The 72,089-nt window shown below is 44.4% G+C and overlaps 1 protein-coding gene across 1 annotated transcript; it reads left to right on the forward strand.

Moving 5' to 3' along the window:
- Positions 1-41,811: 41,811 nt before the first annotated feature.
- Positions 41,812-45,699, forward strand: LOC123410788 (lysM domain-containing GPI-anchored protein LYP6). Its single transcript, XM_045103727.1, has 5 exons — positions 41,812-42,615; positions 43,848-43,965; positions 44,058-44,219; positions 44,293-44,324; positions 45,380-45,699. Exons 1-5 carry the CDS (start codon positions 41,949-41,951, stop codon positions 45,604-45,606), a joined length of 1,206 nt encoding a protein of 401 aa, XP_044959662.1. The 5' UTR covers positions 41,812-41,948; the 3' UTR covers positions 45,607-45,699.
- Positions 45,700-72,089: the final 26,390 nt, after the last annotated feature.

The raw sequence follows: 72,089 nt of genomic DNA on the forward strand, positions 1-72,089 counted from the left end.
ATAAATTTGAAAAGTATTTACAGTTCCAGGAAAATTCTGGAATTTTGTTTTAAAATAAATCACAAACTAAAAAAATCTAAAGTTTGATAAACTATTTGCATTGTCAAACAAATGTTCAAAATTTCAAAACAAATCATGGTTTTCACAAATAATTTTCTTTCTCAGAAATATGAAATTTCAGAAAATAGTTGCACTTTCAAAAAAAAACATGACTTAAAAAATGTTCAAACAAACGGAAATAAAATTTGAAATTCCAATTTTTGAAGCAGGAATATATTTTGAATCTATGATCATTTTATGAAATTTTGAATACATGATTATCATGTTTTAAATTGTGAAGAATTTTACAAAATTTTGAACGCGTTTTAAAAAGTAGGAACAATTTTAAAAATAAAAAACAAGGGAAAAAGAAAACCAAAAACCAGTAAAGAAATAAAGAAAAAAACAGTGCACCTTGTGCATCGTTGATGGGCCGGCGCAGTTAGTCACTTCCTATGCGACATGTTATTTGATGTAGTTATCCTCAAATAGGATCTTTTAAGGATGGATGTGTTCCCAAATTCCAGGGTAGTTCTGGATCCAAACCCAACCTCAGTCAGGCTTTTCTGAGCTTAGCAAAGCCCAAGCACAAATTGCCCTTAGCCCAGATAGAACAAGGCCCATCATCTAATGGATAATTAAGCGAGGAGCGAAGAAACATTTTGAAGGCCAACAAATCATCAATGACACAGTGTAAATGGATCACACGACATGTGTGGTAAGCTACTTCATATTTGAAACTGAGATATGATGCTTAGGTCATTGGATAATTAGATAAATTCAAAATCCAGAAAAGATGTAAATGGAGAGTTCATACAAAAAAAATCAAGTTTTCTCCATGTACTTTAAGGGATAAAATTGCATTTACAATTGATCATTTGTCACGCCTTTGCCTGCAATTCATGAGCCCTTTAAAAATTGATGACCAAATACTCCTCACATTTTATCGACCATCTCACATTAACCCTAGCTCATGCTCCTACACTCTCTGTTGGGGGCTCTCTCCCCATGACGTATTTGTTGTCACCGTCGCTTCTCTTCTTGCTTCGTGTTGCCATGCAACTGTCATGTGGAAAGGGGGCAAGAGGTAGTGCACATGTGTGAGCAAAGGGAAAGGGTACCTGCCGAGAAGCAATATGCTTGGGAGGCGCGGGAGGGGGGTAGCTGGGCGACACAACAATTGGTGGGGATTGTTTGACGGTGTATCTTTGGACCAGAGGTTGGGCAGCCAGATTAGCAGGAGCGGGACTGGGAGAGGGGCAGCATTGTAGAAAGGATGAGAAAGAGAAAGAAAGCTTACCCCTAGTTGTCGCCACTGTCATCGTGGGTGCATAAATGTTCTCTTTACTGTTGTGTGTTGTTACTCATCGAATCGAAAGAAAAGTCACCATCGCCATGGCTAACGTGAATTGGTTGGGGTCAGGCTCACCATAGTGGGGGTATCAATCATAGCTAGTATAATGTACTTGGGATTAGCAAACATGCTGATGTGGCAGGCAATTAAAGAAGAGAGAGGGGGTTAGAGTAACATAGGTGGATACAGTATCATGTTAAATGATATGTTATTATGTGTTATGCATGTCAATAAATGAGATCATCTATGATACTATGCATTATGTGTTGGGGAATGTAGCACGGGAAACAAAAAAAATTCCTACGCACACGCAATACCTATCAATGGTGATGATCATCTACGAGAGGGGAGAGTGAATCTACATACCCTTGTAGATTGCTAAGTGGAAGCGTATATAACGCGGTTGATGTAGTGGAACATCTTCGCGATCCAAATCGCAGCCCGTCCCGCGATCTCATCACGATCCGTCCCGCGATCCCATCATGATCCATCCCGATCTAGTGCCGAACGGACGACACCTTCGCGGTCAGCACACGTACAACTCGATGACGATCTCCGCCTTCTTGATCTAACAAGAGGAGCGAAGAGGTAGATGAGTTCTCCAGCACGGCGGCATGGTGGTGGTGGAGCTATTCCAGCAGGGCTTCGCCTAAGTACCGCTGAAACTAGACTACATGAGAAACACATCTAGAGAGAGAGGGCAGCACGTGGCTGTTTTTCTGTGTCTCAAAAACCCTCAATACCTCTAGTATATATAGGAGGGAGGGAGGGGAGGAGGCAACCTCAAACCATCAAGGTTTGGCCGAAATTGGAGGTGGAGGAGTCCTACTCCAATCCTACTAGGAGTAGGATTCCTCCTTTCCACATCGAAACCCTTTCCACCTTTTTCACCTTTGGGTTTTTTGCCTCTCAAACCTCATGGGCCTTAGTGGGAGCTTATGTCAGCCCACTAGGGGCTGGTTTGTATCATCCCACAGCCCATAAGGCCCCTCGGGGCGTGACACCCCTCCCGATGGTCCCCGGTACCCTCCCGGCACTCCCGGTACACTATTGATGGGCCTAAAAAATTTCCGGTGACCAAAACAGGACTTCGTATATATCAATCTTTACCTCCGGGCTATTCTGGAGCTCCTCATGACGTCCGGGGTCTCATCCTGGACTCCGAATAACTTTCGGTTACCAACACCTATAACTCAACTATATCGAAATGTCACCGAACCTTAAGTGTGCAGACCATGTGGGTTCGAGAACTATGCAGACATGATCGAGACACCTCTACGATCAATAACCAATAGCGGGACCTGGATGTCCATATTGTCTCCTACATACTCTACAAAGATATTTATCGGTTGAACCTCTATGTCAAGGATTCATTTAATCCCGTATATGTCCCCTTTGTCCTTCGGTATGTTACTTGCCCGAGATCCGATCGTCGGTATCTCTATACCTAGTTCAATCTCGTTATCGGCAAGTCTCTTTACTCATTCCGTAATACAAGATCTCATGTCTAACTCCTTACTAACATTGCTTGCAAGGCTTATTGTGATGTTGTATTACCGAGTGGGCCCCGAGATACCTCTCCGTCATACGGAGTGACAAATCCCAGTCTCGATTCCCGCCAACCCAACAGACACCTTTGGAGATACCTGTAGAGCACCTTTATAGTCACCCAATTATGTTGTGACGTTTGATACACACAAGGTATTCCTCCAGTGTTCGGGAGTTGCATGATCTCATGGTCATAGGAACAGATACATTGACATGCACAAAACATTAGCAATAAACTAACACGATCATATGCTACGTTTATAGTTTGGGTCTTGTCCATCACATCATTCTCCTAATGATGTGATCCCGTTATCAAGTGACAACACTTGTCTATGGCTAGGAAACCTTAACCATCTTTGATCAACGAGCTAGTCAACTAGAGGCTTACTAGGGACAGTGTTTTGTCTATGTATCCACAGATGTATTTGAGTTTCCAATCAATACAATTATAGCATGGATAATAAATGATTATCATGAACAAGGAAATATAATAATAATAACCAATTTATTATTGCCTCTAGGGCATATTTTCAACAGTCTCCCACTTGGATTAGAGTCAATAATCTAGTTCACATCACTATGTGATTTTTGATGAATCTAACACTCATGCAGTTCTGGGGTTTGATCCTGTCTTGCTTGTGAGAGAGGTTTTAGTCAACGGGTCTAAACCTTTCAGATCTGAGTGTGCTTTACAAATATCTATATCATCCTGTAGGTGCTGCTACCAACGTGCAATTTTGGAACTATTCCAAATGACTGCTCCACTATACGAATCTGGTTGACTACTCAGAGTTTTTTGGATTAGTGTCAAAGCTTGCAACGGCGTAACCCTTTATGACGAACTCTTTTAACATCTCCATAATCGAGAAAAAGTTCCTTAGTCCACTAGTTACTAAGGATAACTTTTGACCGTTGTCCAGTAATCCATTCGTGGATCACTTTCGTACCCCTTGACAAATTCATGGCAATGCACCCATCAGGTGCAGTACACAGCATAGCATACTATAGAGCTTATGGCTAAGGCATAGAGGACGACCTTCGTCCTTTCTCTTTCTTCTGTCGTGGTCGGTCTTTGAGTCTTACTCAAATTCACATCTTACAAACAGCCAAGAACTCGTTCTTTGCCGATCTATTTTGAACTCCTTAAAAAACTTGTCAAGGCATGCATTTCATTGAAAGTTTTATCAAGCGTCTTGATCTATCTCTATAGATCTTGATGCTCAATGTTCAAGTAGCTCAATCCAGGTTTTCCTCTGAAAACACCTTTTCAAACAACCCTATATGCTTTCCAGAAATTCTACATCATTTCCGATCAACAATATGTCAACCACATATACTCATCAGAAATTCTATAGTGCTCGCACTCACTTCCTTGGAAATACAAGTTTCTCACAAACTTTGTATAAACCCAAAAGCTTTGATCATCACATCAAAGCGCATATCCAACTCTGAGATGCTTACTCCAGTCCTTAGAAGGATCTCTAAAGCTTGCATACTTATTAGCATCCTTAGGATCGACAAAACCTTCTGGTTGTATCACATACAACCTTACCTCAAGGAAACTGTCGAGGAAACAATGTTTTGACATCCTATCTGCAAGATTACATAAATAATGCAGCAACTGCTAACATAATTCCAACAGACTTTTAGCATCGCTACGAGTGAGAAAGTCTCATCATAGTCAAGTCATTGAACTTGTCGGAAACATCTTTGTGACAAGTCGAGCTTTCTTAATGGTGACTTTTCACCATCATTGTCTGTCTTCTTTTAAAGATCCATCTGTACTTAATAGTCTTACGACCATCAAGTAGTTCTTCCAAAGTCCACACTTTGTTTTCATACATGGATCCTCTCTCAGATTTCATGGCCTCCAGCCATTTGTCAGAATCCGGCCCCACCATCGCTTCTCCATAGCCCGTAGGTTCATTGTTGTCCAGCAACATGACCTCCAAGATAGGATTACCGCACCATTCTGTAGTAGCACGTATCCTTGTCAACCTACAAAGTTTGGTAGTAACTTGATCTGATGCTTTATGATCACCATCATTGGCTTCCACTTCAACTGGTGTAGGCACCATAGGAACAGCTTCTTGCGCCCTTCTACTCTCTGGTTGAAGTGTTGGTTCAATAAGCTCATCAAGTTCCTCCATCCTCCCACTTAATTATTTCGAGAGAAACTCTTTCTCGAGAAAGGACCCATTTTCTGAAACAAACACTTTGCTTCTGAATCTGAGATAGGAGGTATACCCAACTATTTTGGGTATCTTATGAAGATGCATTTATCCGCTTTGGGTTCGATCTTATGAGGCCAAAGCCTTCGGACATAAGCATCGTAGCCCCAAACTTTTAAGAAACGACAACTTAGGTTTCTCCAAACCATAGTTCATACGGTGTCATCTCAACGGAACTATGTGGTGCCCTATTAAAGTGAATGTTGTTGTCTCCAATGCATAACCCCAAAACGATAGTGGTAATTCGATAAGAGACATCATAATATGCACCATATCTAATAGGGTACGGCTACGACGTTCGTACACACCATCACACTATGGTGTTCCAGGTGGCATTAGGTGTGAAACAATTTTCACATTGTCTTAAATGTATACCAAACTCACAACTCAGATATTTACCTCCACGATCACATCGTAGACATATTATCCTCTTGTCACGACGATCTTCAACTTAACTCTGAAATTGCTTGAACCTTTCAATAATTCAGACTTGTGTTTCATCAAGTAAATATACCAGTATCTACTCAAATCATCAGTGAAGTAAGAACATAATGATATCCACTGCGTGCCTCAACACTCATTGGACTGCATACATCAAAATGTATTACTTCCAATAAGTTACTTTCTTGTTCCATCTCACTGGAAAATGAGGCCTTTAGTCATCTTGCCCATGTGGTATGATTTGCATGTCTCAAGTGATTCAAAACCAAGTGAGTCCAAACGATCCATCTGCATGGAGTTTCTTCATGCGTTTATATCAACAGACATGGTTCGCATGTCTCAAACTTTTCAAAAATGAGTGAGTCCAAAGATCCATCGGCATGGAGCTTCTTCATGCGTTTTATACCAATATGACTCAAGTGGCAGTGCCACAAGTAAGTGGTACTATCATTACTACTTTATATCTTTTGGCATCAATATTATGATCATGTATATCACTACGATCGAGATTCAATAAACCATTCATTTTAGGTGCAAGACCATTGAAGGTACTATTCAAATAAACAGAGTAACCATTATTCTCTTTAAATGAATAACCTCATTGCGATAAACAATCTAATCATGTTTATGCTCAACGCAAACACCAATAACAATTATTTAGGTTTAACACTAATCCCGATGGTAGAGGGAGCGTGCGATGTTTGATCACATCAACCTTGGAAACACTTCTAACACATCTCGTCACCTCGCCTTTAGCTAATCTTCGTTTATTTCGTAGCTTTTATTTCGAGTTACTAACACTTAGCAACCGAACCATTATCTAATACCTTGGTGCTACTAGGAGTACTAGTAAAGTACACATTAATATCAGGTATATCCAATATACATTTGTTGACTTTTCCAGCCTTCTCATCTACCAAGTATCTAGGGTAGTTCCTCTTCAGTGAATGTTCGCCTCATTACAAAAGCACTTAGTCTTGGGTTTGGGTTCAACCTTGAGTCTCTTCACTAGAGCAGCAACTGGTTTGCCATTTCTTGAAGTATCCCTTCTTGCCCTTGCCCTTCTTGAAACTAGTGGTTTTACTAACCATCAACATTTGATGCTCCTTTTTGATTTCTACTTTCGCGGTGTCAAACATTGCGAATAGCTCAAGGATCATCATATCTATCCCTGATATGTTATAGTTCATCACGAAGCTCTAATAGCTTGGTGACAGTGACTTTGGAGAACCATCACTATCTCATCTAGAAGACTAACTCCCACTCGATTCAAGTGATTGTAGCACTCAGACAATCTGAGTACATGCTCAACGATTGAGCTTTTCTCCCTTACTTTGTATAAAAAGAATCTTGTCGGAGGTCTCATACCTCTCAACAAGGGCACGAGCCTGAAATCCCAATTTCATCTCTTGGCACATCTCGTATGTCCCATGACGTTTGAAACGTCTTTGGCGCCTCAATTCTAAGCCGTTTAAGCATTATGCACTGAACTATCATGTAGTCATAAAAAACGTGTATGTCAGATGTTCGCAACATCCACACACGACGCTTGGGGTTTAGCACACTAAGCGGTGCACTAAGGACATAAGCCTTCTTCGCAGCAATGAGGACAATCCTCGGTTTACGGACCCAGTCCGCATAATTGCTACCATTATCTTTCAACTAAATTTTCTCTAGGACATATCAAAAATAGTAGAGCTACAGCACAAGCTACAACATAATTTGTAAAGACCTTTTGACTATGTTCATGATAATTGAGCTTAGCTAATCATATTACTGATAAACTCCCACTCAAATAGACATCCCTTTATTCATTCGAGTGGCACATGATCCGAATCCACTAACTCAAGTCCGATCATCACGTGAGTTGAGTTTAGCTTCAATGGTGAACATCTCCATGTTGATCATATCAACTATATGATTCATGCTCGACCTTTCGGTCCCTTGTGTTCCGAGGCCATGTCTGTACATGCTAGGCTCGTCAAGTTTAACCCGAGTGTTCTGCGTGTGCAACTATTTTGCACCAGTTGTATGTGAACGTTGAGTCTATCACACCCGATCATCACGTGGTGTCTCAAAACGACGAATTGTCGCAACGGTGCACAGTCGGGGAGAACACAATTTTATCTTGAAATTTTAGTGAGGGATCACCTTATAATGCTACCGTCGTTCTAAGAAAAATAAGGTGCATAAAAGGGTTAACTTCACATGCAAATCATAAGTGATATGATATGGCCATGAACTTGTGCTTCTTGATCTCCATCACCAAAGCACCGACATGATCTCCATCGTCACCGGCGTCACACCATGATCTCCATCATCGTGCTGCCATCGAGGTTGTCGTGCTATCTATGTTATTACTACTAAAGCTACTACCTAGCGATATAGTAAACGCATCTGCAAGCACCAACGTTAGTTTAAAGACAACCCTATGGCTCCTGTCGGTTGCCGTAGCATCTACGTGCAAGTCGATATTTAACTATTACAACATGATCATCTCATACATCCAATATATCATATCATGTCATTAGCCATATCACATCACATGCATACCCTGCAAAAACAAGTTAGACGCCCTCTAATTTGTTGTTGCATGTTTTACGTGGCTACTATGGGTATCTAGTATGATCACATCTTACTTACGCAGAACCACAACAGTGATATGCAAATTGCTATTTAACCTTCTCCAAGGACCGCCTCGGTCAACTCTGATTCAACTAAAGCTGAAGAAACAGACACCCGCGAGTCATCTTTATGCAACAAGTTGCATGTCAGTCGATGAAACCGGTCTCTCATAAGGTACGAGTAAGGTTGGTCCGGGCCGCTTCAATCCAACAATACCGCCGAATCAAGAAAAGACTAAGGAGGGCAGAAAATTGAAAATCAACACCCACAAACTCTTTTGTGTTCTACTCAATATATCATCTACGCATGAACCTAGCTCATGATGCCACTCTTGGGGAATGTAGCATGGGAAACAAAAAAAATCCTGCGCGCACGCAATACCTATCCATGGTGATGATCATCTACGAGAGGGGAGAGTGAATCTACATACCCTTGTAGATCGCCAAGCGGAAGCATATATAACGCGGTTGATGTAGTGGAACATCTTCGCGATCCAAATCGCAGCCCATCCCGCGATCTCATCACGTTCCGTCCCGCGATCCCATCACGATCCATCCCGATCTAGTGTCGAATGGACGGCACCTCCGCGGTCAGCACACGTACAACTCGATGACGATCTCCGCCTTCTTGATCCAATAAGAGGAGCGAAGAGGTAGATGAGTTCTACAGCATGGCGACATGGTGGTGGTGGAGCTATTCCAGCAGGGCTTCGCCTAAGCACCAGTGAAACTAGACTAGCGGAGAAACAGATCTAGAGAGAGAGGGCAACACATGGTTGTTTTTCTGTGTCTCAAAAACCCTCAATACCTCTAGTATATATAGGAGGGGAGGAGGCAGCCTCAAACCCTCAAGGTTTGGCCGAAATTGGAGGTGGAAGAGTCCTACTCCAATCCTACTAGGAGTAGGATTCCTCCTTTCCACTTGGAAACCCTTTCCACCTTTTTCACCTTTGGGTTTTTAGCCTCTCAAACCTCATGGGCCTTAGTGGGAGCTTATGTCAGCCCACTAGGGGCTGGGTTGTATCCTCCCACAGCCCATAAGGCCCCTCTGGGCGTGACACCCCTCCCAATGGTCCCCGGTACCCTCCCGGCACTCCCGGTACACTATCGATGAGCCCAAAACTTTTCCGGTGACCAAAACAGGACTTCCTATATATATCAATCTTTACCTCCGGGCCATTCCGGAGCTCCTCATGACGTCCGGGATCTCATCCTGGACTCCGAACAACTTTCGGTTACCAACACCTATAACTCAACTATACTGAAATGTCACCGAACCTTAAGTGTGCCGACCCTGCGGGTCCGAGAACTATGCAGACATGACCGAGACACCTCTATGGTCAATAACCAATAGTGGGACCTCGATGCCATATTGTATCCTACATATTCTACAAGGATCTTTATTGGTTTAACCTCTATGTCAAGGATTTAGTTAATCCCGTATGTTGTTCCCTTTGTTCTTCGGTATGTTACTTGCCCGAGATTCGATCGTTGGTATCTCTATACCTAGTTCGATCTCGTTATCGGCAAGTCTCTTTACTCGTTCCGTAATACAAGATCTCGTGTTTAACTCCTTAGTCACATTGCTTCCAAGGCTTATTGTGATGTTGTATTACCGAGTGGGCCCCGAGACACCTCTCCGTCATACGGAGTGACAAATCCCAGTCTCGATTCCCGCCAACCCAACAGACACCTTTGGAGATACCTGTAGAGCACCTTTATAATCACCCAGTTACGTTGCGACGTTTGATACACACAAGGTATTCCTCCGGTGTTCGGGAGTTGCATGATTTCATGGTCATAGGAACAGATACATTGACATGCAGAAAACAGCAACAATAAACTAACACGATCATATGCTACATTTATAGTTTGGGTCTTGTCCATCACATCATTCTCCTAATGATGTGATCCCGTTATCAAGTGACAACACTTGTCTATGGCTAGGAAACCTTAACCATCTTTGATCAACGAGCTAGTCAACTAGAGGCTTACTAGGGACGGTGTTTTGTCTATGTATCCACACATGTATTTGAGTTTCCAATCAATACAATTATAGCATGGATAATAAACGATTATCATGAATAAGGAAATATAATAATAAGAACCAATTTATTATTGCCTCTAGGGCATATTTCCAACATTATGAAGGTAGTATCATACAATAATATCATATGCATGATACTACTATATGATACTCCCCACTATGAGTAGCCCCGGGAGAGGTGATACATGTCTTAATCAAGGATGGATTATCCTAGTTCATGTGGGGGCATGGGAGCAACATGGGCATTTCGTGTGAGTTAGCGTATCAAGACAATATGTCATTTTTTAACATAATACAAATGTGGATACTCACATACACATACATACACTTAATCATATGGACGCACACACATATATTCTACCCATATGAGTAACTCTGAGATACCGAGCCGACACAACATCTTGAGATCTTGAGATTGACAAAGTTGCCACAAAAGCTTCTTAGTTGACGGCAGGGGCGGAGCTAGGATTTGAGCATGGGGGGGGGGCGAAGACGACTATAACCGCATGACCCAGAAGATGTTACACTATGAGCACAACCATAGTATTTGATTGTACTATATGTATTAACTGATTTAATGTGAGTATCATGTACAATAGTTGCTCCATCTTCATAGTAAGGTTTGCATTTTACATGGTAGTGCGACACTTATTCCTATTCATTCTTGAATCATAAAAGAAAATCAAAACTTAATTAAATTTAACAATCATATGATCTTTTGGTTTTTGCATTGCACAATTTTGCATTTCTATAAGTGGATTATTTGTGTGGAAGTTGCTAACTACGGTCAATCTATATCCACCTACTAAACAAGAACTGCTATATAATTGGTACTCAATCTAACTAAATTGCTAATTTGTGGTTATTATAGATCTAATGAAAGGATGTGGATGTGGCCTAGAGGGGCGTGAATAGGCGTTTAAAAATAATTACAGTTTTGGCATGAACAAATGTGGAATAAAACTAACATTTAATTAGTCAAGCACAAAACCTAAAACAACTAGACTCACCTATGTGCACCAACAACTTATGTTAATCAAGGTAAACAACTAAGTGATAGCAAGATATATACCAAGAAACAATATGACGATCGCAAAAATAAAGTGCATAAGTAAAGGGCTCGGGTAAGAGATAACCGAGGCACGAGGACACGATGATGTATCCCGAAGTTCACACCCTTGCGGATGCTAATCTCCATTTGGAACGGTGTGGAGGCATAATGATCTCCACGAAGCCGCAAGGGCCACCGTAATCTCCTCACGCCCTCGCAAAATGCAAGATGTCGTGATTCCACTATGGGACCCTTGAGGGCGGTAACCGAACCCGTACAATTGGCAACCCTTGGGGGTGGTCACCGAACCCGTACACTTTGATAGCCCTTGGGTTCAGTCACGGCAACCCGTACAAATTTCTCGGGGCAATCTCCACAACCTAATTGGAGACCTCGACGCTTGCCAAAGCTTTACACCACAATGATTGAGCTCTGAGGCACCACCAACCGTCTAGGGCGCCAAAGCACCCAAGAGGAGAAAGCTCTAGGGTCCCAAGCACCCAAGAGTAATAACCTTCTCAACTTTTCACTTCCATGTATCACCGTGAAGAACTCAAACCGATGCAAGTAATGCAATGGAAAGAACACATGAAGTGGTCAAGGCCCTCACTCTCAAATCCCACCACAACAACAAAAGCTATGGAGGAATATGAGAGGAAGAACAAGGATCACACAAAGAAATCCAAGATCTAGATCCAAGGGGTTCCCCTCACATAGAAGAGAAAGTGATTGGTGGAAATATAGATCTAGATCTCCTCTCTCTTTTTCCTTAAGAACTAGCAAGAATCATTGGAGGGATTGGGAGTTAGCAAGCTCGAAGAAGGTCAACAATGGGGGGGGACACGAGCTAAAAGGATAAGGTTCAATGGGGAAGAAGAAACCCTTTTACATGAGGGAAAAAATCCAACCATCACCCCCTCAGCCCGCACACAAGCGGTACTACCGCTCATGGAAGCGGTAGTACCGCTTGGGTGGCAGAGCTAGACACACGTTGCAATGGCACAAAGCCAAGAGATTGTATGTTGGAATTATGCCCTAGAGGCAATAATAAATATAGTTATTATTATAATTCCTGTATCAAGATAATCGTTTATTATCCATGCTATAATTGTATTGAATGAAGACTCATTTACATGTGTGGATACATAGACAAAACATTGTCCCTAGCAAGCCTCTAGTTGGCTAGCCAGTTGATCAAAGATAGTCAGTGTCTTCTGATTATGAACAAGGTGTTGTTGCTTGATAACTGGATCACGTCATTAGGAGAATCACGTGATGGACTAGACCCAAACTAATAGACGTAGCATGTTGATCGTGTCATTTTGTTGCTACTGTTTTCTGCATGTCAAGTATTTGTTCCTATGACCATGAGATCATATAACTCACTAACACCGGAGGAATACTTTGTGTGTATCAAACGTCGCAACGTAACTGGGTGACTATAAAGATGCTCTATAGGTATCTCCGAAGGTGTTCATTGAGTTAGTATGGATCAAGACTGGGATTTGTCACTCCGTGTGACGGAGAGGTATCTCGGGGCCCACTCGATAATACAACATCACACACAAGCCTTGCAAGCAATGTGACTTAGTGTAAGTTGCGGGATCTTGTATTACGGAACGAGTAAAGAGACTTGCCGGTAAACGAGATTGAAATAGGTATGTGGATACTGACGATCGAATCTCGGGCAAGTAACATACCGAAGGACAAAGGGAATGACATACGGGATTATATGAATCCTTGGCACTGAGGTTCAAACGATAAGATCTTCGTAGAATATGTAGGATCCAATATGGGCATCCAGGTCCCGCTATTGGATATTGACCGAGGAGTCTCTCGGGTCATGTCTGCATAGTTCTCGAACCCGCGGGGTCTGCACACTTAAGGTTCGACGTTGTTTTATGCGTATTTGAGTTATATGGTTGGTTACCGAATGTTGTTCGGAGTCCTGGATGAGATCACGGATGTCACGAGGGTTTCCGGAATGGTCCGGAAACGAAGATTGATATATAGGATGACCTCATTTGATTACCGGAAGGTTTTCGGAGTTACCTGGAATGTACCGGGAATGACGAATGGGTTCCGGGAGTTCACCGGGGGGGCCCACCCACCCCGGGGAAGCCCATAGGTGTTTGGGGTGCCGCACCAGCCCTTAGTGGGCTGGTGGAACATCCCAAGAGAGGCCTATGCGCATTGGGAAGAAAATCAAAGAGGAAAGGAAAAAAAGGAGGAGGTGGGAAAGGGAAGAAGGACTCCACCTTCCAAACCACGTAGGACTCGGTTTGGGAGGGGAATCCTTCCCCCCTTGGCTCGGCCGACCCCTTGGGGGTTCTTGGACCCCAAGGCAAGGCTCCTACCTCCCTCTCCTATATATAGTGGGACTTTAGGGCTGATTTGAGACAACTTTGCCACGGCAGCCCGACCACATATCTCCACGGTTTTACCTCTAGATCGCGTTTCTGCGGAGCTCGGGCGGAGCCCTGCTGAGACGAGATCATCACCAACCTCCGGAGCGCCGTCAAGCTGCCGGAGAACTCTTCTACCTCTCCGTCTCTCTTGCTGGATCAAGAAGGCCGAGATCATCGTCGAGCTGTACGTGTGCTGAACGCGGAGGTGCCGTCCGTTCGGCACTAGATCGTGGGACTGATCGCGGGACGCTTCGCGGGGCGGATCGAGGGACGTGAGGACGTTCCACTACATCAATCGCGTTCACTAACGCTTCTGCTGTACGGTCTACAAGGGTACGTAGATCACACATCCCCTCTCGTAGATGGACATCACCATGATAGGTCTTCGTGCGCGTAGGAAATTTTTTGTTTCCCATGCGACGTTCCCCAACAGTGGCATCATGAGCTAGGTTCATGCGTAGATGTCTTCTCGAGTAGAACACAAAAGTTTTTGTGGGCGGTGATGTGCGTTTTGCTGCCCTCCTTAGTCTTTTCTTGATTCCGCGGTATTGTTGGATCGAAGCGGCTCGGACCGACATTACTCGTACGCTTACGAGAGACTGGTTTCATCGTTACGAGTAACTCCGTTGCTCAAAGATGACTGGCGGGTGTCAGTTTCTCCAACTTTAGTTGAATCGGATTTGACCGAGGAGGTCCTTGGATGAGGTTAAATAGCAACTCATATATATCCGTTGTGGTGTTTGCGTAAGTAAGATGCGATCCTACTAGATACCCATGGTCACCACGTAAAACATGCAACAACAAAATTAGAGGACGTCTAACTTGTTTTTGCAGGGCATGCTTGTGATGTGATATGGCCAACGATGTGATGTGATATATTGGATGTATGAGATGATCATGTTGTAATAGAAACATCGACTTGCACGTCGATGGTACGGCAACCGGCAGGAGCCATAGGGTTGTCTTTATAACTAACGTTTGTGCTTGCAGATGCGTTTACTATTTTGCTAGGATGTAGCTTTAGTAGTAATAGCATGAGTAGCACGACAACCCCGATGGCGACACATTGATGGAGATCATGGTGTGGCGTCAGTGACAAGAAGATCATACCGGTGCTTTGGTGATGGAGATCAAGAAGCACGTAATGATGGCCATATCATGTCACTTATGAATTGCATGTGATGTTAATCCTTTTATGCACCTTATTTTGCTTAGAACGACGGTAGCATTATGAGGTGATCTCTCACTAAAATTTCAAGACGAAATTGTGTTCTCCCCGACTGTGCACCGTTGCTACAGTTCGTCGTTTCGAGACACCACGTGATGATCGGGTGTGATAGACTCAACGTTCACATACAACGGGTGCAAAACAGTTGCGCACGCGAAACACTCGGGTTAAGCTTGACGAGCCTAGCATGTGCAGACATGGCCTCGGAACACATGAGACCGAAAGGTCGATCATGAATCATATAGATGATATGATTAGCATAGGGATGCTTACCACTGAAACTATACTCAACTCACGTGATGATCGGACTTGAGCTAGTGTAAGTGGATCATGAACCACTCAAATGACTAGAGAGATGTACTTTTTGAGTGGGAGTTTAGCGAATAATTTGATTAAGTTAAACTCTAATTATCTTGAACATAGTCTAAGTCCACTTTGAATATATTTGTGTTGTAGATCATGGCTCACGCGACAGTCATCCTGAATTTTAATACGTTCCTAGAGAAAGCTAAGTTGAAAGATGATGGAAGCAACTTTGTAGACTGGGCTCGTAATCTTAAGCTAATCTTACAAGCTGGGAAGAAGGATTATGTCCTTAATGCTGCGCTAGGAGATGAACCACCCGCTACGGCTGATCAGGATGTTAAGAACGCTTGGTTAACACGCAAGGAGGACTACTCAATAGTTCAATGTGCAGTCTTGTATGGCTTAGAACCGGGACTTCAACGTCGCATTGAGCGTCATGGAGCATTTGAGATGTTCCAGGAGTTGAAGTTTATCTTTCAGAAGAACGCCCGGATCGAGAGGTATGAGACCTCCGATAAATTCTATGCTTGCAAGATGGAGGAGAACTCGTCTGTCAGTGAACATGTGCTCAAAATGTCTGGGTACTCAAACCGTCTAGCTGAGCTGGGGATTGAACTCCCGCAAGAAGCTATCACAGACAGAATCCTTCAATCACTTCCGCCAAGCTATAAAGGCTTTGTGTTGAACTACAACATGCAAGGGATGAACAAGTCTCCCGGCGAGTTGTTTGCGATGCTGAAAGTCGCAGAGTCTGAACTCCGTAAAGAGCATCAAGTGTTGATGGTGAATAAGACCACTAGTTTCAAGAGAAACGGCAAAGGCAAGAAGGGTAATTCGAAGAAGAGCGGCAAGCCTGTTGCCAATCCAACGAAGAAACCCAAAGCTGGACCTAAGCCTGAAACAGAGTATTACTATTGGAAGGGTATGGGTCACTGGAAGCGCAATTGCCCCAAGTATCTTGCTTATAAGAAGGCGGCCAAAGAAAAATCAGGTATATTTGATATACATGTTATTGATGTGTACTTAACCGGCTCTCGTAGTAGTGCCTGGGTATTCGATACCGGTTCTGTTGCTCATATTTGCAACTCGAAACAGGAACTGCGGAATAGACGAAGGCTGGCGAAAGATGAAGTGACGGTGCGCGTAGGAAATGGTTCCAAGGTTGATGCAATCGCCGTCGGCACAGTTTCACTTCAGTTACCATCGGGATTAGTTATGAACTTAAATCATTGTTATTTACTGCCTGCGTTGAGCATGAACATTATATCTGGATCTTGTTTATTGCGAGACGTTTACTCTTTTAAGTCAGAGAATAATGGTTGTTCTATTTCTATGAGTAACATCTTTTATGGTCATGCACCCAATGTGAGAGGATTGTTCATATTGAATCTTGATAGCGATACACACATACATAACATTGAGACCAAAAGAGTTAGAGTTAACAATGATAGCGCCATATTTTTGTGGCACTGCCGCTTAGGTCATATTGGTGTAAAGCGCATGAAGAAACTCCATGCCGATGGACTTTTGGAGTCACTTGACTCTGATTCACTTGACACGTGCAAACCATGCCTCATGGGCAAGATGACTAAGACTCCGTTCTCTGGAACAACGGAGCGTGCAAGTGACTTATTGGAAATCATACATACCGATGTGTGTGGTCCGATGAGCGTTGAGGCACGCGGCGGATATCGTTATTTTCTCACCTTCACTGACGATTTGAGTAGATATGGTTATGTCTACTTAATGAAGCACAAGTCTGAAACATTTGAAAAGTTCAAGCAATTTCAGAGTGAAGTTGAAAATCATCGCTACAAGAAGATCAAGTTCCTACGGTCTGATCGTGGGGGTGAATATCTGAGTTTCGAGTTTGGTGCTCACTTAAGACAATGTGGAATTGTTTCACAGTTGACACGGCCTGGAACACCACAGCGTAATGGTGTGTCCGAACGTCGCAATCGTACTTTATTAGAGATGGTGCGATCTATGATGTCTCTTACCGATTTGTCGTTATCGTTTTGGGGTTATGCATTAGAAACAGCTGCATTCACTTTAAATAGGGCACCATCAAAATCCGTTGAGACGACACCATACGAACTGTGGTATGGCAAAAGGCCAAAGTTGTCGTTTCTTAAAGTTTGGGGATGTGATGCTTATGTCAAAAAGCTTCAGCCTGAAAAGCTGGAACCCAAAGCGGAAAAGTGCGTCTTCATAGGTTACCCAAAAGAGACAGTTGGGTACACCTTCTATCTCAAATCCGAGGGCAAAGTGTTTGTTGCTAAAAATGGAGCTTTTCTCGAGAAGGAATTTCTCTCGAGAGAATTGAGTGGGAGGAAGATAGAACTTGACGAGGTTGTCGAACCTCTCATCCCTCTGGATGGTGGCGCAGGGCAAGGGGAAACCTCTGTCGTTGCGACGCCGGTTGAGGAGGAAGTTAATGATGATGATCATGAAACTCCGGTTCAAGTTTCTGTCGAACCACGCGGGTCGACGAGACCACGTGCAGCTCCTGAGTGGTACGGTAATCCCGTCTTATCAATCATGTTGTTGGACAACAATGAACCTGCAAATTATGAAGAAGCAATGGTGGGCCCAGATTCCAACAAATGGCTAGAAGCCATGAAGTCCGAGATAGGATCCATGTAAGAGAACAAAGTGTGGACTTTGGAGGTACTGCCTGAAGGCCGCAAGGCTATTCAGAACAAATGGATCTTTAAGAGGAAGACGGACGCTGACGACAATGTGACCGTTTATAAAGCTCGACTTGTGGCAAAGGGTTTTTCACAAGTTCAAGGAGTTGACTACGATGAGACATTCTCACCCGTAGCGATGCTTAAGTCCGTCAGAATCATATTAGCAATAGCTGCATTTTTCGATTATGAAATCTGGCAGATGGATGTCAAAACGGCGTTCCTTAACGGTTTCCTTAAGGAAGAGTTGTATATGATGCAACCCGAAGGTTTTGTCGATCCTGAGAATGCTAACAAGGTGTGCAAGCTCCAGCGATCCATTTATGGACTGGTGCAAGCATCTCGGAGTTGGAACAAACGCTTTGATGAAGTGATCAAAGCATTTGGGTTTATACAAGTGGTTGGAGAATCTTGTATTTACAAGAAAGTGAGTGGGAGCTCTGTGGCGTTTCTAATATTATATGTGGATGACATATTGCTGATTGGAAACAACGTAGAGTTTTTGGAGAGCATAAAGGATTACTTGAATAAAAGTTTCTCTATGAAGGACCTAGGAGAAGCTGCTTACATTCTAGGCATTAAGATCTATAGGGATAGATCAAAACGCCTGATAGGACTTTCACAAAGCACATACCTTGATAAAGTTTTGAAGAGGTTCAAAATGGAACAGTCCAAGAAGGGGTTCTTGCCAGTTTTACAAGGTACGAGATTGACTAAGACTCATTGCCCAGCAACTGATGAAGATAGAGAGCATATGCGCTCCGTCCCCTATGCTTCAGCCATAGGTTCTATCATGTATGCAATTTTGTGCACTAGACCGGACGTTAGCCTGGCCATAAGTATGGCAGGTAGGTTCCAGAGTAATCCAGGAGTGGATCACTGAACGATGGTCAAAAATATCCTGAAGTACCTGAAAAGGACTAAGGAGATGTTTCTCGTATATGGAGGTGACGAAGAGCTCGCCGTAAAAGGTTACGTCGATGCAAGCTTTGACACAGATCCGGACGACTCTAAGTCGCAAACCGGATACGTATTTATTCTTAATGGGGGTGCGGTAAGCTGGTGCAGTTCCAAGCAAAGCGTCGTAGCAGATTCTACATGTGAAGCGGAGTACATGGCTGCCTCGGAGGCGGCTAAGGAGGGTGTCTGGATGAAGCAATTCATGACGGATCTTGGAGTGGTGCCAAGTGCACTGAATCCAATAACCTTGTTCTGTGAGAACACGGGTGCCATTGCCTTAGCAAAGGACCCACGGTTTCACAAGAAGTCCAGACACATCAAACGACGCTTCAACCTCATCCGCGACTACGTCGAAGGAGAGGACGTAAATATATGCAAAGTGCACACGGATCTGAATGTAGCAGACCCGCTGACTAAACCTCTTCCACGGCCAAAGCATGATCAACACCAGAACTGTATGGGTGTTAGATTTATTACAATGTAATTCGCATGATGATGTGAGGGCTAGATTATTGACTCTAGTGCAAGTGGGAGACTGTTGGAATTATGCCCTAGAGGCAATAATAAATATAGTTATTATTATAATTCCTGTATCAAGATAATCGTTTATTATCCATGCTATAATTGTATTGAATGAAGACTCATTTACATGTGTGGATACATAGACAAAACACTGTCCCTAGCAAGCCTCTAGTTGGCTAGCCAGTTGATCAAAGATAGTTAGTGTCTTCTGATTATGAACAAGGTGTTGTTGCTTGATAATTGGATCACGTCATTAGGAAAATCACGTGATGGACTAGACCCAAACTAATAGACGTAGCATGTTGATCGTGTCATTTTGTTGCTACTGTTTTCTGCGTGTCAAGTATTTGTTCCTATGACCATGAGATCATATAACTCACTAACACCGGAGGAATACTTTGTGTGTATCAAACGTCGCAACGTAACTGGGTGACTATAAAGATGCTCTACAGGTATCTCCGAAGGTGTTCGTTGAGTTAGTATGGATCAAGACTGGGATTTGTCACTCCGTGTGACGGAGAAGTATCTCGGGGCCCACTCGGTAATACAACATCACACACAAGCCTTGCAAGCAATGTGACTTAGTGTAAGTTGCGGGATCTTGTATTACGGAACGAGTAAAGAGACTTGCCGGTAAACGAGATTGAAATAGGTATGTGGATACTGACGATCGAATCTCGGGCAAGTAACATACCGAAGGACAAAGGGAATGACATACGGGATTATATGAATCCTTGGCACTGAGGTTCAAACGATAAGATCTTCGTAGAATATGTAGGATCCAATATGCGCATCCAGGTCCCGCTATTGGATATTGACCGAGGAGTCTCTCGGGTCATGTCTGCATAGTTCTCGAACCCGCAGGGTCTGCACACTTAATTGGAGACCCTCACGCTTACCCGGAGCTTCACAACATAATGATTGAGCTCCGAGGCACCACCAAGCACCTAGGACGCCAAAGCACCCAAGAGGAGCAAGCTCTAGGGTACCAAGCACCCAAGAGTAATAAGCTTCCCAAACTTCACTTCCACGTATCACCGTGGAGAACTCAAACCTATGTATCAAATGCAATGGCAAGGGCACACAGAGTTCCCAGGTCCTTCTCTCCCAAATCCCACCACAACATCTAATGCTATGGAAGAAAATGAGAGGAAGAATGAAGAAGAACACAAATAACTCCAAGATCTAGATCCAAGGGGTTACCCTCACACAGAGGAGAAAGTGATTGGTGAAAATGTGGATCTAGATTTCCTCTCTCTTTTCCCTCAAGAACTAGCAAGAATCATTGGAGGGGTTGAGAGATAACAAGCTCGAAGAAGGTTAACAATGGGGGCAAACACGAGCTCAAAGGATAGGGGCCATTGGGGAAGAAGGCCCCCCTTAAATAGGCTCCCTAGAATCCAGTTGTTATGCCCACAAGTCGTGCTCAAGCGGTACTACCGCCCAGGAGAGCGGTACTACCGCTTAGCATAGTCAAAATAGTCCAACGAGACATAAAAACACGTGTAGTTCTCCCAGAGAGGTGGTACCACTCGAGGGAGAGGTCGTACCGCTTATAAGAGGTAGAACCGCTCGAGGGAGATGTAATACTGCTTGAGAGGTACTACCGCTCGTGGGAGCAGTACTACTGCTTATAAGAGGTACTACCACTCAAGCAAAATAGAAGAATGCTCCAATACTAAAACATCTATAACTACTGCATACAGACTTCGAATTGAGAGAACACAAGCTTGTTGGATTCAGGGCGACAAGAGCTATCCAACAATGACTAGTTATAATAAGAAGAGGCAATATAAAAATGCCAATGACATAGAGATGTGAAACCTCTATGAATGAAGAACCGACAAAAACTCCAACATTGAAAACATCATAGAAGATCCATATGGACTCCGTTTTTTATGAACTCGAGCTTGTCATAAAGATGACCATAAGATCTAAAACTCACAAAGAGAAACACCAAACAAGAACCAGGAAAGGCGATGCAAGGATGCAAATGATTTGAGCTCTCAACAAACGATACGATCAAGCTACTCACTTGAGAGCCCCCCTTGATAGTATGGAAATCGATCCTATAACCCTTTCTCCCAACTACCACCATGAGAATGGTAAAATAGAAAACCTATACCTTGCATATAGTTCACTTGAGCCACATTATGATGATTTTAACTTCCTAAAGATGGACCACCTTTATTGATTGTGTTGGCTCAGTGAAGACTAGTTGATTGCTCCCCCATACCCCACTATGGGTGAGCCACTCTTTGACATATCTTCACAAGTCCATTGTCACCACAGTGGACGGCAAGCTTCAAGCATGATCTCTTCGTGATGTTCCACTTGAACTTGCACACCGCAATCTTGATGACGATCACCACTTGATGTCATCCTCCGTGGGATGTATGATATCTTCCTCTTGATGCAAGCCCATGGAAACATACCTAACTCCACAAAGAACACTCACGTAGACCATGGGTTAGTACATAAAGTGTAATTGACAATGCTTACCATACCATGGGATCACTTGATCCCTCTCGGTACATCTTATACACTTTGTATGGATAAACTTGATTCACTCTTTGACTTAGTCTTGATTAACCTTGTATCTTATCTTCTGTCTTCATAAAGATGATGTCCTTAAGGTAAACATGAATGCTCACACAATCTTCTTCTTCAAGACATGCTTGCAATAAGCTCAACTCTCGTATGAAAATTCTTTGAATAAAACCTTGAATACCACCTTGGTCACCATATAAACTCCTTGAAAACAAGAGATGGACTTCAAGAAGTGTTTATGGACAAATCCTTCGAATATAACTCAAGGCAACCATTAGTTCATAGGGATTGTCATCAATTACAAAAAACACACATGGAGAAATTTGTTCTTACATACAGCAATCGATCCTATAACCCGGTCTCCCAACTATCACCATGAGACCGGTAAAATAGAAGACTATCAAGGGCAACACATATACCTTGCACATAGTCCACTTGAGCTACATGATGACGATCTTTACTTCCTCAAGATGGACCACCTTTCTTGATTGCATTGGCTCGATGAAGACTAGTTGATTGCTCCCCCATACTCCACTATGGGTGAGCCACTCTTCTGCACATCTTCACAAGTCCATTGCCATCACAATGGACGACAAGCTTCAAGCATGATCTCTTCGTGATTCTCCACTTGAAGTTGCACGTCGCAATCTTGACGATGATCACTACTTGATGTCATACTCTATGGGTTGTATGATATATTCCTCTTGATGCAAGCCCATGGAAACATACCTAACCCCACATAGAACTATCACGCAGATCTTGGGTTATTACACAAAAGCGTAATGGAATGCTTGCCATACCATGGGATCACTTTATCCCTCTTGGTACATCTTATACGCTTTGTGTGTTGATCAATTTGATTCACTATTTGACTTAGTTTTGATCAATGATGTCTACTACACAACCTTCTCCTTGTAGGCTCGTGTTGGGCCTCCAAGCGCATAGTTTTGTAGGACAATAGCAAGTTTCCCTCAAGTGGATGACCTAAGATTTATCAATCTGTGGGAGGCGTAGGATGAAGATGGTCTCTCTCAAGCAACCCTGCAATCAAATAACAAAGAGTCTCTTGTGTCCCCAACACACCCAATACAATGATAAATTGTATAGGTGCGCTAGTTAGGTGAAGAGATGGTGATACAAGTGTAATATGGATGATAGATATAGGTTTTTGTAATCTGAAAATATAAAAATAGCAAGGTAACTAATGATAAAAGTGAGCACAAACGGTATTGCAATGCTTAGAAGCAAGGCCTAGGGTCCATACTTTCACTAGTGCAAGTTCTCTCAACAATACTAACATAGTTGAATCATATATAAATCCTTCACGTGCGACAAAGAATTCACTCCAAAGTCACAAATAGCGGAGAACTAACGAAGAAATTATAGTAGGGTACGAAACCACCTCAAAGTTATCTTTTCCGATCAATCTTATGAGATATCCCTACAAGTGTCATGAACAACCCTATAGTTCGTACTAAAATAACACCTTAAGGCACACATCAACCAAAACCCTAATGTCACCTAGATACTCCAATGTCACCACAAGTGCCCATGGGCTTGATTATACGATATGCATCACACAATTTCAGATTCATCATGTTCAATCCAACACAAAGAACTTCAAAGAGTGCCCCAAAGTTTCTACCGGAGAGTCAAGACGACAACATGTGCCAACCCCTATGCATAGATTCCCAAGGTCACGAAACCCGCAAGTTGACCACCAAAACATACATCAAGTGGATTAATAGAACACCCCATTAGCACCACGGATATCCCATCGCAAGACATACATCAAGTGTTCTCAAATCCTTAAATATTCAATCCGATAAGAAAACTTCAAATGGAAAACTCAATTCATCACAAGAACATAGAGAGGGGAAAACTCCATATGATTCATCTATATTAATAAAGCTCACGATACATCAAGATCGTGCCATCTCAAGAACACGAGAGAGAGAGAGAGAGAGATCAAATACATAGCTACCGGTATACACCCTCAACCCCGAGGGTGAACTACTCCCTCCTCGTGCTGAAGACCGTCGAGATGATGAAGATGGCCAGTGGTGATGGTTTCCCCCTCTGACAGGGTGCCAAAACGGGCTCCCGATTGGTTTTTCGTGGCTCTCGAGGCTTGCGGCAGCGGAACTCCTGATATAGGTTTCTTTTTGGGGGTTTTGGGATTTATAGGAATTTTTGGCGTCGGTCTCACGTCAAGGGGACTCCCAAGGGACCCACAAGCCAGGGGCGCGCCCTAGGGGGCGCCCCCTAGGCTTGTGACTGCCTCGGGACTCCTCTCTGTTATCTTTTTGCTCTAGTATTTTTTTATATTTTCCTAAAATATTCTCCGTAAATTTTTAGCCCATTCCGAAAACTTTTATTTCTGCACAAAAACAACACCATGGTAGTTCTGCTGAAAACAGCATCAGTCCGGATTAGTTCTAATAAAACCATACCAAAATCATATAAAATTGTTGTAAACATGGCATGAATACTTCATGAATTATAGATACGTTGGAGACGTATCAATCAACCTTGTATCTTATCTTCTCTCTTCATAAAGATGATATCTTGAAGGTAAACACGAATGCCCACACAATCTTCTTCTTCAAGATATGCTTGCAATAAGCTCAACTCTCACATCACCAATCTTTGGATAAAACCTTGAATACCACCTTGGTCACCATATAAACTTCTTGAAACCAACAGATGGACTTCAAAAAGAGCTTATGGACAAATTCTTCGAATATAATTCAAGGCAACCATTAGTCCATAGAGATTGTCATCAATTACCAAAACCACAAATAAAGAATTATACTCTTACATCTAAGAGTAATATACATCTATACGATACCTTAAATCTTGGTGTGGCTTGTCTGAGGGGCGCCGTGTCGCAAGGTTGAAGATCGAGTGATGGAGGCGTCATCACCCTCATGCATGGATGAAGGATTCGTGGTTACTGCGCTATCACCATCATCAAGGGTCGACTAAGCGCACGAGGACCGGCGGCCACAGCTGTCTAAACCTAGTGGCGGGACGACCATGGCAATTGCAATCTATCGAGTCGTATGTGCGGTATGCACGTATAAACTCATCCACTAGGATCGTCCAGAATTGTACGTGAACATCTAGTTTGATTGGGCTTGGATCATTCGTTCTTCATTATGGTGTTTTAGCTAATGGCCCACTACTTGACTCAAATAAGTACTCTAGTTTGTCTGAAGGAAAAAAATATCTTAGCCCCCAGCGCTGATTGTCACGGGGCCGAACCACAGGGGGAGGGTCTAGCCCCTGCTCGCCCCCACTGCCTCCGCCCTTGGTTGACTATAACATCTTTTTTCATTAAACGCACATCATCAAAATGTGTGAAATAAATTCAAAAAAATGCGACGACCAATGCCAAGTATAAGACTTGAGCCCGATGAGTTAGTTCCACAACAAGAAACCTAACCATCTAAGAGCATCTCCAACAGAGACGTTAAATAGGTTGCACGTCCAAAAAACCGGTCATATAGCGTGCATGTTGCTGAACACAACACTACAACAACCATACAATAATGTCGCGTGCGGTAAAAATGTGCCAACACGATAGAAAAAACCGCATCGCATGGTTTAACTGGTGCGCCCACTCGAGCGCACTGGACAAAACAAATTGCACGTGCGAACCACCAACCGTCGGATCAGAAACCTCCTGGCCCCGGCGCCTCCGCTCGCTCCTCCCATCGACGCTTCCCTCGCTTCTCCCCAGCGCCCCCTGCTGCTCCCGGTGGCCACCTTTGCTTCTTCTACCTACTTGTTGGAATTATGCTCTAGAGGCAATAATAAATATAGTTATTATTATAATTCCTGTATCAAGATAATCGTTTATTATCCATGCTATAATTGTATTGAATGAAGACTCATTTACATGTGTGGATACATAGACAAAACACCGTCCCTAGCAAGCCTCTAGTTGGCTAGCGAGTTGATCAAAGATAGTCAGTGTCTTCTGATTACGAACAAGGTGTTGTTGCTTGATAACTGGATCACGTCATTAGGAGAATCACGTGATGGACTAGACCCCAACTAATAGACGTAGCATGTTGATCGTGTCATTTTGTTGCTACTGTTTTCTGCGTGTCAAGTATTTATTCCTATGACCATGAGATCATATAACTCACTGACACCGGAGGAATGCTTTGTGTGTATCAAACGTCGCAACGTAACTGGGTGACTATAAAGATGCTCTACAGGTATCTCCGAAGGTGTTAGTTGAGTTAGTATGGATCAAGACTGGGATTTGTCACTCCGTGTGACGGAGAGGTATCTCGGGGCCCACTCGGTAATACAACATCACACACAAGCCTTGCAAGCAATGTGACTTAGTGTAAGTTGCGGGATCTTGTATTACGGAACGAGTAAAGAGACTTGCCGGTAAACGAGATTGAAATAGGTATGCGGATACTGACGATCGAATCTCGGGCAAGTAACATACCGAAGGACAAAGGGAATGACATACGGGATTATATGAATCCTTGGCACTGAGGTTCAAACGATAAGATCTTCGTAGAATATGTAGGATCCAATATGGGCATCCAGGTCCCGCTATTGGATATTGACCGAGGAGTCTCTCGGGTCATGTCTACATATTTCTCGAACCCGCATGGTCTGCACACTTAAGGTTCGACGTTGTTTTATGCGTATTTGAGTTATATGGTTGGTTACCGAATGTTGTTTGGAGTCCCGGATGAGATCACGGACGTCACGAGGGTTTCCGGAATGGTCCGGAAACAAAGATTGATATATAGGATGACCTCATTTGATTACTGGAAGTTTTTCGGAGTTACCGGGAATGTACCGGGAATGACGAATGGGTTCCGGGAGTTCACCGGGGGGGCAACCCACCCCGGGGAAGCCCATAGGCCATGAGGGTGGCGCACCAGCCCTTAGTGGGCTGGTGGGACAGCCCAAAAGGGCCCTATGCGCCATACAAAGGAAAATCAAAGAGAAAGAAAAAAAAGGGAGGTGGGAAGGAAGGGAAGGACTCCCACCCACCAAACCAAGTCCAACTCGGTTTGGGGGGGGGAGCCTTCCCCCCTTGGACTCGGTCGACCCCCTTGGGGCTCCTTGAGCCCCAAGGCAAGGTCCCCTCCCTCCCACCTATATATACGGAGGTATTGGGGCTGATTTGAGACGACTTTGCCACGGCAGCCCGACCACATACCTCCACGGTTTTTCCTCTAGATCGCGTTTCTGCGGAGCTCGGGCGGAGCCCTGCTGAGACAAGGTCATCACCAACCTCCGGAGCTCCATCACGCTACCGGAGAACTCTTCTACCTCTCCGTCTCTCTTGCTGGATCAAGAAGGCCGAGATCATCGTCGAGCTGTACGTGTGCTGAACGCGGAGGTGCCGTCCGTTCGGTACTAAATCGTGGGACTGATCGCGGGACGGTTCGCGGGGCGGATCGAGGGACGTGAGGACGTTCCACTACATCAACCGCGTTCTCTAACGCTTCTGCTGTACGGTCTACAAGGGTACGTAGATCACTCATCCCCTCTCGTAGATGGACATCACCATGATAGGTCTTCGTGCGCGTAGGAAAATTTTTGTTTCCCATGCGACGTTCATCAACAGTGGCATCATGAGCTAGGTTCATGCGTAGATGTCTTCTCGAGTAGAACACAAAAGTTTTTGTGGGCGGTGATGTGCGTTTTTCTGCCCTCCTTAGTCTTTTCTTGATTCCGCGGTATTGTTGGATTGAAGCGGCTTGGACCGACATTACTCGTACGCTTACGAGAGACTGGTTTCATCGTTACGAGTAACCCCGTTGCTCAAAGATGACTGGCAAGTGTCGGTTTCTCCAACTTTAGTTGAATCGGATTTGATCGTGGAGGTCCTTGGATGAGGTTAAATAGCAACTCATATATCCCCGTTGTGGTGTTTGCGTAAGTAAGATGCGATCCTACTAGATACCCTTGGTCACCACGTAAAACATGCAACAACAAAATTAGAGGACGTCTAACTTGTTTTTGCAGGGTATGCTTGTGATGTGATATGGCCAACGATGTGATGTGATATATTGGATGTATGAAATGATCATGTTGTAATAGAAAATATCGACTTGCACGTCGATGGTACGGCAACCGGCAGGAGCCATAGGGTTGTCTTTATACTAACGTTTGTGCTTGCAGATGCGTTTACTATTTTGCTAGGATGTAGCTTTAGTAGTAATAGCATGAGTAGCACGACAACCCCGATGGCAACACGTTGATGGAGATCATGGCGTGGCGCCGGTGACAAGAAGATCGTGCCGGTGCTTTGGTGATGGAGATCAAGAAGCACGTGATGATGGCCATATCATGTCACTTATGAATTGCATGTGATGTTAATCCTTTTATGCACCTTATTTTGCTTAGAACGACGGTAGCATTATGAGGTGATCTCTCACTAAAATTTCAAGACGAAATTGTGTTCTCCCCGACTGTGCACCGTTGCTACAGTTCGTCGTTTCGAGACACCACGTGATGATCGGGTGTGATAGACTCAACGTTCACATACAACGGGTGCAAAACAGTTGCGCACGCGGAACACTCGGGTTAAGCTTGACGAGCCTAGCATGTGCAGACATGGCCTCGGAACACATGAGACCGAAAGGTCGATCATGAATCATATAGATGATATGATTAGCATAGGGATGCTTACCACTGAAACTATACTCAACTCACGTGATGATCGGACTTGAGCTAGTGTAAGTGGATCATGAACCACTCAAATGACTAGAGAGATGTACTTTTTGAGTGGGAGTTTAGCGAATAATTTGATTAAGTTAAACTCTAATTATCTTGAACATAGTCTAAGTCCACTTTGAATATATTTGTGTTGTAGATCATGGCTCACGCGACTGTCACCCTGAATTTTAATACGTTCCTAGAGAAAGCTAAGTTGAAAGATGATGGAAGCAACATTGTAGACTGGGCTCGTAATCTTAAGCTAATCTTACAAGCTGGGAAGAAGGATTATGTCCTTAATGCTGCGCTAGGAGATGAACCACCCGCTACGGCTGATCAGGATGTTAAGAACGCTTGGTTAGCACGTAAGGAGGACTACTCAATAGTTCAATGTGCAGTCTTGTATGGCTTGGAACCGGGACTTCAACGTCGCTTTGAGCGTCATGGAGCATTTGAGATGTTCCAGGAGTTGAAGTTTATCTTTCAGAAGAACGCCCGGATCGAGAGGTATGAGACCTCCGATAAATTCTATGCTTGCAAGATGGAGGAAAACTCGTCTGTCAGTGAACATGTGCTCAAAATGTCTGGGTACTCAAACCGTCTAGCTGAGCTGGGGATTGAACTCCCGCAAGAGGCTATCACTGACAGAATCCTTCAATTACTGCCACAAAGCTATAAAGGCTTTGTGTAGAACTACAACATGCAAGGGATGAACAAGTCTCCCGGCGAGTTGTTTGCGATGCTGAAAGTCGCAGAGTCTGAACTCCGTAGAGAGCATCAAGTGTTGATGGTGAATAAGACCACTAGTTTCAAGAGAAACGGTAAAGGCAAGAAGGGCAATTCGAAGAAGAGCGGCAAGCCTATTGCCAATCCGACGAAGAAACCCAAAGCTGGACCTAAGCCTGAAACGGAGTGTTACTATTGCAAGGGTATGGGTCACTCGAAGCGCAATTGCCCCAAGTATCTGGCAGATAAGAAGGCAGCCAAAGAAAAATCAGGTATATTTGATATACATGTTATTGATGTGTACTTAACCGGCTCTCGTAGTAGTGCGTGGGTATTCGATACCGGTTCTGTTGCTCATATTTGCAACTCGAAATAGGAACTGCGGAATAGACGAAGGCTGGCGAAACATGAAGTGACGATGCGCGTAGGAAATGGTTCCAAGGTTGATGCAATCGCCGCCAGCACAGTGTCACTTCAGTTACCATCAGGATTAGTTATGAACTTAAATCATTGTTATTTAGTGCCTGCGTTGAGCATGAACATTATATCTGGATCTTGTTTATTGCGAGACGGTTACTCTTTTAAGTCAAAGAATAATGGTTGTTCTATTTCTATGAGTAACATCTTTTATGGTCATGCACCTAATGTGAAAGGATTGTTCATATTGAATCTTGATAGCGATACGCATATACATAACATTGAGACCAAAAGAGTTAGAGTTAACAATGATAGCGCCATATTTTTGTGGCACTGCCGCTTAGGTCATATTGGTGTAAAGCGCATGAAGAAACTCCATGCCGATGGACTTTTGGAGTCACTTGACTTTGATTCACTTGACACGTCCGAACCATGCCTCATGGGCAAGATGACTAAGACTCCGTTCTCCGGAACAATGGAGCGTGCAAGTGACTTGTTGGAAATCATACATACCGATGTGCGTGGTCCGATGAGCGTGGAGGCACGCGGCGGATATCGTTATTTTCTCACCTTCACTGACGATTTGAGTAGATATGGTTATGTCTACTTGATGAAGCACAAGTCTGAAACATTTGAAAAGTTCAAGCAATTTCAGAGTGAAGTGGAAAATCATCGTAACAAGAAGATCAAGTTCCTACGGTCTGATCGTGGGGGTGAATATCTGAGTTTCGAGTTTGGTACTCACTTAAGACAATGTGGAATTGTTTCACAGTTAACACCGCCTGGAACACCATATCGTAATGGTGTGTCCGAACGTCGTAATCGTACTCTATTGGAGATGGTGCGATCTATGATGTCTCTTACAGATTTGCCGTTATCGTTTTGGGGTTATGCATTAGAAACAGCTGCATTCACTTTAAATAGGGCACCATCAAAATCCGTTGAGACGACACCATACGAACTGTGGTATGGCAAAAGGCCAAAGTTGTCGTTTCTTAAAGTTTGGGGGTGTGATGCTTATGTCAAAAAGCTTCAGCCTGAAAAGCTGGAACCCAAAGCGGAAAAGTGCGTCTTCATAGGTTACCCAAAAGAGACAGTTGGGTACACCTTCTATCTCAAATCCGAGGGCAAAGTGTTTGTTGCTAAGAACGGAACTTTTCTTGAGAAGGAGTTTCTCTCGAGAGAATTGAGTGGGAGGAAGATAGAACTTGACGAGGTTGTCGAACCTCTCATCCCTCTAGATGGTGGCGCAGGGCAAGGGGAAACCCCTGTGATTGCGACGCCGGTTGAGGAGGAAGTTAATGATGATGATCATGAAACTCCAGTTCAAGTTTCTGTTGAACCACGCAGGTCGACGAGATCACGCACTGCTCCAGAGTGGTACGGTAATCCCGTCTTGACAATCATGTTGTTAGACAACAATGAACCTGCGAATTATGAAGAAGCAATGGTGGGCCCAGATTCCAACAAATGGCTAGAAGCCATGAAATCCGAGATAGGATCCATGTATGAGAACAAAGTGTGGACTTTGGAGGTACTACCTGAGGGCCGCAAGGCTATTCAGAACAAATGGATCTTTAAGAGGAAGACGGACGCTGACGGCAATGTGACCGTTTATAAAGCTCGACTTGTGGCAAAGGGTTTTCACAAGTTCAAGGAGTTGACTACGATGAGACATTCTCACCCGTAGCGATGCTTAAGTCCGTCAGAATCATGTTAGCAATAGCTGCATTTTTCGATTATGAGATCTGGCAGATGGATGTCAAAACGGCGTTCCTTAACGGTTTCCTTAAGGAAGAGTTGTATATGATACTGTTGGAATTATGCCCTAGAGGCAATAATAAATATGGTTACTATTATAATTCCTGTATCAAGATAATAGTTTATTATCCATGCTATAATTGTATTGAATGAAGACTCATTTACATGTGTGGATACATAGACAAAACACCGTCCCTAGCATGCCTCTAGTTGGCTAGCCAGTTGATCGATGATAGTTAGTGTCTTCTGATTATGAACAAGGTGTTGTTGCTTGATAACTGGATCACGTCATTGGGAGAATCACGTGATGGACTAGACCCAAACTAATAGACGTAGCATGTTGATCGTGTCATTTTGTTGCTACTGTTTTCTGCGTGTCATGTATTTATTCCTATGACCATGAGATCATATAACTCACTGACACCGGAGGAATGATTTGTGTGTATCAAACGTCGCAGCGTAACTGGGTGACTATAAAGATGCTCTACAGGTATCTCCGAAGGTGTTGGTTGAGTTAGTATGGATCAAGACTGGGATTTGTCACTCCGTGTGACGGAGAGGTATCTCGGGGCCCACTCGGTAATACAACATCACACACAAGCCTTGCAAGCAATGTGACTTAGTGTAAGTTGCGGGATCTTGTATTACGGAACGAGTAAAGAGACTTGCCGGTAAACGAGATTGAAATAGGTATGCGGATACTGACGATCGAATCTCGGGCAAGTAACATACCGAAGGACAAAGGGAATGACATACGGGATTATACGAATCCTTGGCACTGAGGTTCAAACGATAAGATCTTCGTAGAATATGTAGGATCCAATATGGGCATCCAGGTCCCGCTATTGGATATTGACCGAGGAGTCTCTCGGGTCATGTCTACATAGTTCTCGAACCCGCAGGGTCTGCACACTTAAGGTTCGACGATGTTTTATGCGTATTTGAGTTATATGGTTGGTTACCGAATGTTGTTCGGAGTCCCAGATGAGATCACGGACGTCACGAGGGTTTCCGGAATGGTCCGGAAACGAAGATTGATATATAGGATGACCTCATTTGATTACCGGAAGGTTTTCGGAGTTACCGGGAATGTACCGTGAATGACGAATGGGTTCCGGGAGTTCACCGGGGGGGGCTACCCACCCCGGGGAAGCCCATAGGCCTTGGGGGAGACATACCAGCCCTTAGTGGGCTGGTGGGACAGCCCACAAGTGCCCTATGCGCCAAGGAGAAGAAAATCAAGAGAGAAAGAAAAAAAAGGGAGGAGGTGGGAAGGGAGGGGGACTCCCTCCCACCAAACCTAGTCCAACTCGGTTTGGGGGGGGGAGAGTCCTCCCCCTTGGACTCGGCCGACCCCCTTGGGGCTCCTTGAGCCCCAAGGCAAGGCCCCCTCCCTCCCACCTATATATACGGTGGTTTTAGGGCTGATTTGAGACGACTTTTCCACGGCAGCCCGACCACATACCTCCACGGTTTTTCCTCTAGATCGCGTTTCTGCGGAGCTCGGGCGGAGCCCTGCTGAGACAAGGTCATCACCAACCTCCGGAGCGCCGTCACGCTGCCGGAGAACTCTTCTACCTCTCCGTCTCTCTTGCTGGATCAAGAAGGCCGAGATCATCGTCGAGCTGTACGTGTGCTGAACGCGGAGGTGCCGTCCGTTCGGTACTAGATCGTGGGACTGATCACGGGATTGTTCGCGGGGTGGATCGAGGGACGTGAGGACGTTCCACTACATCACCGCGTTGTCTAACACTTCTGCTGTACGGTCTACAAGGGTACGTAGATCGCTCATTCCCTCTCGTAGATGGACATCACCATGATAGGTCTTCGTGCGCGTAGGAAATTTTTTGTTTCCCATGCGACGTTCCCCAAGAGTGGCATCATGAGCTAGGTTCATGCGTAGATGTCTTCTCGAGTAGAACACAAAAGTTTTTGTGGGCGGTGATGTGCGTTTTGCTGCCCTCCTTAGTCTTTTCTTGATTCCGCGGTATTGTTGGATTTAAGCGGCTTGGACCGACATTACTCGTACGCTTACGAGAGACTGGTTTCATCGTTACGAGTACCCCCCTTTGCTCAAAGATGACTGGCAAGTGCCGGTTTCTCCAACTTTAGTTGAATCGGATTTGACCGAGGAGGTCCTTGGATGAGGTTAAATAGCAACTCATATATCTCCGTTGTGGTGTTTGCGTAAGTAAGATGCGATCCTACTAGATACCCTTGGTCACCACGTAAAACATGCAACAACAAAATTAGAGGACGTCTAACTTGTTTTTGCAGGGTATGATTGTGATGTGATATGGCCAACGATGTGATGTGATATATTGGATGTATGAGATGATCATGTTGTAATAGAAAATATCGACTTGCACGTCGATGGTACGGCAACTGGCAGGAGCCATAGGGTTGTCTTTATACTAACGTTTGTGCTTGCAGATGCGTTTACTATTTTGCTAGGATGTAGCTTTAGTAGTAATAGCATAAGTAGCACGACAACCCCGATGGCAACACGTTGATGGATGATCATGGTGTGGCGCCAGTGACAAGAAGATCGTGCCGGTGCTTTGGTGATGGAGATCAAGAAGCACGTGATGATGGCCATATCATGTCACTTATGAATTGCATGTGATGTTAATCCTTTTATGCACCTTATTTTGCTTAGAACGACGGTAGCATTATGAGGTGATCTCTCACTAAAATTTCAAGACGAAATTGTGTTCTCCCCGACTGTGCACCGTTGCTACAGTTCGTCATTTCGAGACACCACGTGATGATCGGGTGTGATAGACTCAACGTTCACATACAACGGGTGCAAAACAGTTGCGCACGCGGAACACTCGGGTTAAGCTTGACGAGCCTAGCATGTGCAGACATGGCCTCGGAACACATGAGACCGAAAGGTCGATCATGAATCATATAGTTGATATGATTAGCATAGGGATGCTTACCACTGAAACTATACTCAACTCACGTGATGATCGGACTTGGGATAGTGTAAGTGGATCATGAACCACTCAAATGACTAGAGAGATGTACTTTTTGAGTGGGAGTTTTAGCATATAATTTGATTAAGTTGAACTCTAATTATCTTGAACGTAGTCTAAGTCCACTTTGAATATATTTGTGTTGTAGATCATGGCTCACGCGACAGTCATCCTGAATTTTAATACGTTCCTAGAGAAAGCTAAGTTGAAAGATGATGGAAGCAACTTTGTAGACTGGGCTCGTAATCTTAAGCTAATCTTACAAGCTGGGAAGAAGGATTATGTCCTTAATGCTGCGCTAGGAGATGAACCACCCGCTACGGCTGATCAGGATGTTAAGAACGCTTGGTTAGCACGCAAGGAGGACTACTCAATAGTTCAATGTGCAGTCTTGTATGGCTTGGAACCGGGACTTCAACGTCGCTTTGAGCGTCATGGAGCATTTGAGATGTTCCAGGAGTTGAAGTTTATCTTTCAGAAGAACGCCCGGATCGAGAGGTATGAGACCTCCGATAAATTCTATGCTTGCAAGATGGAGGAAAACTCGTCTGTCAGTGAACATGTGCTCAAAATGTCTGGGTACTCAAACCGTCTAGCTGAGCTGGGGATTGAACTCCCGCAAGAGGCTATCACTGACAGAATCCTTCAATTACTGCCACAAAGCTATAAAGGCTTTGTGTAGAACTACAACATGCAAGGGATGAACAAGTCTCCCGGCGAGTTGTTTGCGATGCTGAAAGTCGCAGAGTCTGAACTCCGTAGAGAGCATCAAGTGTTGATGGTGAATAAGACCACTAGTTTCAAGAGAAACGGTAAAGGCAAGAAGGGCAATTCGAAGAAGAGCGGCAAGCCTGTTGCCAATCCGACGAAGAAACCCAAAGCTGGACCTAAGCCTGAAATGGAGTGTTACTATTGCAAGGGTATGGGTCACTCGAAGCGCAATTGCCCCAAGTATCTGGCAGATAAGAAGGCGGCCAAAGAAAAATCAGGTATATTTGATATACATGTTATTGATGTGTACTTAACCGGCTCTCGTAGTAGTGCGTGGGTATTCGATACCGGTTCTGTTGCTCATATTTGCAACTCGAAATAGGAACTGCGGAATAGACGAAGGCTGGCGAAACATGAAGTGACGATGCGCGTAGGAAATGGTTCCAAGGTTGATGCAATCGCCGCCAGCACAGTGTCACTTCAGTTACCATCAGGATTAGTGATGAACTTAAATCATTGTTATTTAGTGCCTGCGTTGAGCATGAACATTATATCTGGATCTTGTTTATTGCGAGACGGTTACTCTTTTAAGTCAAAGAATAATGGTTGTTCTATTTCTATGAGTAACATCTTTTATGGTCATGCACCTAATGTGAAAGGATTGTTCATATTGAATCTTGATAGCGATACGCATATACATAACATTGAGACCAAAAGAGTTAGAGTTAACAATGATAGCGCCATATTTTTGTGGCACTGCCGCTTAGGTCATATTGGTGTAAAGCGCATGAAGAAACTCCATGCCGATGGACTTTTGGAGTCACTTGACTTTGATTCACTTGACACGTCCGAACCATGCCTCATGGGCAAGATGACTAAGACTCCGTTCTCCGGAACAATGGAGCGTGCAAGTGACTTGTTGGAAATCATACATACCGATGTGCGTGGTCCGATGAGCGTGGAGGCACGCGGCGGATATCGTTATTTTCTCACCTTCACTGACGATTTGAGTAGATATGGTTATGTCTACTTGATGAAGCACAAGTCTGAAACATTTGAAAAGTTCAAGCAATTTCAGAGTGAAGTGGAAAATCATCTTAACAAGAAGATCAAGTTCCTACGGTCTGATCGTGGGGGTGAATATCTGAGTTTCGAGTTTGGTACTCACTTAAGACAATGTGGAATTGTTTCACAGTTAACACCGCCTGGAACACCATAGCGTAATGGTGTGTCCGAACGTCGTAATCGTACTCTATTGGAGATGGTGCGATCTATGATGTCTCTTACTGATTTGCCGTTATCATTTTGGGGTTATGCATTAGAAACAACTGCATTCACTTTAAATAGGGCACCATCAAAATCCGTTGAGACGACACCATACGAACTGTGGTATGGCAAAAGGCCAAAGTTGTCGTTTCTTAAAGTTTGGGGATGTGATGCTTATGTCAAAAAGCTTCAGCCTGAAAAGCTGGAACCCAAAGCGAAAAAGTGCGTCTTCATAGGTTACCCAAAAGAGACAGTTGGGTACACCTTCTATCTCAAATCCGAGGGCAAAGTGTTTGTTGCTAAGAACGGAGCTTTTCTCGAGAAGGAGTTTCTCTCGAGAGAATTGAGTGGGAGGAAGATAGAACTTGACGAGGTTGTCGAACCTCTCATCCCTCTGGATGGTGGCGCAGGGCAAGGGGAAACCTCTGTCGTTGCGACGCCGGTTGAGGAGGAAGTTAATGATGATGATCATGAAACTCCAGTTCAAGTTTCTGTTGAACCACGCAGGTCGACGAGATCACGTGCTGCTCCAGAGTGGTACGGTAATCCCGTCTTATCAATCATGTTGTTAGACAACAATGAACCTGCAAGTTATGAAGAAGCAATGGTGGGCCCAGATTCCAACAAATGGCTGGAAGCCATGAAATCCGAGATAGGATCCATGTATGAGAACAAAGTGTGGACTTTGGAGATACTACCTGAGGGCCGCAAGGCTATTCAGAACAAATGGATCTTTAAGAAGAAGACGGACGCTGACGGTAATGTGACCGTTTATAAAGCTCGACTTGTGGCAAAGGGTTTTTCATAAGTTCCAGGAATTGACTACGATGAGACTTTCTCACCCGTGGTGATGCTTAAGTCCGTCAGAATCATGTTAGCAATAGCTGCATTTTTCGATTATGAAATCTGGCAGATGGATGTCAAAACGGCGTTCCTTAACGGTTTCCTTAAGGAAGAGTTGTATATGATGCAACCCGAAGGTTTTGTCGATCCTAAGAATGCTAACAAGGTGTGCAAGCTCCAGCGATCCATTTATGGACTGGTGCAAGCATCTCGGAGTTGGAACAAACGCTTTGATGAGGTGATCAAGGTATTTGGGTTTATACAAGTGGTTGGTGAATCTTGTATTTACAAGAAAGTGAGTGGGAGCTCTGTGGCGTTTCTAATATTATATGTGGATGACATATTACTGATTGGAAACAACGTAGAGTTTTTGGAGAGCATAAAAGGTTACTTGAATAAGAGTTTCTCTATGAAGGACCTAGGAGAAGCTGCTTACATTCTAGGCATTAAGATCTATAGGGATAGATCAAAACGCCTGATAGGACTTTCACAAAGCACATACCTTGATAAAGTTTTGAAGAGGTTCAAAATGGAACAGTCCAAGAAAGGGTTCTTGCCAGTTTTACAAGGTACGAGATTGAGTAAGACTCAGTGCCCATCAACTGATGAAGATAGAGAGCATATGCGCTCCGTCCCCTATGCTTCAGCCATAGGTTCTATCATGTATGCGATGCTGTGCACTAGACCGGATGTTAGCCTGGCCATAAGTATGGCAGGTAGGTTCCAGAGTAATCCAGGAGTGGATCACTGGACAGCGGTCAAGAATATCCTGAAGTACCTGAAAAGGACTAAGGAGATGTTTCTCGTGTATGGAGGTGACGAAGAGATCGCCGTAAAAGGTTACGTCGATGCAAGCTTCGACACAGATCCGGACGACTCTAAGTCGCAAACCGGATACGTATTTATTCTTAATGGGGGTGCGGTAAGCTGGTGCAGTTCCAAGCAAAGCGTAGTAGCAGATTCTACATGTGAAGCGGAGTATATGGCTGCCTCGGAGGCGGCTAAGGAGGGTGTCTGGATGAAGCAATTCATGACGTATCTTGGAGTGGTGCCAAGCGCACTGAATCCAATAACCTTGTTCTGTGACAACACGGGTGCCATTGCCTTAGCAAAGGAACCACGGTTTCACAAGAAGACCAGACACATCAAACGACGCTTCAACCTCATCCGCGACTACGTCGAGGGAGAGGACGTGAATATATGCAAAGTGCACACGGATCTGAACGTAGCAGACCCGCTGACTAAACCTCTTCCACGACCAAACCATGATCAACACCAGAACTGTATGGGTGTTAGATTTATTACAATGTAATTCACATGATGATGTGAGGGCTAGATTATTGACTCTAGTGCAAGTGGGAGACTGTTGGAATTATGCCCTAGAGGCAATAATAAATATAGTTATTATTATAATTCCTATATCGAGATAATCGTTTATTATCCATGCTATAATTGTATTGAATGAAGACTCATTTACATGTGTGGATACATAGACAAAACACCGTCCCTAGCAAGCCTCTAGTTGGCTAGCCAGTTGATCAAAGATAGTCAGTGTCTTCTGATTATGAACAAGGTGTTGTTGCTTGATAACTGGATCACGTCATTAGGAGAATCACGTGATGGACTAGACCCAAACTAATAGACGTAGCATGTTGATCGTGTCATTTTGTTGCTACTGTTTTCTGCGTGTCAAGTATTTATTCCTATGACCATGAGATCATATAACTCACTGACACCGGAGGAATGCTTTGTGAGTATCAAACGTCGCAACGTAACTGGGTGACTATAAAGATGCTCTACAGGTATCTCCGAAGGTGTTAGTTGAGTTAGTATGGATCAAGACTGGGATTTGTCACTCCGTGTGACGGAGAGGTATCTCGGGGCCCACTCGGTAATACAACATCACACACAAGCCTTGCAAGCAATGTGACTTAGTGTAAGTTGCGGGATCTTGTATTACGGAACGAGTAAAGAGACTTGCCGGTAAACGAGATTGAAATAGGTATGCGGATACTGACGATCGAATCTCGGGCAAGTAACATACCGAAGGACAAAGGGAATGACATACGGCATTATATGAATCCTTGGCACTGAGGTTCAAACGATAAGATCTTCGTAGAATATGTAGGATCCAATATGGGCATCCAGGTCCCGCTATTGGATATTGACCGAGGAGTCTCTCGGATCATGTCTACATAGTTCTCGAACCCGCAGGGTCTGCACACTTAAGGTTCGACGTTGTTTTATGCGTATTTGAGTTATATGGTTGGTTACCGAATGTTGTTCGGAGTCCCGGATGAGATCACGGACGTCACGAGGGTTTCCGAAATGGTCCGGAAACGAAGATTGATATATAGGATGATCTCATTTGATTACCGGAAGTTTTTCGGAGTTACCTGGAATGTACCGGGAATGACGAATGGGTTCCGGGAGTTCACCGGGGGGGGGGGGCAACCCACCCCGGGGAAGCCCTTAGGCCATGAGGGTGGCGCACCAGCCCTTAGTGGGCTGGTGGGACAGCCCAAAAGGGCCCTATGCGCCATACAAAGGAAAATCAAAGAGAAAAAAAAGGGAGGTGGGAAGGAAGGGAAGGACTCCCACCCACCAAACCAAGTCCAACTCGGTTTGGGGGGGGAGCCTTCCCCCCTTGGACTCGGTCGACCCCCTTGGGGCTCCTTGAGCCCCAAGGCAAGGTCCCCTCCCTCCCACCTATATATACGGAGGTATTGGGGCTGATTTGAGACGACTTTTCCACGGCAGCCCGACCACATACCTCCACGGTTTTTCCTCTAGATCGCGTTTCTGCGGAGCTCGGGCGGAGCCCTGCTGAGACAAGGTCATCACCAACCTCCGGAGCGCCGTCACGCTGCCGGAGAACTCTTCTACCTCTCCGTCTCTCTTGCTGGATCAAGAAGGCCGAGATCATCGTCGAGCTGTACGTGTGCTGAACGCGGAGGTGCCGTCCGTTTGGTACTAGATCGTGGGACTGATCGCGGGATTGTTCGCGGGGCGGATCGAGGGACGTGAGGACGTTCCACTACATCAACCGCGTTCTCTAACGCTTCTGCTGTACGGTCTACAAGGGTACGTAGATCACTCACCCCCTCTCGTAGATGGACATCACCATGATAGGTCTTCGTGCGCGTAGTAAAATTTTTGTTTCCCATGCGACGTTCATCAACACTACTCCCCTAGCCGCCACCCCTCGAGCGCTCCGTTCCTTCGACGAATAACGCCCGACGGCCGTATGTAGTTCGGCGGCCACAAGGTGTTTGACAAAATACCTGCAAGGTATGTATTGCTTAATTTTATATTTCTAGATGAACTTAATCTAGTTTGATTGGGCTTGGATCATTCGTAGTTTAAATTATATTTGAATCAAGTTTGTAGATGGGTTTGTCCTATGATTTTTTCGATGAAGAATTTGATCTCCAAGAGGAGGAGGATATCTTAATGATCCTACATATCCACGTCAATAAGAGAAGGAGGATATCTTAATGATCCTACCTATCCACGTCAATAAAAGCTGAAGCACGGTGGTTCAATTTTTGGTTGTCAGGATTTGTGGAGGAAAATAATTGATGCCCTCAACTAATTAATGAGAAACTACTTTGGGGAGAATCCCACATATTCCACATCATACTTTCGGCGTCGTTTTAGGATGAGCATCGAGATATTCAAACACACTGTGAAGAAACTAGCGAGGCATGATCGTTTTTTCAGCAAAGGAGGGATGTCATCGGAGAACTCGGACATAGCACCTACCAAAAAGTGGTTGTCGCTTTACGTATGTTGACATACGGTATTCCAGCGGACTATTTATTCGGTTGAAAATAAACAATTTGTTGTATTTATTCATGAACTATTTGTTGTATTATTCATGAATTATTTGTTTGAGTTGAAATAATAATTGAACTATTTATCGTTGATTTATTTTATGTATGTTTGATTTTTTGGTTATATGATTGAGTGGGAAACGTGTTTGTGGTGGACAAGCGCTGTATATTTAGCACCCCTGCTGAAGCATGATCTGTGATGTCGCTAAATTTTGTAACATCCGTTAAAGTTACAACACGTCAACGTTCAATTTTCTTTAACACGCATCTGTTGAAGATGCTCTAAGCAATGAAAACAAGGCAAATCATCAAAGTACTTATAATTTCCCACAGAGAAAAATCAAATTACCCGACATTATAAATAGAGTTGGCCACGAGATATCGGTCCCCTCCTCCCCTCCCAAGACACAGATTCCAAGCACGAAAGTCTCTCCGCCAGATAACAAACGTCCCTCCCACCGACGGCTGGGGTCCGCAGACGCGGCACCACATGTCATTGACTACTGTCCACCTGCGTGGCATCCACACCGTTCGTCTAGTCGGCAGTCTCGGCTCCTCCCCGAAAATTTCGATTCCCAGTTTGCACACTGTGGAACCAAAAGCCGAGACACAGCTCGAGCTCAGCTCCCCACCCCACTCCCCCCTCCCCCCCCCCCCCCCCCCCTCCCCGAGGCCCCAACCCTAAGCCCCTCGCCGGGCCCCAATGTCGAGGCTGGCGGCCGCGGCCGCAGGGGCGCTGCTTGTGATCCTCGCAGTGGTGGGTAGCGCGGCGGCGAAGACGACGATCGAGCCGTGCTCCACCGCCGACTCGTGCGCGGCGCTGCTCGGCTACTCGCTCTACGCCGACATGAAGGTCTCCGAGGTGGCGGCGCTCTTCGGCGCGGACCCGGCGGCGCTCCTGGCCGCCAACGCGCTCGACTTCGCCTCCCCCGGCGCCGCCAACCGGATCCTCCCCGCGGGGCTCCTCCTCCGCGTCCCCACCCGCTGCGCCTGCGCCGACGGCGTCCGCAAGTCCGTCTCCGTCCGCTACGCCGCACGCCCCGCCGACACGCTCGCCACCGTCGCCGACGTCGTCTTCGCGGGCCTCGCCTCCGCCGACCAGATCCGCAACGCCAACGGGCTCGCCGAGGCGGACCCCGACGCGCTGCTCGACGCCGGCCAGATTCTCGTCGTCCCCTTCCCCTGCGTCTGCCTCAACTCCACCGACAACAACCTCCCCGCCGTCTACCTCTCCTATGTCGTGCGGGTCGGGGACACCGTGGAATCCATCGCCGCCAGCCACGCCACCACCGTCACGGATCTCAGCAATGTGAATGCCATGGGGAGCCCCATCGTGGCACCCGGAGACATCCTTGCAATTCCATTGTCAGGTAAAATAATCTCCCAATGCTAGTATCAATTATCGTTGCCACCGGCTGCCTTAACACATTCCACATCATTTTCCCACCAATTGTTTTATGAAGTTTCCCCAATAGCCGTGAATGCTTCTTTGCTTCTCCGTTTTATACTTGCAAATTGCAAACCAGATACAAAAAGACCATTGTGAAAGGCTGTAAAGCGGCAGATTTGTGATACTTTAGGCCATGTTAGAAATGTTAAGCTTTTTTAGACAAAAGGCACGGGGCCTGGCTTTATATTGAAAGCTAATGATTGTTTGCATACAACATACTATGATACTTACCAGTTTGCAGCCCAGACCCAAAAGGATAGAGCGAGGAATGGAACTACGGTGAACAATTAAACACCAAAGTATCCTAAAAAAACATCAAAGTATTTTGGAACCAATACTAAAACTACAGTTATTTGCATAGTTGGCGGTTAGATAACAGTGCTATGGTTATCCAGATTCGGAATTTTGGCTTGTGGCAATTACTTTGAATTATCAGATCAAATGCTCATTTTGGTGTTTATCTATATGGATCTGTATGCGTTATTTTCCTCGCCTATATTCACCCATAACCCGACAGCCTTTTTTACATATAAACAAGTCATCAGTTGACCACAGCTGATTAAATCAGGTCAATCTTAAGTTGCATGCCTTCATTAGGCTGAGTCAGAAGCTTGTGCTGAATTGCCATATTGCTCCAACATTTCTACAAGGCCCAACAAACAGCGGCTATTTGATGAACGTCAATGTTTGGATTTGATGAATGTTGGATGCATAAATACATTTTAATCTGTTTCATATCGGTGGTCCAAGATTGAGATAAAGCATGCTTGCATCCTGCTAGGTTGTAGAAGATTTAACTCTGCTGTGTTTGGTGAGGTACATGTGGCCACATAGGTGATGTGGATATCATGATTGTTATGAGCTCTCATGTTGAGTGCACATATCAATCAGTATGCTAGCTTCACAGTTCCTTTGGATAATAGGAATTAGAAAAGTATTAATAGGAAAAACACAGGAATAAGATGAAACATACTTATAAATGTTAATTGATGGATCTTTACTTTTATTCATGTAAGGGTTCTTTTACTTTCATTTTTGCTGATTGTTAACTATGTTCAGTAGTGATAGTTGAGTTGGGTCTGCTTATCTGCTTTTGGTACCTCTCTGTTGATTATTTTTCTAAAATTGCCTGCTATTTGTTTGTGTGATCAGCATGTGCGTCTACGTTTCCTAACTTTGCTTCGGACTATGGATTGCTGGTGGCAAACGGAACCTATGCACTAACTGCTGGCAACTGTGTGGAATGCAGTTGTGGGCCAGGGGATCTCAAGTAAGTTAAAGTTACCTTGTCTTTTGTTGAATGTAGCTGTATTACTTAAGTGAGTTTTGGACTATAATCTGCATTTTTCTCTTCCCCCACAGTCTGTACTGCACTCCCGCTTCATTAGGAACATCATGTTCAAGTATGCAGTGCTCCAATAGCAGTCTAATGCTTGGTAATATGACTAGCCAGCCCACCAGTGGTGGCTGTGGTGTCTCGTCTTGCAGCTATGCTGGCTTCATTAACGGAAGCATTGCCACATCGTAAGCAAAAAAGCCTAAATAATCTTTGTTCACCTTCTCCGGGTTGAAGATACTTACATCTTTGCGTTTGCAGGCTATCCTCAGGTCTTCAACCTACATGCCCTGGTAACTATTTTGTTTTCTTCCCATTTAGTCCACTGTGCAATTGACTACTACCTACTGAATACTGTATGCAACTATTTATACTTCTCATCCAAAAGGGCAAGGAGAAGAGTGAAAATATGTGAATTGTTATTCAAACATGTTTCGGAAATATCATTAATATGCTTGTGAAATACTGAAAATTGAACCAAGCCGCATCAAGCATTCCCAGAGTCCGGTCGATTAACACCAGTAGTTTATGGAACATCAGGTGAAAACGGACTGCCAAGTTTCAACGTAATCTGAAAAAGTAATAGTACTAAATAAGGGAATATTCTACTTGCATGCTAAATTCAGGATCAACTTCAACCTCATTTCCAAGATACAAGGCATATGCTTAGAGCATCTCTAGTAGAACCCTCAAACCCTTGAATCTAAAACCAGTTTTAAGGGTTGAGAATTGCCTATTTTTGACACTTCTAAGGGTTGAAAAACAGGGGCAAAGACTAGAACCCTCAAACCCAACCCTTATAACGGAATATTCCCGGGAGGCGGGGCGGCGGCCGGGGCGCGGTGGGCCGGTGGGGCGGCGGCTGGGGCGCGGTGGGCGGCGACCGAGATGCGGAGGGCGGGGGGGGGGGGGGGGGGGCTGCGGGGCGGCGGCCGGAGCGCGGTGGGCGGCGGGGCAAGGAGGGCGGCGGCCGGGGCGCGGAGGGAGCGCGGGGGGAGGCGGGGCGGCGGCGGCCGAGGCGACTTCCTCGCGCGCGCCGGGAACCAACTGCCTCCTGCGCGAGGTGGGAAGTGGAGTGCGGGTTGGGGGCAGTTTTCCCTCCCAACCCTCACTTCTACAGGCTGGGAAGGGGTTTGAGGGTTGGACCTCTAATTTTTTTTACGGGTTTAAGGGTTTGTTCTAGTCTACGCCGTTTTTCCGATGAAAACTGTAAAAAAGCGGTTATTTTTAAGGGTTTGAGGGCTCTACTAGAGATGCTCTTAGAACCGCTGCACGTTTTCTTTTCAGTTTCCTGCTTGTGCTGCACCATCTCCTGTTTCTTATCTGTATATTGCTTCTCCCCTCACAGGACCGCATCAATTTCCTCCACTGATGGAGCCGTCCACTGCAGCAATCCATGGCTCATACCTTGCTCCGTCGCCTTCGCCAGGACCTGGGGAGGCCGGTGGCGCTGTTCCTGGCTCGTCCGACTCTGGAGCGTCCTCCCATTCTCTTGCTGGAAGCCTCTCGCCCTCGGTGCATCGACTGCATCAAATGATCCTCATTCTTTCTTTAGTCTTCTACCTGCATATGTGAATTCTTCTGTAGGACTATCATTGGATGTATTCGTAACGGATGCGGCCCTCATTTGGGCCCGGTGGAACCTCTATGATAAGCTTTTCCAGCTCCTCTCTTGCTCGCCGTGTCTAACTACTTCTGGAGTTTCAGTAGGGTTCTCCATTTTTACAGCGTTGCTTCTCTACGAAATTGTATCTGTTGCATCGAAGTTTGTGGTTCACCAGATCTCAGAACATATAGTAGTTTGGTACAGTTTTTTTTTAAACCAAACGCATTAAATGGCAGAAGAAATAAGGAAGAGAACTACAACTTTTTTGAAACCGAACGCGTTACATGGCAGAAGAAAAATGAAGACAAGTCAATTAGTGATTTCGGACAAGTCCGGTGCTTACAATGAAATCGGGTCAAGTTCATAGGGGCATCTAATATGCGACCTCTTTTTTGGGAGCAACTGGTTGAGGAGTACTCCTTCACAAGCACGATCACTTCCAAGTCCTTTCAAAAAAAAAAATCACTTCCACGTGCCGTCATTTGACGCGTTTTTAATCGTCATCACGTGTTGCGTTTTGAACGTTTCTTCTGGTTTTTATTTTTATATTTTTGCACGCGTTTTTGATGTGTTTTTCCGTTGTTTTTGGGTGTTCCGGTTTTCCATCGGTCTTTCTTAGCTTTTGGATGATTTTTTATTTTATTTTGCGCGAAAAAGACATTATTTTTTGCTAGAGGCACAATTTTGCTTTCGTGAGAGGTACGGTTTTGCTCGGGAAGAAAAATATTTTATCTGTTTTTTTCGTGAGAGACACGTTTTTTGTTTTCGCGAAAGACATTATTTTGTCTTCGTAAGAGGCACGCCCGTCCCTCTTGAAAAGGAAAAAAAACACATTTTCTGCTTTTTTTAATGAGAGGCACGGTTTTGCCCTGGCGAAATGCCTCTTGAAAAGGGAAAAAAACATGGTTTTTTTTGTGAGAGACACGATTTTGCTTTTGTGAGAGGAACGATTTTGCTTTCGCGAGAGACACGATTTTACCTTCACGAGAGGCACGAAACAAAAATGCATTTTCTGTTTTTTTCTATGGCAAGAGGCGCGATTGTTTTCGTCTTTTTTTTTGAAAAAAAAAGTTTGCCGAAACCTATCAACATGGGTTCTAGTTATGAAGATCTCGACGCGAGAAACCCAACGATAAAAACAGTTCAAAATTTGGACGCACGATTTAGGAGATAAAACGTTTTGAAAATACAAATCTACGGAAAAAGGGAAAACTCCGAGGTTGCGACAAATGACACGCATTCAGTACGCGAGTTGCCGCAACCTTGAGAGGTGGGGGTGATCTTTGGAAGATATACTCAATTAGTGATTTCGCATGTTTTACGTCAAATAGAGACGCTACATAGAGAGGCTCCCCCCGACTGGGCCGGCCCATTGGAGCGCGAGCGCTGAGAGGAAATTGTATCCCTTAAAATAACTACTCTAGCAGGACCCCTAAGGCCTTGTTCGGTTAATCCTCCTCCCAAGGGGATTGAAGATGATTGGAAGGGATTTTTACTTGTTAGGGATTTAATCTCCCTCGATCCTTGCCAAATCCCTTTTACTTCCTTGTCAACCGTACAAGGCCTAAAAGAGCTACTGTAGTTGTGACATCTTTGGATTAAGCTACAGTAATCATTGTAATTAAGCTATAGTTATGATGGAGATTAAGCTAAATGCTTTTGATAAACAATGTTGGATCAATCTTGGATCATATCTCATTTCAAATTCCCTTTGAAATTCAAACTCCTTTTAATAAGTGGATGAAATATTTTGCTAAACTTGAAAACCAAAATCATGGTGGCCTTGCAAATATTCACCTAGTGATTGTGGAGTTGAAACCATATTTTTTCAAAATATTTAAGGGCCTCTAAATAATAATAACATAGGTCAAAACAATTAATTAAATACCTTTTTAATTGTGAATATTCCCACACTATCCAAATGGGCCCCAAACATTTTGTGGCACTACCAAATATTGCAGTGCAAATATTGAACCCTATCCCATATTTTACAAAGTCATCTTATTACTATATAAAATAAAATAGAATGAAAGGAAAGAAAAATAAAGAAAAGGAAAAGAATAAAAGAAAACGAAGGGGATCACTCTTGGACTCCGTTGTAAGTGCAGAGTGCACAACCCAGCCCAACTCTCTCTTCTCCTTCCTCCTGCTCACGAGGGCGACGTGGCCATGGCCGATGGCAGCCACTTGCTTCCATTGTTGCCGTGGCGGACATCCCGTGGCTCCCCGACGGCTACAAGGTCGTCCCCGGTGCCCCAAACCCTAGGCTACAACATCCCCCTTGTCGCTCGCCCCCTCCCTTCTCATGCTCGGACCAGCACCACCACCGCCATGGCCGTCGCCTAGCCGCGGCCACCGTGCCCTCCTCGCCGGCCCGACGTGTCCACGAGCTCCGCCGGCATCTTCTGCCTCTCCCTCGCCCACGCATGCGAGCTCGCAGCCGCTACATCGTCGCCATCACCTCTTCTCCCCCTTTGCCTTCGGCGAACTCTAACATCAATCCGGTCGCACGAAGCCTCCCCCAAGTAGTCTGAGCTCACCTACATGAGTGTTGTAAGCTCCTCCTCCTCTCCGCGCTCTCTCGAGCTCGCTCCGGCCCTGTAGCCTCCCTCACGACTGACGCTCGGCTCCACTCGAGCTCGTCGCCGGTGGGGCCCGACGACCAGTTGGTCAAGCACCCGCCACCGTTAGCTCCCTCGTGACGCATAGGCCCCCCGTGGCTACTCCGTTAGCCCGCTAGCACACTGCAGCCCCAATCGCCACTTTTGCCCAAGAGCACCGCCGCCTGTGCTCGCCACCGGCGCCGTTCCGGCCCGCCCTAGCTTTCCCCGACGGTCGGAACGGACCCGTGCTCACCGCGGCGTTTGAACATGTATGACAAAGGGTTTTGGGGGAACTGGCTCAACCCTCTAGGGGTGGCCTATCACATATATTTATAGATGGTGTACCAAGGGTACGTTACAATATACACGTATAGGTACAGATAACTATACAGTCTAACACCCTCCCTCAATCTTAACTACTTCCTAAAGAATCTAGAAGAGTAAGATTGCGCCTACAGGCCTCAAACTGTGGTAGAGGCAATGGCTTCGTGAAGATGTCTGCAAGTTGATCTTTTGAAGAGATGAACTTGATCTGTAATAGCTTCTGAGAAACACGTTCCCTCACAAAGTGATAGTCAACTTCGATGTGTTTTGTTCGAGCATGGAATACCGGATTCGCCGAGAGGTATGTAGCACCGATGTTATCACACCAAAGTATAGGAGGCCGCGGTTGAGAAATCCCCAATTCCTGAAGCAAAGACTGTACCCATGGTATTGTTGGAATTATGCCCTAGAGGCAATAATAAATATAGTTATTATTATAATTCCTGTATCAAGATAATCGTTTATTATCCATGCTATAATTGTATTGAATAAAGACTTATATACATGTGTGGATACATAGACAAAACACTGTCCCTAGCAAGCCTCTAGTTGGCTAGCCAGTTGATCAAAGATAGTCAGTGTCTTCTGATTATGAACAAGGTGTTTTTGCTTGATAACTGGATCACGTCATTAGGAGAATCACGTGATGGACTAGACCCAAACTAATAGACGTAGCATGTTGATCGTGTCATTTTGTTGCTACTGTTTTCTGCGTGTCAAGTATTTGTTCCTATGACCATGAGATCAGATAACTCACTGACACTGGAGGAATACTTTGTGTGTATCAAACGTCGCAACGTAACTGGGTGACTATAAAGATGCTCTACAGGTATCTTCGAAGGTATTCGTTGAGTTAGTATGGATCGACACTGGGATTTGTCACTCCGTGTGACGGAGAGGTATCTCGGGGCCCACTCGGTAATACAACATCACACACTAGCCTTGCAAGCAATGTGACTTAGTGTAAGTTGCGGGATCTTGTATTATGGAACGAGTAAACAGACTTGCCGGTAAACGAGATTGAAATAGGTATGCGGATACTAACGATCGAATCTCGGGCAAGTAACATACCGAAGGACAAAGGGAATGACATACGGGATTATCTGAATCCTTGGCACTGAGGTTCAAATGATAAGATCTTCGTATTATATGTAGGATCCAATATGGGCATCCAGGTCCCGCTATTGGATATTGACCGAGGAGTCTCTCGGGTCATGTCTACCTAGTTCTCGAACCCGCAGGGTCTGCACACTTAAGGTTCGACGTTGTTTTATGCGTATTTGAGTTATATGGTTAGTCACCGAATGTTGTTCGGAGTCCCGGATGAGATCACGGACGTCACGAGGGTTTCCGGAATGGTCCAGAAACGAAGATTGATATATAGGATGACCTCATTTGATTACCGGAAGGTTTTTGGAGTTACCGGGAATGTACCGGGAATGACGAATGGGTTCCGGGAGTTCACCGGGGGGGGGGGGGGCAACCCACCCCGGGGAAGCCCATAGGACTTGGGGGTGGCGCACCAGCCCTTAGTGGGCTGGTGGGACAGCCTAAGAAGGCCCTATGCGCTATAGGAAGAAAATCAAAGAGAAAAGAAGAAAAAAAAGAGGAGGTGGGAAAAAGGGGGAAGGACTCCTCCTTCCAAACCTAGTTGGACTCGGTTTGGAAGGGGAGGGCTTCCCCCCTTGGCTCGGCCGAAGCCCTTAGGGGTCCTTGGACCCCAAGGCAAGGCTCCCCCTCTTCCCCCTATATATACGGAGGTTTTAGGGCTGATTTGAGACGACTTTTCCACGGCAGCCCGACCACATACCTCCACGGTTTTTCCTCTAGATCGCGTTTCTCCGGAGCTCGGGCGGAGCCCTGCTGAGATTAGATCACCACCAACCTCCGGAGCGCCGTCACGCTGCCAGAGAACTCATCTACCTCTCCGTATCTCTTGCTGGATCAAGAAGGTTGAGATCATCGTCGAGCTCTACGTGTGCTGAACGCGGAGGTGCCGTCCGTTCGGCACTAGATCGTGGGACTGATCGCGGGACGGTTCGCGGGGCGGATCGAGGGACATGAGGACGTTCCACTACATCAACCGCGTTCACTAACGCTTTTGCTGTACGGTCTACAAGGGTACGTAGATCACACATCCCCTCTCGTAGATGGACATCACGATGATAGGTCTTCGTGCGCGTAGGAAAATTTTTGTTTCCCATGCGACGTTCCCCAACAGTGGCATCATGAGCTAGGTTCATGCGTAGATGTCTTCTCGAGTAGAACACAAAAGTTTTTTTGGGCGGTGATGTGCGTTTTGCTTCCCTCCTTAGTCTTTTCTTGATTCCGCGGTATTGTTGGATCGAAGCGGCTCGGTCCGACATTACTCGTACGCTTACGAGAGACTGGTTTCATCACTACGAGTAACTCCGTTGCTCAAAGATGACTGGCGGGTGTCAGTTTCTCCAACTTTAGTTGAATCGGATTTGACCGAGGAGGTCCTTGGATGAGGTTAAATAGCAACTCATATATCTCCGTTGTGGTGTTTGCGTAAGTAAGATGCGATCCTACTAGATACCCATGGTCACCACGTAAAACATGCAACAACAAAATTAGAGGACGTCTAACTTGTTTTTGCAGGGTATGCTTGTGATGTGATACGGCCAACGATGTGATGTGATATATTGGATGTATGAGATGATCATGTTGTAATAGATAATATCGACTTGAACGTCGATGGTACGGCAACCGGCAGGAGCCATAGGGTTGTCTTTATACTAATGTTTGTGCTTGCAGATGCGTTTACTATTTTCCTAGGATGTAGCTTTAGTAGTAATAGCATGAGTAGCACGACAACCCCGATGGCGACACGTTGATGGAGATCATGGTGTGGCGCCGGTGACAAGAAGATCGTGCCGGTGTTTTGGTGATGGAGATCAAGGAGCACGTGATGATGGCCATATCATGTCACTTATGAATTGCATGTGATGTTAATCCTTTTATGCACCTTATTTTGCTTAGAACGACGGTAGCATTTTGAGGTGATCTGTCACTAAAATTTCAAGACGGAATTATGTTCTCCCCGACTATGCACCGTTGCTACAGTTCGTCGTTTCGAGACACCACGTGATGATCGGGTGTGATAGACTCAACGTTCACATACAACGGGTGCAAAACATACGCGGAACACTCGGGTTAAGCTTGACGATCCTAGCATGTGCAGACATGGCCTCGGAACACATGAGACCGAAAGGTCGATCATGAATCATATAGATAATATGATTAGCATAGGGATGCTTACCACTGAAACTATGCTCAACTCACGTGATGATCGGACTTGAGCTAGTGTAAGTGGATCATGAACCACTCAAATGACTAGAGAGATGTACTTTTTGAGTGGGAGTTTAGCGAGTAATTTGATTAAGTTAAACTCTAATTATCTTGAACATAGTCTAAGTCCACTTTGAATATATTTGTGTTGTAGATCATGGCTCACGCGACAGTCACCCTGAATTTTAATACGTTCATAGAGAAAGCTAAGTTGAAAGATGATGGAAGCAACTTTGTAGACTGGGCTCGTAATCTTAAGCTAATCTTACAAGCTGGGAAGAAGGATTATGTCCTTAATGCGGCGCTAGGAGATGAACCACCCGCTACGGCTGATCAGGATGTTAAGAACGCTTGGTTAGCACGTAAGGAGGACTACTCAGTAGTTCAATGTGCAGTCTTGTATGGCTTAGAGCCGGGACTTCAACGTCGCTTTGAGCATCATGGAGCATTTGAGATGTTCCAGGAGTTGAAGTTTATCTTTCAGAAGAACGCCCGGATCGAGAGGTATGAGACCTCCGATAAATTATATGCTTGCAAGATGGAGGAGAACTCATCTGTCAGTGAACATGTGCTCAAAATGTCTGGGTACTCAAACCGTCTAGCTGAGCTGGGGATTGAACTCCCGCAAGAAGCTATCACTGACAGAATCCTTCAATCACTGCCGCCAAGCTATAAAGGCTTTGTGTTGAACTACAACATGCAAGGGATGAACAAGTCACCCGGCGAGTTGTTTGCGATGCTGAAAGTCGCAGAGTCTGAACTCTGTAAAGAGCATCAAGTGTTGATGGTGAATAAGACCACTAGTTTCAAGAAAACGGCAAAGGCAAGAAGGGTAATTCGAAGAAGAGCGGCAAGCCTGTTGCCAATCCGACGAAGAAACCCAAAGCTGGACCTAAGCCTGAAACAGAGTGTTACTATTGCAAGGGTATGGGTCACTGGAAGCGCAATTGCCCCAAGTATCTGGCAGATAAGAAGGCGGCCAAAGAAAAATCAGGTATATTTGATATACATGTTATTGATGTGTACTTAACCGGCTCTCGTAGTAGTGCCTGGGTATTCGATACCGGTTCTGTTGCTCATATTTGCAACTCGAAACAGGAGCTGCGGAATATACGAAGGCTGGCGAAAGATGAAGTGACGATGCGCGTAGGAAATGGTTCCAAGGTTGATGCAATCGCCGTCGGCACAGTTTCACTTCAGCTACCATCAGGATTAGTTATGAACTTGAATCATTGTTATTTAGTGCCTGCGTTGAGCATGAACATTATATCTGGATCTTGTTTATTGCGAGATGGTTACTCTTTTAAGTTAGAGAATAATGGTTGTTCTATTTCTATGAGTAACATCTTTTATGGTCATGCACCCAATGTGAGAGGATTGTTCATATTGAATCTTGATAGTGATACACACATACATAACATTGAGACCAAAAGAGTCAGAGTTAACACTGATAGCGCCATATTTTTGTGGCACTGCCGCTTAGGTCATATTAGTGTAAAGCGCATGAAGAAACTCCATGCCGATGGACTTTTGGAGTCACTTGACTTTGATTCACTTGACACGTGCGAACCATGCCTCATGGGCAAGATGACTAAAACTCCGTTCTCCGGAACAATGGAGCGTGCAAGTGACTTGTTGAAATCATACATACCGATGTGTGTGGTCCGATGAGCGTAGAGGCACGCGGCGGATATCGTTATTTTCTCACCTTCACTGACGATTTGAGTAGATATGGTTATGTCTACTTAACGAAGCACAAGTCTGAAACATTTGAAAAGTTCAAGCAATTTCAGAGTGAAGTTGAAAATCATCGTAACAAGAAGATCAAGTTCCTACGGTCTGATCGTGGGGGTGAATATCTGAGTTTCGAGTTTGGTGCTCACTTAAGACAATGTGGAATTGTTTCACAGTTGACACCGCCTGGAACACCACAGCGTAATGGTGTGTCCGAATATCGTAATCGTACTTTATTAGAGATGGTGCGATCTATGATGTCTCTTACCGATTTGCCGTTATCATTTTGGGGTTATGCATTAGAAAAAGCTGCATTCACTTTAAATAGGGCACCATCAAAATCCGTTGAGACGACACCATACGAACTATGGTATGGCAAAAGGCCAAAGTTGTCGGTTCTTAAAGTTTGGGGATGTGATGCTTATGTCAAAAAGCTTCAGCCTGAAAAGCTGGAACCCAAAGCGGAAAAGTGCATCTTCATAGGTTACCCAAAAGAGTCAGTTGGGTACACCTTCTATCTCAAATCCGAGGGCAAAGTGTTTGTTGCTAAAAACAGAGCTTTTCTCGAGAAGGAGTTTCTCTCGAGAGAATTGAGTGGGAGGAAGATAGAACTTGATGAGGTTGTCGAACCTCTCATCCCTCTGGATGGTGGCGCAGGGCAAGGGGAAACCTCTGTCGTTGCGACGCCGGTTGAGGAGGAAGTTAATGATGATGATCATGAAACTCCAGTGCAAGTTTCTGTCGAACCACGCAGGTCGACGAGACCACGTGCTGCTCCAGAGTGGTACGGTAATCCCGTCTTGTCAATCATGTTGTTAGACAACAATGAACCTGCAAATTATGAAGAAGCAATGGTGGGCCCAGATTCCAACAAATGGCTAGAAGCCATGAAGTCCGAGATAGGATCCATGTATGAGAACAAAGTGTGGACTTTGGAAGTACTACCTGAGGGCCGCAAGGCTATTCAGAACAAATGGATATTTAAGAGGAAGACGGACGCTGACGGCAATGTGACCGTTTATAAAGCTCGACTTGTGGAAAAGGGTTTTCACAAGTTCAAGGAGTTGACTACGATGAGACATTCTCACCCGTAGCGATGCTTAAGTCCGTCAGAATCATGTTAGCAATAGCTGCATTTTTCGACTATGAAATCTGGCAGATGGATGTCAAAACGGCGTTCCTTAATGGTTTCCTTAAGGAAGAGTTGTATATGATGCAACCCGAAGGTTTTGTCGATCCTAAGAATGCTAACAAGGTGTGCAAGCTCCAGCGATCCATTTATGGATTGGTGCAAGCATCTCGGAGGTGGAACAAACGCTTTGATGAGGTGATCAAAGCATTTGGGTTTATACAAGGGGTTGGAGAATCTTGTATTTACAAGAAAGTGAGTGGGAGCTCTGTGGCGTTTCTAATATTATATGTGGATGACATATTGCTGATTGGAAACAACGTAGAGTTTTTGGAGAGCATAAAGGATTACTTGAATAAAAGTTTCTCTATGAAGGACCTAGGAGAAGCTGCTTACATTCTAGGCATTAAGATCTACAGGGATAGATCGAAACTCCTGATAGGACTTTCACAAAGCACATACCTTGATAAAGTTTTGAAGAGGTTCAAAATGGAACAGTCCAAGAAAGGGTTCTTGCTAGTTTTACAAGGTACGAGATTGAGTAAGACTCAGTGCCCAGCAACTGATGAGGATAGAGAGCATATGAGCATCGTCCCCTATGCTTCAGCCATAGGTTCTATCATGTATGCAATGTTGTGCACTAGACCGGACGTTAGCCTGGCCATAAGTATGACAGGCAGATTCCAGAGTAATCCAGGAGTGGATCACTGGACGGCGGTCAAGAATATCCTGAAGTACCTGAAAAGGACTAAGGAGATGTTTCTCGTGTATGGAGGTGACGAAGAGCTCGCCGTAAAGGGTTACGTCGATGCAAGCTTTGACACAGATCCGGACGACTCTAAGTCGCAGACCGGATACGTATTTATTCTTAATGGGGGTGCGGTAAGCTGGTGCAGTTCCAAGCAAAGCGTCGTAGCAGATTCTACATGTGAAGCGGAGTACATGGCTGCCTCGGAGGCGGCTATGGAGGGTGTGTGGATGAAGCAGTTCATGACGGATCTTGGAGTGGTGCCAAGAAGGTTGAGATCATCGTCGAGCTGTACGTGTGCTGAACGCGGAGGTGCCGTTCGTTCGGCACTAGATCGTGGGACTGATCGCGGGACGGTTCGCGGGGCGGATCAAGGGACGTGAGGACGTTCCACTACATCAACCACGTTCACTAACGCTTCTGCTGTACCGTCTACAAGGGTACGTAGATCACACATCCCCTCTCGTAGATGGACATCACCATGATATGTCTTCGTGCGCGTAGGAAATTTTTTGTTTCCCATGTGACGTTCCCCAACAGGTATAACATGGAACCCATGTTATCACATGGAAGCAACTGCACCTGCAACTAGCAACGCTAACACATGGTTAAGCAAGCGGTAACATAGCCAAACAAGGGTTTGCTAGGTTGTGAACAGGTTGAAGGTTTTCATGGCAATGTTGAGAGGCTGCTATTTAACAGGTGGTAGGCATCGAGACAATAACGATAGAAACGGTAAACTAGCATGACAATGATAGTAATGGTATCTGGGGAAATGATCATCTTGCCTGAGATCCCGCTTGGAAGAAGAACGACTCCGTGAAGCAGACGGACCGATGCAGACGAACGGGTCCTCACTTTCCGACACGCTTGCGGAACTCTATCGAGACGAAGGAAACCGGAAACAAGAATCAGCACACGATATTCACAACGACACATGCACGACAAGATGCAATCCATGTATGATGCTTGATCAGTTGAATATGTGCAAGACATGGCATGACAATTCACAACAATCAAACACTAGACATTAAGTGAAGTTCAATATGCAACGAGATGCATATTGACGACACTCCACATACGAGTTATTTAGTTCTATCCCGATTAGGTACACGGCAATATTAAATGTGGTTAAATGTGTCAAGAGGTGAAACGTAATTAAAGTACCTATATAGGCATTTTAAATGAGGTCGGAAATGACATATAACATCTCCGAAATGACCTCACACCTCAATTTATAATTCTGTCCAGATCTGAACTAACATGTTTAAATATTTGTTAAACAGCAAAATAAATTGGTTCACGTGATTCTATGCGTCGTCACAATCAATTTACACATAGAGAACATCTCCAACGGAGCTACGATTCAAAAGATACGAACACCGCAAGATAAGATGGCATGAATGCAATATGTGTGCAAATGGCAACCAGCACATTTCAAAACATTCAACCAGCGAGATAAAATGAAACTACACGAGATTCTAAGCAAGTTTCATGTAGGACAGGATCAAAACGGAGCAACGGTTCACCAACTACGAGTTAAACAAGAAATGACTACAATCTGCCAAAATCAGCCACATAGCATTTTCTACACCCTCGAACAACAAGCTACACAAATCCAAAATGCTCAAACAAAGCATGAGGAAATAGAGGGAAAGATGCACTACAACATACAACTAATAACATCTAGCATGGAAGCATGGATCACTAGGAAAAGAACTCACAAAATGGCATCTCACACGCAGTTTCAGACTTAGTGAAAATATCAGTTTATGACAGTGCAGTTTTCGATCTGAAGGCATATTGAAAGAAGAAAAACCATAAGCTACAGGACTCCAAATGGCATTAAAATTGACAGCATACTAGAGAATCTTAAGGTCTACAACTAACTCCATTGCACCAACCTCAAAAGAGCTACAGATCACCAGATAAATTCATGACAAGACAACAACAAAATATAACAGATTTCAGACTTAGAAATATTTCAGCATCTCCAAATCAACACTATTTCCTAGCATGTTGAGAACAAGCAAACCACACCTAAACATGGATTTCTATTGGAACCAAATACCAGAGGCTAGCCTACACATCCAAGGGCATATCTCTAGTTGACAACTTAATCATATCATGCACGGATTAAATCCCACAAAATAAACAAAAAGGCAACATGTCAAAATATCACGCGTACTAGCTTGCTCAAAAGCTAAAACTAAATGCACAGTTAAATTCTATGGATTTTTGTACCCCAAAAACATATATAACATGTGGGGTTGCAAAACAAAAATACGCCACACGAATATGCAAAAATATGTCCTAAACATGTTATAGCAAACTTGCGACGGAATTCTACATGCAAAAATACAAACAACCACTCTAAAATACATGGAGAAAGGTCCCTAAAAACATGATCATTTCATCTACGGAGTTCGAGCAATCCGGACACACGAGAAAATTAATACGGGACAATCCCGTATTAGGACAACACGCAAAACTAGGCATATGACAAGTCAAATTACTTCAAACAGGCATGCAAGTTGCAAAATAATAATCTACGCGGAAAACTAGTCAAGTTACATATATAAATCGTCTCGATCCGACACACGATTTGAAATCTACGTCCATTTTAAAAACATGCAATAATCTGGAATTAATAAGTCTGAAATCTAAAGAGAAAAATACTAACGGGCCAAATTCTACTAACTGGTCCAACCAGCCTTGGGCGCTAGGTAACTAAAAGACGCCAGACAGAAATTAGAGGGGGCTGCGGGGCTCAGAACAAACAACGACGAGCACGGAGAGAACCAACAACTAATATCGGATGCAAGTTTGAAAACTGGTGGCAACGGGATGCCGATGCGATGCAGATGATGCGCATGATGCGATGATGATGCGACCAATAAAAACAATCACACGATGAAAATGGAATAAAAGGGGTATATTCTGGAAGGTCAGTCTCGGGTTGTCACAACTCTCCTACACTACAAGAGGATCTCGACCCAAGATCCAAGAATGAAAGGGGAAGAGGATGAGAAAGCAAGAGGTAAAACTTAGCCGCTTCTTTGAAAAACGAGTGGAACCAACAATCCTTGAAGGTTGCAACGAGATGAAGAATAATATGAGAAACAAGGAAGAATTCATAGAAAATTTCGGCAGCACTTCGGTAGGAAAAGGGGACAAAAATTCGATAAGATGGACTAATCTTGAGAAAATTCACAACAAACAACTAAATTAACAAGGGAACAATATGATCTTGATAGAACAACATGATTGACCCAAATGAGCAACATCACCACATTTCTGGAACAAAAGGATATAAACTAGATCTTGGAAAGATGGAACGAAGAAGAAAATGAGAACTACTCCCGAAAGAATCTTGAAGAACATCTTGAGAACGAAGAATTGATATCATGAGCCACTCCGGAAGAAGAATTCAGATCACTAAGAACAAGAATAAGAATTATGTTATGCTTATCCTTCATCAAGTTTAATTGATGCCAAGCAACGGATTTAGCATACCCCTTATTCTTCTTGAAAAGATTGAGGAGAGATAAGAGCACAAACTAGAAGAAATCTTGACAGAAAAACTTGTGAGAATTGAAACGAATGGGGATACATGAGAATGAATGGAGATAAATGAGAATGAAGAGATCATGAGCCACCTGAAAGAAAAACTTGAACAAGGCACCGGCATAATTGAGAGACGAACGAAGAGACAACAGTTGAGAAGAATTGAGGATGAAAGCTGAAAGCTGAGAACGAAGAATCTTCTCAAATGATGGCCTTCGGAGGATCCAGAATGAAAACAACTCAGAAAAGCACCAGATAGCAAGAAATGGATTACTCATGATTGGAAACAATTCAAGATGATGCCACAAAGCTAAAATGATGAATCTTCAAGAGAATGGACCAAGATTTGAGAGAAACACCCCTTCGGTCTTCCAAGCTGAAAATGATGAGGAAAACACCACCAAGAATAACTGAGACACCCCGAACTAAAGAAGAATGAAAGGTTGAGCCAAAGACGAGAAACAATTCAAATTGATGTTGAAGAAGGATTATGACTGATGAAATTCATACTTACGTCATAGTTGAAAAGAACAAGATATCTCCGGAAAAGATTACAAGAGGCAGATAAGATCCTGGGAAAACCTGTGGGTTATGGGCCTACTCAAAGAAACCACCGTTGAAACAATTGAATAGAAAGAGAGATTGCACCGGTACAAATGAAACTTGATGAGGTGAGGCCCTCGAAACAATTGAAAGAATTGAAAACTAGAACTTCTCAGATACCTTCAACACTCCGGATAGAACATAGATGGAAGAATAACAAGAGAAGCTTGAATAAGAATTTCCAACATGGGAAAGAATTACAAGGATGAAAAGGATATGATGAACACAGATAGCTTGAACTGAATTCACCGAAAAGGATAACAAGACTGAATAAATATAACACGAAGCCCCTCAGAATCTTCACAACGAATCACCGTATAAGAGAGAAAGAACAGATAGCGAAAGCAACAATGAAATGCAATGCACTTGGATGAAATCCAATCACTGAAGAAAAAGGGCGGGAGGGCGGGGAAAACAAAGACAACTTGGAACAGATGAGATAACTCTGGAAAGAAAAGAGAGATTGATGTTGCAAATATTGGAGAGGATTGAATTCACTTGAAGGGAAGCATACCGGTTGAAAAAGAATTGATATGACAACTCCGGTTGAGAAGAATTGATAAGACACTTGATTGAGCAAAAGGATTAGCACTCTCATAAAAATACGAGAACACTACTTAGGCAAGATCTGAAATCACCGCTTGACATCGAAGCAACTTGAATTACCATATTCCAACAAAACAAATGTTGCGGCTTACGAAACAAGCTAGAACAAATTCATGAGAGAGATTTTGTCCGATATTTTCATGGACAGGATCGCACGGGATCGAACCTTACAGTAGCCATCCTGTGCAAGGCAGTGCACATGACATACGAAGCGTCCCCGAGTCGTAGCAAGCTACAAGGACTCCTTAAGACCCAACGAGAACCATTGTAAGTCGACCGTGAACAAACGAATCCACTAGATGTCGAATCCCAACCTAACATCATGCATTTGTTGGAAGGTTGTCCTATAAGTAACTACTTGAATTCCCACCTATAGAGGGTAAGATGCACTACAACATACAACTAATAACACCTAGCATGGAAGCATGGATCACTAGGAAAAGAACTCACGAAATGGCATCTCACACACAGTTTCAGACATAGTGAAAATATCAGTTTATGACAGTGCAGTTTTCGATCTGAAGGCATATTGACAGCAGCAAAACCATAAGCTACAGGACTCCAAATGGCATGAAAATTGATAGCATGCTAGAGAATCTTAAGGTCTACAACTAACTCCATTGCACCAACCTCAAAAGATCTACAGATCACCAGATAAATTCATCACAAGACAACAACAAAATATAACAGATTTCAGACTTAGAAATATTTCAGCATCTCCAAATCAGCACTACTTCCTAGCATATTGAGAGCAAGCAAACCATACCTAAACATGGATTTCTATTGCAACCAAAATTACCAGAGGCTAGCCTACACATCCAAGGGCATATCTCTAGTTGACAACTTAATCATCTCATGCACGGATTAAATCCCACAAAATAAATAAAAAGGCAACATGTCAAAATATCACGCGCACTAGCTTGCTCAAAAGCTGAAACTAAATGCACAGTTAAATGGTATGGATTTTTCTACCCCGAAAACATATATAACATGTGGGGTTGCAAAACAAAAATACGCCACACGAATATGCGAAAATATGTCCTAAACATGTTATAGGAAACTAGCGACGGAATCCTACATGCAAAAATACAAACAACCACTCTAAAATAGATGGAGAAAGGTCCCTTAAAACATGAGCATTTCATCTACGGAGTTCGAGCAATCCGGACATGCACGAAAATTAATACGGGACAATCCCCTATTAGGACAGAACGCAAAACTAGGCATATGGCAAGTCAAATCACTTCAAATATGCATGCAAGTTGCAAAATCATAATCTACGCGGAAAACTAGTCAAGTTACATATATAAATCGTCTCGATCCGACACACGATTTGAAATCTACGACCATTTTATAAACATGCAATAATCTAGAATTAATAAATCCGAAATCGAAAGAAAAAAAATACTGACGGGCCAAATTCTACTAACTGGTCCAACCAGCCTTGGGCGCTAGGTAACTAAAATACGCCAGGCGGAAATTAGAGGGGGTTGCGGGGCTCAGAGTGGACAACGACGAGCACGGAGAGAACCGACAAATTATATCGGATGCAAGTTTGAAAACTGGCGGCAACAGGATGCCGATGCGATGCAGATGATGCGCATGATGCAATGATGATGCGACCAATAAAATAACCACACGACGAAAATGGAATAAAAGGGGAATATTCTGGAACGTCCGTCTCGGGTTTTCACAAGGACATCCTCCCTTTGGACGGTTGACGGGAGAAAGTCCCCTGGATCCATCCTGGCGTCAGCGCAGATCGGCCAGCTCCCTTCTTCGATCTTCCGCCCTTCTTGGCGTGCTCGAGCTGGCTCGTCTTGCCCTTCGTCATTGTCGCAGCGGCGGGACAGATCAAAGCAGCAGCTGCGAGGCAGAGGTGGGGAGGAAGCAGGGGAGAATTAGGGGAAAGCACTGCCTCAACCCTAGCGCCGGCCAAATTTATAATCGCCCGAGTGAGTCACTGACTGGTGGACCCCCTGATCTCTGTCTATCCCGACAACACAGGAGACACGATATGTGGCGAGAAGGACGGCGTGATAATCGAGACTTACCTGAAGTTTCGAATCCCGTGGAATCCGGACTTGACGAAGTGATCCGTCACATCTCAAGATCTCGTCAACCACTCGGATCAACTTCAAGTGTTTAAATTCACTCGAACATGCTTCACAATAGAATCGATCAAGGTGAATGACGAAGACTTCGGTCGACATGAAGTTCTATCAAGCCCAGAAGTATGTTCAAAATCAGTATGACTCGACAGAATCCGCATCGACCCCTTCCTCACTCGAACCCTAATCCATTCGGCGGCTAATGATGGGGATATGTACCTAGGGTAGGGTCATGGGCCTGACCTAGACGTCCTACCCAAGGGTACCTCATTAAAGACTTTATGATCGAGAAGAAGATTTCGACTGGATGGCCATGGTCACTCGGTAAGGAGTCACTCGGAAGATGTTCCCCTTCACTCGACAACCAACTTCCACTCGGAAGAAACCAGTCGACGCTCTAGGGAGGCCAACAGGCGAGCGTTCGGCTGGTCATCATGAATAGCATTAATTACATACATACGTTATCAGTAACGTACACCTTTAAACTCTATTGATCGAACCCTTAGATGTTGGGGCCTTGATGAGGGGTAGCGCACTCTATATAAGCCACCTCTCCCCTCTGGCACAAGGGTTCACACCCATGTAACACACATTCCACACCGCAAGAGCTCCCAAGCACTGAGACATAGGGATGCTACCTCTACGAGAGGGGCCTAAAGTCATACATCTTGTGTACAAGCTTGCCGTAGCTAGGACTCATCCCTCTCCTTTCGTACACTACACCTCTACTATCAGGTTCATTCCCACGACATGAGGGCTAATGTTGGGGATATAACCCCACAGTTTGACCCGGCCAGGAGGAATCACCCGGCCCACATTTTGGCGGCTCATTGTTTCATCTCATTTACCGGGTTGACCAAGAAGACAAGGCCTAGTGTGCAAGCTAGAGTAAGGCGGCTCATGAAGAGGCCTGAAGGATGGCTCATCACAGAAGGCCCAAGAAGAGAAAAGACTCCCTGGCAAGGGAATCAAGACCCGAATTAGGATTCAAGAGAAGCTAGTCCAAGTCCTAGTACTCTATGTAACCCTACCCCTTCAACTTATATAACTAGGGGCAGGGCACCCCAAGAGGGACAAGAAAAAGCCATGACGAGACAAGTCATTAGAGATAGACAGATTTGTAACACCCTGGTTTTCCCTCTTATTTTTTTCCTTTGCGGGATCCGACTCCAGTCTTTTTTCTCGGTGTTATCAGATTTCTTCCACTCTTGGGTATATGAAGATGGTTATCTAGCCTTGCTTTCCCTATCCAACCAGATATTCTTACCAGTCCAACATTGCCACCCAAGACCTTTGGCTCAGGGTTTTGCTCTCAAAACCCTACCTTCCACGTTGCTAGAAGGGAAACCCTAATCCTTCGAGTTACAAAGGAACCCCAATTTACTTTTATCTTTTTCCTCCCAAACTTTTGTTGGGGAACATCGCATGGGAAACAAAAATTTTCCTACGCGCACGAAGACCTATCATGGTGATGTCCATCTACGAGAGGGGATGAGTGATCTACGTACCCTCGTAGACCGTACAGCAGAAGCGTTAGAGAACGCGGTTGATGTAGTGGAACGTCCTCACGTCCCTCGATCCGCCCCGCGAACAATCCCGCGATCAGTCCCACGATCTAGTACCGAACGGACGGCACCTCCGCGTTCAGCACACGTACAACTCGACGATGATCTCGGCCTTCTTGATCCAGCAAGAGAGACGGAGAGGTAGAAGAGTTCTCCGGCAGCGTGACGGCGCTCCGGAGGTTGGTGATGACCTTGTCTCAGCAGGGCTCCGCCCGAGCTCCGCAGAAACGCGATCTAGAGGAAAAACCGTGGAGGTATGTGGTCGGGCTGCCGTGGCAAAAGTTGTCTCAAATCAGCCCTAATACCTTAGTATATATAGGAGGGAGGGGGAGGGAAGAGGCAGCCTCAAACCCTCAAGGTTTGGCCGAAATTGGAGGTGGAGGAGTCCTACTCCAATCCTACTTGGAGTAGGATTCCACCTTCCCACTTGGAAACTCTTTCCACCTTGTGTTTTTTCCTTCTCAAACCTTATGGGCCTTAGTGGGAACTTATTCCAGCCCACTAGGGGATGGTTCATCTCTTCCCATAGCCCATGAGACCCCTTGGGGCGTGACACCCCTCCCGATGGTCCCCGGCACCCCTCCCGGCACTCCCGGTACACTACCGATGAGCCCGAAACTTTTCCGGTGACCAAAACAAGACTTCCTATATATCAATATTTACCTACGGACCATTCCGGAGCTCCTCGTGACGTCCTGGATCTCATCCGGGACTCCGAACAACATTCGGTAACCAACCATATAACTCAAATACGCATAAAACAACGTCGAACCTTAAGTGTGCAGACCCTGCGGGTTCGAGAACTATGTAGACATGACCCGAGAGACTCCTCGGTCAATATCCAATAGCGGGACCTGGATGCCCATATTGGATCCTACATATTCTACGAAGATCTTATCGTTTGAACCTCAGTGCCAAGGATTCATATAATCCCGTATGTCATTCCCTTTGTCCTTCGGTATGTTACTTGCCCGAGATTCGATCGTCAGTATCCGCATACCTATTTCAATCTCGTTTACCGGCAAGTCTCTTTACTCGTTCCGTAATACAAGATCCCGCAACTTACACTAAGTTACATTGCTTGCAAGGCTTGTGTGTGATGTTGTATTACCGAGTGGGCCCCGAGATACCTCTCCGTCACACGGAGTGACAAATCCCAGTCTCGATCCATACTAACTTAACGAACACCTTCGGAGATACCTGTAGAGCATCTTTATAGTCACCCAGTTACGTTGCGACGTTTGATACACACAAAGTATTCCTCCGGTGTTAGTAAGTTATATGATCTCATGGTCATAGGAATAAATACTTGACACGCAGAAAACAGTAGCAACAAAATGACACGATCAACATGCTACGTCTATTAGTTTGGGTCTAGTCCATCACATGATTCTCCTAATGATGTGATCCCGTTATCAAGTGACAACACTTGCCTATGGCCAGGAAACCTTGACCATCTTTGATCAACAAGCTAGTCAACTAGAGGCTTACTAGGGACAGTGTTTTGTCTATGTATCCACACAAGTATTGTGTTTCCAATCAATACAATTATAGCATGGATAATAAACGATTATCATGAACTAAGAAATATAATAATAACTAATTTATTATTGCCTCTAGGGAATATTTCCAACAGTCTCCCACTTGCACTAGAGTCAATAATCTAGTTCACATCACCATGTGATTCCAACGAATCCAACACCCATATAGTTCTGGGGTCTGGTCACGTCTTGCTCGTGAGAGAGGTTTTAGTCAACGGTTCTGAAACTTTCAGATCTGTGCGTTCTTTACAAATCTTTATGTCATCTTATAGATGCTGCTACTACGTGCTATTCGGAAATGCTCCAAATATCTACTCTACTATATGAATCCGTTTCACTACTCATAGTTAATCGGATTAGTGTCAAAGCTTGCATCGACGTAACCTTTTATGACGAACTCTTTAACCACCTCCATAATCGAGAAAAATTCCTTAGTCCATTAGTTACTAAGGATAAATTTTGACCGCTGCTAGTGATTCAATCATGGATCACTCTCTGTACCTCTCAAAATACTTTGAGTCAAGGCACACATCAGGTGCGGTACACAACATGGCATACTTTAGATTCTACGGCTAAGGCATAGAAGACGACCTTCGTCTATTCTCTTTATTCTGCCGGGGTCGGGTTTTGAGTCTTACTCAAATTCACACCTCACAACGCAACCAAGAACTCCTTCTTTGCTGATCTATTTTGAACTCCTTCAAAAACTTGTCAAGGCATGTATCTTGTCGAAACTTCCATTAAGCACTTTCGATCTATCTCCATAGATCTTTGATGCTCAACGTTCAAGTAGCTCAATCCAGGTATTCCTTTGAAAACTCCTTTCAAACAACCTTATATGCTTTACAGAAATTCTACATTACTTCTGATCAACAATATGTCTACCACATACACTTATCAGAAATTCTACAGTGCTCCCACTCACTTCTTTGGAAATACAAGTTTCTCATAAACCTTGTACAAACCCAAAATCTTTGATCATCTCATCAAAGTGTATATTCCAACTCCGAGATGCTTGCACCAGTCCATTGAAGGATCACTGGAGCTTGCATACTTGCTAGTATATTTAGGATCGACAAAACCTTCTGGTTGTATCACATACAATGTTTGCTCAAGGAAACCATTGAGAAAACAATGTTTTGTCATCCTACATGCAATATTTCATAAATAATGCATCAACAACTAACATAATTCTAACAGACCTTTAGCATCGCTACGAGTGAGAAAGTCTCATCATAGTCAACTTGTTTGATCTTGTCGAAAACATCTTTGCGACAAGTCGAGCTTTTCTTAATAGTGACTTATCACCATCATCGTCTGTCTTCCTTTAAAGATCCATTTTTACTCAATAGTCCTATGACCATCAAGTAGTTCTACCAAAGTCTACACTTTGTTTTCATACATGGATCCTCTCTCGGATTTCATGGCTTCCAGCCATTTGTCGGAATCTGGGCCCACCATCGCTTTCTCCATAACTCGTAGGTTCACTGTTGCTCAACAACATGACTTCCAAGACCGGGTTATCGTACCACTCTGTAGTAGTACGCGACCTTGTCAACCTACGAGGCTTGTAGTAACTTGATCTGATGCTCGATGATCACCATCATCAGCTTCCACTTCAATTGGTGTAGGCGCCACAGGAACAACTTCCTGCGCCCTGCTACACACTGGTTGAAGTGATGGTTCAATAACCTCATCAAGTTCTACCACTCTCCCACTCAATTCTTTCGAGAGAAACCTTTCCTCGAGAAAGGATCCGTTTCTAGAAACAAACACTTTGCTTTTGGATCTGAGATAGGAGATGTACCCAACTGTTTTGGATATCCTATGAAGATGCATTTATCCGCTTTGGGTTCGAGCTTATCAGACTGAAACTTTTTCACATAAGTGTCGAAGCCCCAAACTTTCAAGAAACGACAGTTTAGATTTCTCTAAACCTCAGTCTATACTGTGTCATCTCAACGGAAATACGCGGTGCCCTATTTAAAGTGAGTGCGGTTGTCTCTAATGCATAACCCATAAACGATAGTGGTAATTCGATAAGAGACATCATAGTATGCACCATACCAAATAGTGCGTGGCTATGACGTTCAGACACATCATCACACTATGATGTTCCAGGTGGCATGAACTGCGAAACAATTTCCACAATGTCTTAACTGCGTACCAAAACTCGTAACTCAGATATTCATTTCTATGATCATATCGTAGACAGTTTATCCTTTTGTTACGACGAACTTCACTCTGAAACAGAATTGAACTTTTCAATATTTCAGACTTGTGATTCATTAAGTAAATACTCTTGCATCTACTTAAATCGTCATTGAAGTAAGAACATAATGATATCCACTGCGTGCCTCAGCACCCATTGGACTGCATACATCAAAATGTATCACTTCCAACAAGTTACTATCTTGTTTCATCTCAATGAAAACTAGGCCTTGCTCATGTGGTATGATTTGCATGTCACTAGTGATTCAAAATTAGGTGAGTACAAAGATCCATCAGCATGGAGCCTCTTCATGCAATTTATACTAACATGACTCAAGCGGCAGTGCCACAAGTAAGTGGTACTATCATCATTAACTCGTATCTTTTGGCACCAATATTATGAACATGTGTAACACTATGATCGAGATTCAATAAACCATTGAAGGTGAATATTCAAGAAAATAGAGTAACCATTATTCTCTTTAAATGAGTAATCGTATTGCAATAAACACGATCCAATCATGTTCATGCTTAACGCAAGCACCAAATAACAATTATTTAGGTTTAACACCAATCCCGATGGTAGAGGGAGCGTGCGACGTTTGATCATATCAACCTTGGAAACACTTCCAACACGTATCGTCACCTCGCCTTTAGCTAGTCTCCGTTTATGCCGTAGCTTTCATTTCGTGTTACTAATCACTTAGCAACCGAACCGGTATCCAATACCCTTATGCTACTAGGAGTACTAGTAAAGTACACATCAACATCATGCATATCTAACATATTTCTCTTGACTTTTGCCAGCCTTCTTATCTACCAAGTATCTAGAGTTGCTCCGCCTCAGTGACTGTTCCCCTCATTACAGAAGCACTTAGTCTCGGGTTTGGGTTTAATCTTGGGTCTCTTCATTAGTGCAGCAACTGTTTTGCCGTTTTCACGAAGTATCCCTTCTAGCCCTTGCCTTTCTTGAAACTTAGTGGTTTTACAAACCATCAACTATTGATGCTCCTTCTTGATTTCTACTTTCGCAGTGTCAAACATCGCGAATCGCTCAAGGATCATTGTATCTATCCTTGATATGTTATAGTTCATCACGAAGCTCTAACAGCTTGGTGGCAGTGACTTTGGAGAACTATCACTATCTCATCTGGAAGATTAACTCCCACTTGATTCAAGCGATTGTCGTACTCAGACAATCCGAGCACATGCTCAACAATTGAGCCTTTCTCCTTTACTTTGTGGACAAAGAATCTTGTCGGAGGTCTCGTACCTCTTAACAAGGGCACAAGCATGAAATCACAATTTCATCTCTTTAGAACATCACTTATGTTCCGTGACGTTTTACAACGTTTTCAGCGCCTTGCTTCTAAGCCATTAAGTATTTTGCACTGAACTATCGTGTAGTCATCAGAAACGTGTATGTCGGATGTTCATAGCATCCACAGACGACGCTCGAGGTGCAGCACACCGTGTGGTGCATTAAGGACATAAGCCTTCTGTGTAGCAACGAGGACAATCCTCGGTTTTACAGACTTAGTCTGCAAAGTTTGCTACTATCAACTTTCAACTAAATTTTCTCTAGGAACATATAAAAACAGTAGAGCTATAGCGCAAGCTACATCGTAATTCGCAAAGACCATTAGACTATGTTCATGACAATTAGTTCAATTAATCATATTACTTAAGAACTCCCACTCAAAAAGTACATCTCTCTAGTCATTTGAGTGGTACATGATCCAAATCCACTATCTCAAGTCCGATCATCACGTGAGTCGAGAATAGTTTCAGTGGTAAGCATCTCTATGCTAATCATATCAACTATACAATTCATGCTCGACCTTTCGGTCTCATGTGTTCCGAGGCCATGTCTGCACATGCTAGGCTCGTCAAGCTTAACTCGAGTGTTCCGCGTGCGCAACTATTTTGCACCCGTTGTATGTGAATGTTGAGTCTATCACACCCGATCATCACGTGGTGTCTCGAAACGACGAACTGTAGCAACGGTGCACAGTCGGGGAGAACACAATTTCATCTTGAAATTTTAGTGAGAGATCACCTCATAATGCTACCGTCGTTCTAAGCAAAATAAGGTGCATAAAAGGATTAACATCACATGCAATTCATAAGTGACATGATATGGCCATCATCACGTGCTTCTTGATCTCCATCACCAAAGCACCGGCACGATCTTCTTGTCACCGGCGCCACACCATGATCATCCATCAACGTGTTGCCATCGGGGTTGTCGTGCTACTCATGCTATTACTACTAAAGCTACATCCTAGCAAAATAGTAAACGCATCTGCAAGCACAAACGTTAGTATAAAGACAACCCTATGGCTCCTGCCGGTTGCCGTACCATCGATGTGCAAGTCGATATTATCTATTACAACATGATCATCTCATACATCCAATATATCACATCACATCATTGGCCATATCACATCACAAGCATACCCTGCAAAAACAAGTTAGACGTCCTCTAATTTTGTTGTTGCATGTTTTACGTGGTGACCATGGGTATCTAGTAGGATCGCATCTTACTTACGCAAACACCACAACGGAGATATATGAGTTGCTATTTAACCTCATCCAAGGACCTCCTCGGTCAAATCCGATTCAACTAAAGTTGGAGAAACCGACACTTGCCAGTCATCTTTGAGCAACGGGGTTACTCGTAGCGATGAAACCAGTCTCTCGTAAGCGTACGAGTAATGTCGGTCCAAGCCGCTTCAATCCAACAATACCGCGGAATCAAGAAAAGACTAAGGAGGGAAGCAAAACGCACATCACCGCCCACAAAAACTTTTGTGTTCTACTCGAGAAGACATCTACGCATGAACCTAGCTCATGATGCCACTATTGGGGAACATCGCATGGGAAACAAAAATTTTCCTACGCGCACGAAGACCTATCATGGTGATGTCCATCTACGAGAGGGGATGAGTGATCTACGTACCATCGTAGACCGTACAGCAGAAGCGTTAGAGAACGCGGTTGATGTAGTGGAACGTCCTCACGTCCCTCGATCCGCCCCGCGAACAATCCCGCGATCAGTCCCACGATCTAGTACCGAACGGACGGCACCTCCGCGTTCAGCACACGTACAGCTCGACGATGATCTCGGCCTTCTTGATCCAGCAAGAGAGACGGAGAGGTAGAAGAGTTCTCCGGCAGCGTGACGGCGCTCCGGAGGTTGGTGATGACCTTGTCTCAGCAGGGCTCCGCCCGAGCTCCGCAGAAACGCGATCTAGAGGAAAAACCGTGGAGGTATGTGGTTGGGCTGCCGTGGAAAAAGTTGTCTCAAATCAGCCCTAATACCTTAGTATATATAGGAGGGAGGGGGAGGGAAGAGGCAGCCTCAAACCCTCAAGGTTTGCCCGAAATTGGAGGTGGAGGAGTCCTACTCCAATCCTACTTGGAGTAGGATTCCACCTTCCCACTTGGAAACTCTTTCCACCTTGTGTTTTTTCCTTCTCAAACCTTATGGGACTTACTGGGAACTTATTCCAGCCCACTAGGGGCTGGTTCATCTCTTCCCATAGCCCATGAGACCCCTTGGGGCGTGACACCCCTCCCGATGGTCCCCGGCACCCCTCCCGGCACTCCCGGTACACTACCGATGAGCCCGAAACTTTTCCGGTGACCAAAACAGGACTTCCTATATATCAATCTTTACCTCCGGACCATTCCGGAGCTCCTCGTGACGTCCTGGATCTCATCCGGGACTCCGAACAACATTCGGTAACCAACCATATAACTCAAATACGCATAAAACAACGTCGAACCTTAAGTGTGCAGACCCTGCGGGTTCGAGAACTATGTAGACATGACCCGAGAGACTCCTCGGTCAATATCCAATAGCGGGACCTGGATGCCCATATTGGATCCTACATATTCTACGAAGATCTTATCGTTTGAACCTCAGTGCCAAGGATTCATATAATCCCGTATGTCATTCCCTTTGTCCTTCGGTATGTTACTTGCCCGAGATTCGATCGTCAGTATCCGCATACCTATTTCAATCTCGTTTACCGGCAAGTCTCTTTACTCGTTCCGTAATACAAGATCCCGCAACTTACACTAAGTTACATTGCTTGCAAGGCTTGTGTGTGATGTTGTATTACCGAGTGGGCCCCGAGATACCTCTCCGTCACACGGAGTGACAAATCCCAGTCTCGATCCATACTAACTTAACGAACACCTTCGGAGATACCTGTAGAGCATCTTTATAGTCACCCAGTTACGTTGCGACGTTTGATACACACAAAGTATTCCTCCGGTGTTAGTAAGTTATATGATCTCATGGTCATAGGAATAAATACTTGACACGCAGAAAACAGTAGCAACAAAATGACACGATCAACATGCTACGTCTATTAGTTTGGGTCTAGT

The sequence above is a fragment of the Hordeum vulgare genome, chromosome 7H (genome assembly GCF_904849725.1).
Source record: "Hordeum vulgare subsp. vulgare chromosome 7H, MorexV3_pseudomolecules_assembly, whole genome shotgun sequence".
Classification (NCBI taxonomy): Eukaryota; Viridiplantae; Streptophyta; class Magnoliopsida; order Poales; family Poaceae; genus Hordeum; species Hordeum vulgare.

Excerpts from the sequence above, each read along its gene's own strand:
- LOC123410788 (XM_045103727.1), top strand. The coding sequence starts at position 41,949 with ATGTCGAGGCTGGCGGCCGCGGCCGCAGGGGCGCTGCTTGTGATCCTC. Across the intron at positions 42,616-43,847 it reads CCTTGCAATTCCATTGTCAG|CATGTGCGTCTACGTTTCCT; the intron begins GTAAAATAATCT and ends TTGTGTGATCAG. Across the intron at positions 44,220-44,292 it reads AACGGAAGCATTGCCACATC|GCTATCCTCAGGTCTTCAAC; the intron begins GTAAGCAAAAAA and ends TTGCGTTTGCAG.